Below are 72,089 nucleotides of genomic sequence, written 5' to 3'. Positions count from 1 at the left end.
CCAGGTCGAACATGCAACCTATGCGGCCAGGACATTCCTGTGCAATGTGAGGTCTTTGAGCAGAAATCCTTATATGGAATGTGCAGGAAAGGCCTCACCTGCCGTTCAGCGCAGGGTGTGACTTTGAAGTCCACTGCAATTAACATCATGTCTTACTTGAAGCTGCATTGCGACAATAATTGTCTGTGCAGACCTTTCAGTGCATTCCATTCATAAAAAGGGGAAAAGGAAGCCTGGGAAGATGAAAAGAGGCAAAAGCATTTAGGTGTGAGGTAACTGCTTATGAGCTCACAAAACAGTTCACTCAGAGTTCGACCGTTCTGTCTACAACCTAACATCAAAGGAGAAAGCCATCATTTCGCAGCGACAATCCCACAATCTCATGTTAACAGAGATTACAAACTATACTGCAACAAATAGTCCTTGCTGACTGTTCCTAAACATTGAAAGTCGGCATGTTAAACTATTTTCCGCCATGAAATTCGAGTCAAATGATCTATATCTACATCTTATCTACTCCTATATCCTTCATCGGAGCACTATGGTGTGTATTTTAAAGAGTTAATTCTCGGAAAGCTCAAGAGTGTTTGGACATGACTCGTGGGCTGCAACCGCAACAGTACACTGTCCAATTGACCATACAAATATTTGGAGTCTGCAAAGTGCTCATATTTGGCAGGCGACTCTTCCTCAAAGCGGCTTGGAAACCGCAGGTTGAGAGCGATAGAAAAAGGGCCCTCCTAAAGGAAAGACAAGTGTTGAAAGGTCTTTGAGAGTTCCTCTGCGCACAGCAGTGATTGATGATTGATTAACCTCTTTGTTGCTTCATCAAAACAGGCCGTGTGAACTCAGCGAAGCAGATTCGTTGAGAGAACTTCACAAACTTGGTGGGCCAAATGCATCCGATTGTAATGTCTCAGCTCATTAAACGTTTAATATAAAACACACCTTGTGGCCTTGTTGCTTGGCACACAGAACGGCGGAGACAGCCTCGGTTTGTGAGAATCAAAGGGGCGCATGCAAATGCTACTTGATTAGAAACACTGGAAGGATGTGTGATATGATGCACACACACACACACCAAGATTAATACCTTCTGGATTAGATATGTATGCTTCATTAGCTGATTCTTAATATTTTGTATTTAGGCCATGCATTACAATGGAAAATTCCCATCTGTGGCACACAACATTCAAAAAGTGATGACAGCTCTGAATAATACAGTATGTTTCTTTTCTTGATCCCTTTTCACATACTGTTCTCCTGATGTGTTTGTGCCGGAATCTTCTGATAGAATATAGCACATCTTGTCTTTGGGAACTTCCAGGAGCATTTCTGAACAACATTGTTATGCTGAGATTTACTCAGGTGCTTATGACATGTGATTCTGTATTCCAAAATATATAATATGCACATAAATTACAGCTGCGGTTTAACAGGGTATACAGGTTTCCTTTTCACATTAGGTTTCTGCTTCAAGAGACAGAAAAGAACCAGAGGCAGCAACAGAACACTGCTCTGCTCTGGAAGCACAGACCTCACTGTCAAGTAGGGGTGGGCAATATCAACCGGTAGAGATTTTCTATTGTGGTTATGCTCACATGACATTGCTGAGCTGCATCTTCATGAAAGCTTATCGCTTGCATGTGTTTTTAAGCATTGAAGCAGCGAAAGAGAACTCATTTCGCTGTATGCGCACACTGTTTCATAAAGCCAACTCAATTGTTACGTCACTTATTACCTTCACATATAACCAATCGTGTTCTATACTTGTAGTACAAAAGATCGTTACTTACACATGTCTGAGTTCGCAGATGCTGACGCCAACATTTACCTCCATCCTCCCCACCCCACCACCACCCTCTGATCGCAAGCTACGGACGGGGCCTACACCAAAGAACTTCAAAACACAATACTTCCTTGCTGGGCTGTTAATAAATTAATGCTTTGTTACGTCATTTTGCCTCCCGAGTATTTCTGATAGAACTGAACTGAGTTCTTTTTGCTGCCTAATTGGGCTTGAACGGTTAAATACAAATACTTATGTGTCACAATGCCCATCTTTGCAAGTAAACTGTCATTTTTGTCTTACGTGAATGTAAAAAATTGAGAAAGAAAACGCAAAAGTATACTTGATCCATGCAGTCGGTCTTAAAGTGGCAGTTTTCAAATATACCTGCTCTCATCTGTGTCAACAAAAAAGAGAAAATCTCTCACTGCTCTTGACTGAATCCCTTTTGTAACTTTAATAAGAATATGTATATTTAATTTACACAGTGAAGATTATACACAGTTTTTTATACATTTGTTTACTTTATACAATTTATTTATTTATGTTTATTCTATTGTAGTTTGTTGTCCTATTGCTTGTATTTAGTTTATTTGTTATTACTTTCTTTTTTACTTAGGCTTTAGCCTAGTAGTTTTTTGTGATATTGAAATTGACAAATATTGCAAAATTTCAATGGTATCAAAAAATTGTGAAATCATAAAAAAAACTTATTTAAAGCATAATTAGATATATTATGATATATATCATTATCGTGAAATAAAATTACTCACATCGTGATATATAATTTTGGTCATATCACCCACCCCTACTGGCAAGCCACAAAATGGGCAGCCAATGTATAGCAAAGCCCTTTATCTGAGTCTATATACATCTTATGTCAATAAGGGGTACTTTGTGTCTTTGGTGGTCCGCTGGTGCTATCAGCATCTGGAATGCAGCAATTGTGGCGCAGACCACAGCTAGCTTAAGCCACAGCCCCGTGTCTTTGCAATTAGCTTAAGATAAACCTGGGGTTTTTGTCCAGATTTATACTTTGTTTTCTTTGATATTTACCGAATGGGCTTTCCAGCACAAAAGCAGCAGGACCTAGTGTCTGTTTATAGTTATTGGCACTGCTTAATTTATTGCCAGGTTGAAGTGGTCCGAGGACGACAGAAGGGGATTATGTTTGTTCAGAAACTGAGTATATTTGTGTGTTAATAATGTTCCCTTTCGAGAACTGTCTCTCGTATTGTGTAACTATATGCTTATGGGAAAACTCCTTTTCTCGAGAATATTGAAGCCTTTATTTTAAAACACAGTGCAGCTGCACAGCAAGCACAGAGCAGAGCTGACTAGTGTGCTCATTGGCTGTGCTGCGGGAACTGCACGAACCTGTGGCGAAGTGGATGATGTGCGCAAACCAATCCAGCGCCTCGCATGCGCCAACGCCTGCCAGAATGGGCGTGGCTTCTGGCTATATAAGCAGACCATTTCGCCATAGGAATCAGATTTAATCTCCTTCAGCGAACTCTCCACTCTGCTGATTCTCCTGCTGAAGCCTTTGCCGTCGACGAGCCCTAGCAGCGGAACGAGTGACCTGCAGCTAAGCAGTGCGGCGGACTGCGGCCTCCTGTTCTACGCGCTAGACTTGATGGCACCTCTCCTGATTCACCATTCACCTGCGGCCATCTGGCGAGAAAAGCCACATATCCTTTCTGAGCGCACAGTGTGTTCGCCGCCACGACACTCTGTTTAAAAGAGCAAATTTCATAAGAGCTGGCTCGACGAGTGGTTCCTGCCGGGGCGCCACCAGGCCCCTCGTCAAAGACCAGCGCCGTTCTTTCCTGAGGTTCACGCCAAACTCACTAAGTCATTGCGCGCCCACTACTCGGCCCGCCTGATAATATCCACCTCCGCAACGCTCTATACCATTGACGGCACTGAGGAAAAGGGATATGAGAAGCTGCCCACCCTAGAGGAAGCGGTGGCCGTCCACCTCTGCCCGCCCACTGCTATTGGATGGAAATGCATGGCGGCTCATCCATCTAAACCCTGCAGAACCATCTCAGCTCTCGCTGGCCGAGCCTACACCTCCGCTGGCCAGGCTGCATCGGCCCTGCACACCATGGCGGTCCTCCAGGTGTTCCAGGCCAAACTCCTCCGCCCCATGACTGAACCTGGACCGGACACCGAGGCTTTTAGGGACCTGCACAGCACTACTGACTTAGCCCTGCACGCTACTAAGACCACCGCCCAGGCAACTGGAAGGAGTATGTGAGTTGTTTAGTTGTGATAGAGTGCCACCTCTTGCTAAACTTGACGGAGATTAAAGACGCAGACAGGACTGCCTTTCTGGACTCTCCAATCTCCAACACGGGCCTCTTCGGTCCTGCAGTGAAAGGCTTCTCAGAGCGCTTCACCGAAGCACAGAAGGCGTCGCAGGCCATGCGTCACTTCTTGCCGAAACGGTCCAGTTCGGCTTCGGGCCACCCCAAGAAAGCGCCGCCCCCTCAGCCAGCAAAGCCAGCGCCACCGGTTTCTCAGCCCCACCCAGCGGCTGAAACCCATCGGTGCCCACAGCCAACAAAGTGATACTCGTTCCCGGAGCATCAGGGGCCCTGACCCAAGATTGTGTTGGTCCCTGAGCCTCGGAAGCCTTCCTAGTCGCACAACAGGAAGGAAAAGGGAGGGGTTAAGTCTCACTGCGGCCGGACCACCCTCAAAAATAGCTCACATACTTCTCCCAGCCCCCTCTTTAGCTCAGGCGGCTGGAGATGTTCATTCTGCAGTCAATGGGCCCGTCACAATACATGCACTCCTGCAAACAAACTCTGTTTTAACAGTGACCCTAGTAGAGCACAAAAAGAGCACTTTTCTAACTCACAACCCCTGGGTGGCTGGGTCCCCATTGCATGGCGGCCCGTCCCCAGACTTCATTCAACCCCTAGCCAATCGGGCCGAGGCCTGAGCAGCCATCTCCGATGTGTCGGAATGGGTAATGAATATAATAAAATGAGGTTACTTGCTCCAATTCGCTCGCAGGCCTCCGCACTTTCATGGCGTGGTCGAGACAGCGGTGAGAAGCCACGTGGCTCATGTCCTTCGCACCGAAGTGTCGAATCTATTAGCGAAAGGAACTGTCGAGACAGTTCCCCTGTCATTAAGCGAGTCAGGCTTTTATAGCTGTTACTTCCTCGTCCCGAAAAAGGACGGCGGCCTCAGGCCCATCCTAGACCTCAGACACCTGTACAATACCCTCATGAGATGGCCATTCAGGATGCTGACAACCAAACAAATTCTTGCGCAAATTCGCCCAGAGGATTGTTTATTGTCGGTTGATCTGAAAAACGCTTACTTTCATATCCAGATAGCCCCCCATCACAGGCCATTCTTGAGATTCGCCTTTGAGGTGCAGGCTTATCAATACAAAGTCCTGCCATTCAGCCTGTCCCTGGCACCTCGTACGTTTACAAAATGCATGAACGCGGCTCTTTCCCCCCTGAGACAGCGGGCAATGCGCGTTCTGAACTACCTCGACGATTGGCTCATTCTGGTCCAATCGGAGGCCGAATTACTGACCCACAGATCCTGGCTTCTCAGTCATTTGGAATGCCTTGGGCTCAGGATAATTTATACTTTGACTGGGGGACAGTACACTCTTAGAAAAAATTATCCTGAGCCCAAGGCATTCCAAATGACTGAGAAGCCAGGATCTGTGGGTCAGTAATTCGGCCTCCGATTGGACCAGAATGAGCCAGAATGATGGATGAGAGCATGGCTCACGCCAGACCGCGCTCTCTTCATTCAAAAGCTAACGGCTTCGTTCAGGGCGGGCTCTTACACGCCCCTCAGAACGTTTCAGAGGGTTCTGGGCCTTATGGCCTCAGCATCGTCAGTACTCCAACTGGGCCTACTGCATATACGCATAGCCCCTGCAGCGCTGGCTAAAACCCCGATTACCGGCCCATGCGTGGCACTCTGGCCACTTACGCATCAAAGTGAACCACGGCTGTATCAAAGTCCTGGCTCCTTGGAAAGTCACCGATTGGTACTAGTCGGGTGTAAACCTGGGTGTGGTTTCGAGGAGGAAGGTGATTTCAACAGATGCCTCCAACCTAGGTTGGGGGGCTCTGTTCGAGGGCAGGCCCGTCTCCGGCCTCTGCTCGAGCCCGGAGAAAAGCCTACATATCAACTGCCTCGAAATGAGAGCATTTTTTCTGGCCCTGAAAGCCTTCCTCCCAAACCTGGCAGGACACCATGTCAGTGGTATCCTATATAAATCGCCACAGCAGTCTCAGGTCGGGCAACCTGTACACTGTCTTCGGCAGGGCAGAGGTCGACCTCTTCGCAGAAGACAACTCTCACTGCCCAATCTTCTTTTCCGAGAGCAGGGACGTGCTTGCCCACGATTGGCCCAGCCGCCCTCTTTATGCATTCCCTCCGGTCTCGATGCTCCCTCAGGTCATGGAGCGGATCAGGGAGAGCAAGCGTGCTGTCCTCCTAATAGCCCCTCTCTGGAAGACCCAGGTCTGGTTCCCCGAGTTGGCACAGCTGCTAGAAACAGCTCCTTGTCCTGTGCCACTGAGAAGGTACCTCCTCACGGAGGCGAACGGGACGATCTGGCATCCCCGTCCCCACTTGTGGGCCCTCCATGTTTGGCCCCTCAACGGGTATCCAGGAGCCTCCCAGAAAAAGTCTTAAGCACCATCACTGAGGCTAGAGCACCGTCAACTAGGCGCTTCTATGCTCTGAAATGGTCAGTGTTCACCGGCTGGTGTGCAGCCCAGGACCTTGACCCCTATTCAAGCGAAGTGCCACTGGTACTTTCCTTTCTCCAAGAGCTATTGGATGCGGGTCGTATCCCCTCCACGCTCAGAGTATACATGGCGGCCATAGCAGCCTTTCATGCCCCTGTGACCAGCCAATCACTGGGGAAGAACGACCTCGTTGTGCACTTCCTCAAAGGGGCCAGGAGGCCGAACCCGTTTCGGCCCCCTTCTATACCTGCCTGGGACCTTTCCACGGTCCTCAGGGCCCTGAAGGGACCCCCTTTTGAGCCGCTTCAGTCGGCTGACCTGAAGCCTCTTTCACTTCAAGACCGCACTTCTGCTAGCCCTAGCATCGGTTAAGTGAGTGGGTGATTTGCAAGCGCTCTCTATGAGTGCTTCCTGCCTTGAGTTCAGGCCTAACGACTCTAAAGTTGTCCTCAGGCCAAGGCATGGTTATGTTCCCAAAGTGTTCTTGACTCTGTTCAGAGCTCCGGTCATTGCACTGTTGGCTCTTCCCCCATCGGAAGACGACAGAGACGTGACTCTACTCTGCCCTGTTAGGGCCCTTAGAGTCTATTTAGAGCGTTCTGCCCCATTCAGGCAGTCGGAACAGCTCTCCGTATGCTTCGGTGGCCGCACCAAAGGGCTCTCGGTCACTAAGCAGAGAAGACATTTTGAAGACCAATTGAAGACATTTGTGCGGCGGCCAGCTGGTCCTCGCCGTCCAGATTTGTGAGATTTTATAACTTAGAGGTTCCTGCTCTGCTGGCACAAGTCTTTTCTGTATAAAGGCCTTGGCCCCGGGGGGGGGCAAGCCTCTAGTTACCCTCTGTCGGGCTCGACTTGGTCTGGTCCCCATTGGATTCTGATTTTAGCTCTACTATTAACCTCAGGCTTCAGAGCCCTAGATGATAGTGTAGGGCGAAGTTGTTAAGCTAATAGCATGGCGTTTCGAAATGGGTTCTCATAAGCATTTAGCTACGTAATACGAGAGACCGTTCTCGAAAGGGAATGTTCTCGGTTACTATCGTAACCTGGGTTCCCTGTAAGGGAACAAGTATTGCGTAGCCTGCCGTGCTATTATGCTTGGTTCAGTTGCTTTCGCTTCAGTCGATTTATATTGCCAGAAGCCATAGGGCTTCGGCGAGCGAGGCGCTGAATTGGTTTGTGCGTATCAGCCGCTTCGCCATAGGTTCGTGCAGTTCCCGCAGCACTGCCAATGAGCGCGCTAGTCAGCTCTGCTCTGCACTCGCTGTGCAGCTGCACTGCGTTTTAAAATAAAGGCTTCAATATTCTCGAGAAAAGGAGTTTTCCCATAAGCATATAGCTACGCAATACTCGTTCCCTTACTCTCAGGGAAACAAGGTTACGATAGTAACCGAGAACATTTTTGTGTGAGAGAGAATTTGCGTGTAAGCCATTTTTAATATATGTATTTATCTTAATTTATGTGTTTCCCAAATATGATCATCCCATTGCAGAAACCATCTGCCTAAAATATAAAGGCAGCTATTTACACTGCCCGGCCAAAAAAAATAAAAATTGCTGTTTGGATTTAAATAGGCAAATGCTTATTGTAGGGATTATTATGTTTCTAGCATGTTATATAACATTTGAGTATGTAGCTTTTCATTTTTTAAACAACCATGTAGAAAGTCATATCATGGCCATATTCCAGGATGACAATGTCAAGATTCATCAGGCTCACATTGTGAAAGAATGGTTGGGAGGGAGCATGAAGCATGAGTTTCAATTAAATTCATTGAAAGTCTTTGGGATGTGCTGGAGTAGACTTTACAGTTTTTCAGTGTTCTACCCTTGCATTGTCAATACAAGATCTTGACCAAAAATGAATACACCTCTTGATGGAAATAACATCACAACATTTATTCCCTTTCATATTTTCAATGACCATTTTCCCCCAAAACAAGCTGAAATATGGACTTATCTGACCACAGCACACATGTCCACTGTCTTTTGGACCATCTAAGATTAGCTCAGGCCCAGAGAATCTCTGCATATAATTGATGTATAGATTTCTCCTTGCATAACAAATTCAAATTACATTTCTTGATACAGCTGCAGACTGTGTAAAGTGACAACAGTTTTCCAAAGTACTCCTGAGCCCATGTGGCTATATTTAACAAAGCAGCATGATGGTTTCTCATGCAGTGCCATCTGAGGGCTCAAAGGTGACACACATTCAACAAGGTTTTCCTGCCTTGCCCTATACACAGACTGAGATTTCTCTGGATTCCCTGAATCTTTTCATAATATTATGTATGGTAGATGGAGAAAGACCTCAATTCTTTGCAGTCTTGCATTGGGAAATGGGAGGTGGTGAGCCATGACCCATCTGAGCCTTTAATGGATGCTCCTTTTATACCCAAATACGATACCCTCACCTACTGTATTACCAGTACATCTGCTTATTTTGGACTGTTTAACACTGTTTAACTTGGATATTCGATCATCTTTTCACTTTTATTTAGCCTCTTTCCCAACTTTTTTGAAGTGAGCAATCAAAATCTAAATTTGTTTATATTTCCAAAATACAATTAAGTTGGCCAGTGAAAAAAATTGAATTATTTTATTTGTATTATTTCAGTTAAATAAAGGTTAAACAGAAATAACAAATAACAGATTCATGATTTCATTGCATTTTACAAAATGTCCCAAATTTTCTGGAAATGGGGCTGTACATGTAAATAAACTATAGTAAGTTAAAGGACACGAAGTGATCATATTCCTACTGAGGTTCAGCAGAACAGACTGTCCCATGGCTCTTTCTGGCTCCATGACAAAGCTAAGGAATGACAGAAGACATGTGGTTGTTAGACAGGGTGATGACCCCACTGCTCATGAGGGTGAAGGCCCTGCTGGGAAAAGTCTGAGGCCCTGGTCCCACTAGCGCAATCACATTGGCTCAAGCCACCGCTTGCTGGGTGGACCTGGAGGAACACCCTGACACCCGCGTCACCCGGGAGCTAGCTAATGAGAACCTTCAGGCAGACCTCACTAACACCCATATGTATAATAGAAATAACAGACGCATAAATATAAACGCTTTGACTGTCAGCAATTTTTCGAAATACTCAGGAAAACACTTCAGACCAAATGGAGTGAAGCAACATGGGAGGGCACAAAAGAAATTCAATGTGAATGCTTGACCTGCACTGTCTGTACAACCAAATACCCACCATGAACTGTATCAGCAAATACAACACCAGCCGCAGTTTGTGTTCCATTCAGGGTGGCAGGATGGAAAAAATACTCTGAAGCTGTTGTTCTATGGTTTCTGCTGGACTTACCTTCTGCTTTAAGGAGAAAAAAGATGTAACAAAAACATATGGATGTAGAAAGCTGAGCTTACTAGTGGAATGAGTCATTCCTGGTAATAAGATGCACGTCAAAGGGAAGTTTTCACTTTGGTTTTTGATATAAAAGAATAGCCGGAGGACTAAGCTGGGAAATATTATTCTGCGAATGAGACCTCAGACCCTTCCCTGGGACAATAAAACATGGTGCAGTTACAAACCTATGACCTTTTGAACTGAGATGAAAGTGAGAGCTCAGCACGGAGCACACTGGACCAATCTACCGCCTGCCCACTGTGTATCTGAGCCTCTCGGCACTATCTGATCTGGGCACCCGCTCTTACTGGAAAAAAAGGCAGACTGAGTCAACATTGTTTCCATGTCACATTTCAGATTCCCACACACATTGTAGATCAGAACCTTACAGTGTTTAAAGTGTTAGTTCACCCCAAAATTTTAATTCTGTTATTTACTCATCCTCGTGTTGTTCCAAACCCTTAAGACTTTCATTCATCTTCGGAACACAAATAAAGATATTTGTAATATTCTTTCAATAGGAAGTCTAGCTAATTTTTTAAGCTTAAAAACAAAATACATTGGAAAAGTAATTATTTAAACTAAGTCTTCTAAAAAGACTTTTTATTATGAGCAGATTTCATTTAGGCTTTTATTCACATATTAACAAAGTACATGACTCACATATTAACAAAGTACATGACATGGGTTTTCACACTTCATTTAACCCCAGGTTATTATTATACTAACCCCCCTTTTTAACCCCAGGTAGAGGAACGTTTTACACTTGTAATTTAGAATCAGGGTTTGCACTGTTTTTACCCAGGGTTATGTTTCATATGTTTCCCTGCTCTTGATCTGCGATATCAACTCTGCATTGCGGTGCCAAACATACAGTGTGAAATGATGTGATGTTAGAATGTTACTGCTAGATGCTAAGCAACAGACAGCCAATCACGTGCCTTATATTCTCGTGCTTTGGACAGTCACAGAAACACTGCACGTTGTACAGTATATAAACAGTCCTTTATTGACTGTACAGAACTGCACTTCCTATAAGGAACTGAATTCAATACCACACTGATCAGTTTTCTTTCATCTGCAGAACACAAAAGAAGATATTATGAAGAATGTTTCAACTGTATTTGTCCATGTGCTGGGGTCCAAATGGAGTCAACGGGGTCAGTTTTGCATGGGGCCCTATTAACTTTAATTGTACTGTATGGACAAAAAAAAAATTTCAGAATATCTTGTTCCACAAAAGAAAGAAAATGAGGTAATTTGTTGTTGCTGTGTGCTTTAAAATATGTTGCGGTGCTAATTTGTACATCTTTTATATTTCTCAGATCTAAGGAGCAGTGGACTCCCACATCGTTTGTCACAAGCACATTGGCGGTAGATTTGGTCAACACTGGTGGAGTGTCCTGCCAGTCTGGGTTTCATAAAACAGTAGAAGTCTGATAGAGATTTGAGTAGGCCGAGTCGGAACAGATGGGCCAAGCGTGGGGCACTGGTGGGATCATGTTGAAGGACCACCATCAATGCTGCTACGCACAACACAACATGCTCGTTGCCCATTCCTCCCTTTCAACTCATTTGCAGTAAAGCCAGAGATGCAAAATCAGAACGAAGCCCCTGCTGCAATTTGCACTGACATATGGGAGGCAAATCTATGGGTCTACTTTGGGTAGTGCCGTTGGCCCCTACTGGAACCGTTTACAAATAATTAGCCTAGGGACAGGAAAAAAAGAATGAGAAAAAGAAAATCCATCTGTGTGCTAACCCTATGCTAACCTTTCAGGATGGGAAGCTTTGTGTGATCAGAATGAAATTTTGGAGGCCAAGCATAAAATGGACATAAATGATGTGGTTTATTTGACATTATCCAATCCGCTAGACCTCATAGTAAGCAGTGCAGGTTCCCTCTGTTCTGTGGAGGAATCAGAAAGAGATGGTCATGGATGATGAAAGGCATGTGTGAGTGTGCGTGTGATGGGGTGGTAGTGGTGTCGGGAGTGTGTGTGTGGTAAATGAATGCCTCTATGATGAAAAAACAGCATTACGCAGAGGTCAGGGAACAGCTTTGGGTCACGCTTTGGTGGAGTCTCTTGAGAGGCCTGGTTTTGCCATACCGATCACTAATCTGTGCTCTTGATAGGACTGCGCTTCCTGTAAAGAACCGAATCCAACACCACACTGATCCATTTCCTTCCCTAGAGCAAAGTCTACACTCTTGCTCCCAAAAAGAAGTATCACTCTTTGGCTTTAACATGAAAGAGGGGGAACATTGAAAAATCAAGTGTCGTGTTAACAGTTATTGAACTAATCCAGCGTCTTGACTTTCTGCTTTCAAAAGTTTATGGTGAGGTACTTACAGGTTCTTTTTGTGGACTTAAAAGCAGAAATGTGAAGCTTATATTTAAAAAAAAAAAAAAACTTAGTATTTCTTCTGTTAAAACCTGTGTATTATTTGAGCTATAAAGCTGTTTACATTTTTTACAATCATTTTGGAGTTTACATTAAGTTGTCATGGTGACATTCCCTAGATGTTTTCCTTCCCTAAATATGTTCTTACAAACCTCTTTGAATTTCTTCAAACGAAAAGAAAACGAAAAGAAAAATGAAAAGAAAGATGAAAATATTATCTAAAGGATTAAAAAAGGAAATTAGGGAAGAGCAGATACACAGATGCCAAGGTGAAAGATGAAATGGGAGAGAAGGACGATGTAAAAACAGAGCGATACGAACAGAGGCAGGTAGTCAAACTGAAGCGGAGTAAAAGACGGGAATGAAGGAAACTTCGTGTGGTCCAATGGCAAAGGCCAATGATTTAGAGGTTGTTGATCCCGGGCAAGCGGCCCAGTGCAACCAATGACTCACTCACTCTCTCACACACTCGCTGGGAGCTGGCTCTCTGTCTAAGTCACCGCACTTAAAACATCCTTATGTGTTTAGAGTCATTGAAGTGGAAACCAGGGCCTGCACCCATTGCTGGAAAGAGCTACTGAATCTCTCTCTCTCTCTCTCTCTCTCTCTCTCTCTCTCTCTCTCTCTCTCTCTCTCTCTCTCTCTCTCTCTCTCTCTTCTTTCTCTCTCCCTCTCTCTCTCCACAACGTTCATAAACAGATGGCGGGACCTCATTAGCCATGTCACAACTACTGAGAACATTATGAACACATTCCATTCTCTCTGAATATAAAAGCCTGTACATGAAACCATAGACAATTACTGTTATTGCTGAAATAAGAAAAAGGGAGAGTAGGTTAAAGGATGTTTTTTTATTATTATTTTATGTTACATACACCCAAATATGATGATCCCCTTGCGAGGGACCCTAAAACAGAAAGACAACTATATAGTTTCATGTAAAGACCCATTTATACTGTATGAGGAAAATGTACAGTATTATACACTGTTATAAATACAACATTTGGATTGCATAATTCTAAAAGGATTTTATATTATTGTTGTACTGAAGCCTGGAATCTGAATAATACTTTGAATTTAAGTGATAGTCAACCCAAAAATGAAAATTCTGTCACCTTTACTCATTTTCCTCTTGTTGTTCCAAAACTGTATGCACTTTTTCTGTGGAATACAAAAGAAGATATTCTGAAAAATTCAAGAAAGAAAGAAAGTCATACAGGTTTGGAACAATATTACGATTCATTTTGGCTGATCTATTCCTTTAAATGTCGATTGACATTAAATGTATAAACCTGAAAAGAAACATTTTCAATTCGATCAAAATGTATATAATGCTATCACAAGAAATATAATTCCAGACCATTAAGCAGCAAAAACTGTTTTCAACATTGCTAATAATAAGAAATGCTAGCACCAAATCAGCATTAAATAATGATTTTGAAGGATCATGTGACACTGAAGACAGCTAAAAAAATCAGCTTTGCCAGCAGGGATAAATTACATTACAAATTAAATTACATACAAATAGAAAACCGTTCTTTTAAATTGAAATAATATTTCACAATATTACTGTTTGAGTGTATTTCTAATCAAGTAAATCAGCCTGCGTTTTTTATGGTACATGAGAAACTTTTTTCTTGAAAAACTTTCAATGATGGAGGCAAATGGTTTGCAGTTCTCCTGCTATTAAACTGTGCTGTGTGCAAAAAGACATTTGATGGTGTAATGCACAGATAGGCACCACTTAAGAAGAACATTGACAAATGTGACCCTGGTTCACAAAACCAGTCACAGGTTGCACGGGTGTATTTGTGGCAATAGCCAACAATACATTGCATGGGTCAAAATTATCGATTTTTCTTTTATGCCAAAAATCATTAGGATATTAAGTAAAGATCATGTTCCATGAAGATATTTTGTAAATGTCCTACCGTAAATATATAAAATATTTATTTTTGTGAGTGAATGCAGCACAATCGCGAACATAAATGGACAACTTTAAAGGCGATTTTCTCAATGTTTTGATTTTTTGCACCCTCAGATTCCAGATTTTCAGCCAAATATTGGCATATCCTAACAAACAATACATCACTGGAAAGCTTATTCGTTCAGCTTTAATATTACGTATTTCAAAAAATTGACCCATGTGACTGGTTTTGTGGTCCAGGGTCACAACTGGGTGTCAACAGGACATTGTCACCTTTTCTCATGCCTCTTAAGATATTTTCTTGAGTGTGGTTTGCCACCTCTGATCTGTGAGTTCAAGGGTGTTACTGGATTCTGTGTGGTCAGGGACTATCCACCCCTTGGTGGGGAGTATTTTTCTTCGAGGGCTATTGGACCAAAGCTAAGCCTTGTTATTGCTGAATGAGACAACAGATCTAACCCAGGGACTTTCCCAAATGACAAAGCAAGAAATATCCTGCCATCTCCAACCTCAATTGATGACTATATATTAGGTTCTGGTTATGGCATAACTTCTCGTATAAAAACCAAAAGGATAGTGCATATTGTTGTTAATGTCCTCTGTACTAAATCAGAGCATATGTGAAATTGCGGTTTTGCTTGAAATTGGAACTTTAAGAGTTTTCTCATAACAAAAACTCATTTTGCCATCTGTTGTTTGTTGAAACGGGGACCTGGAAAGGGTTACAAATTACTCAGAATGTCTAATAGAAAGCTTAAATATTACTGATGGTGGTGTAATAGTCACAGTGTCACAACAGCAATGATTAAAAAATTGCTAAATACGTCATTTTAGAACTCATAAATTGTCATACATTTTGGTGACTCAAATAAAGTCACCAAAATATGGAACAGTTTGTTATTTTCAGATGTGTGTGAATATATGTTGCCTTCTGGAATTGGTAAGTAGCCATAATATCAGTGCTTTAAAAAGGCGAGAATATCCTGAAGAATATTGGAGCTTCTGCACAATGGAAAGGGTTCTATCTCTCCGAGCAGATGTATTCCCAAACCACAGCTGTATCGCACATGTTTTCATGTCACTCTAGACTGATCACAAACCAGTCTAAGGCATCTCTCAAGGTCCTTAGCTTTGCATCTGCACCCTATGTGAATCATGTCATATTTACCATGCAACGAGACAGATCAAATAGGCTGGCCCGCTTCTGAACACAGAGCAGGCCTGGCTGGATATGGTGGCAGGCTGTTCAACGCTCAGGGCTATTTCCATAATTACCCAACAGTCCAATCACTGTGGATTCCTGCAACTCCTGATCTCTGCTGATAATCAGCCAGTGTTCTGGTCAGTGCTGGACCCCCAAGGATGAACAGGTGCGGTAATGCGACTGATTGCAACTAATGCAACTAAGGTCTGTTCTGAGAGGATATTCCCCTCTGGACCTGCAATCTAAAGATCTCTCTATAGATGAGAAGAAAAGAAGACTTGTCCTGCGTTTGGCTCAGTCTTATCAGAAACCCTCTGAAGAGCAAGAATGCCAGACATTCTCACAACTCTGTTAACGTAAGAGTGTCAGACACTCAGATCAACAAACTGTCCTGCTGTAGCCCCTGATCTCCTACAGAGCCGTTGGAAGTTAGCATCTAATAGAAATAATTAACTGAGCGAGTGCATAAATAAATATACAATACAGGAGAGATAATGTATTAGAGAGATACAGATTTACATTATCTCATGTGTTGCATTTAGGTTATTGAGTAACCATTTCCTCATCTAAATCCGCAAAGTCTATGACTTTGAACTAAAGAGCAAATGCAAAGGGTATCAATTATTTTCTTAAGACGGTAACACTTTATTTTACAGTGTCATTGTTACATATGTTACATGTAGTTTCTATAGTAATAACTATAAATTGTGCATAATTACATGCAACTAACCCTCAACCAAAACCTAATCCTACCCTATCCCTATAGTAAGTACATGTAGTTACTTAATATTACTCAGTACTTAAATGTCTAATTACACTGTAACAACGACACCTTAAAATAAAGTGTAACCCGTAAGACTTTTTTTTTGTGTGTGTGTGTAATAATAATAATAAAATGGAGTGGAATCCATCCTTTACCCTCATGTTGTCTCACCCTCAAAAGAAAGAAGCCATACAGGTTTGGAACGACATGAGGGTGAGGGAATGATGGCAGAATTTTAATTTTTGGGCATATTATGGTAAGTATCAGTGGTTGCCAGAAAACTATACTGTACTGTTGGTGACTGTATATTTTACACTATTTAATTGTAGCTTTGATTTATCGAGGGGAATCGATTGATCCTCACTTAATATTAATGTAAGTGATTTTAGTAATAGTGTTATTAATATTAACAATATCTAATAACATCTGAAGCTAAATGTAACATTTATTATAGACTTAAAGGTTTTTGTGCTGTTTGATATTACATGAACACAGAGCACAGTGCCACACACAAAGACAATATCAGGGTGACACATGACTGTGAAATAATGCAATAAATATGAAATAAATAATATAAAATGGAACATAAAACACTCCATTGTAGCTGATAACAAAAATAAAAACAAACTAAAATCAATCTAAACAAATGTGATGATCTGGGAATGTTCATCTGCCATATGTTATAAATTCTTACTTACAGCTAAAAAAAATCAATATTTTATAGTTGTTTTATAATTGGTTTGTACTGCTGGAATTTAAAAAATGTTCCCCGTTGAAATTACTAACACTTTTATAGTGTATAATACCTTTTCTTTACGTAGGCTACACCATGATGCGCGTTCCCGGACTGGATAGACGTCATCGTGCGCGTTCCCCTTCTCGCGCGCTGGTTAAAAAGAAGGTGGAAAGAGCAAAGAGAAACATGTGAGTGCACTGAAGAGCATGCATCAGACAACTTAGTGCAACTTTTGATCACACGCATCAACCTTTGTGCACAAACGGGATTTAACTTTTTGGCAAGGAGACGTACTACTACGATTTCTGTATAGGCCTATAACCTGATCACTTTTCTTATTTTTATATATATATATATATATTGCATTAATATACAATATCAGTTTGTTTGTTTTTTTCATTTTAACAACATCATAACCAGCACTTGTCTTAATTTATTATCGTATTTTGTTTGTTTGTTGTTGTCTTTTTTTGTTTAATATCTTAACTATAATTTAATTCAGACTAGCCTACTTTATTAATGAATAGTTGCTTAGTCTAGTTATTTTATAACAACTTTCTGGACGCGTGGGGACTGTCATACAGCAGTCCTATTTATTTCTGAGCAGTCGCGTGTTTCGCTTGGTTTAATCCCTGTAAAATGAAGCATTTGCAATTTGTGCTCTTGTTGGCCGTCGCGGCCAATTTTTGGGAATGTGGTGATGCGAAATTCGGCGAGAAAGGAGAATTAAGTCCAAGGAGGAGGAGATGTTACGATGGAAGTCTGCCGAAACGCCTGAAGAAGAAGGAGAGAAAACTGTCACTGGAGGGAAGCGGTGGAGGGGAGGTTTGTCACAGGCTCTATCCTCGCGTGTCCTGCTGTCCGTCCAGGAGGGCTCCATATCAAATACTCCATCGGAGAGATGCTCGGGTATGTTCAGGCTTCTTGCAACCTCAAATTATCATGCGTGTTTTGTTATGGCAACTGGTTCATAAATTGATTATGAGATGTTTGTAACAGCAGTATGCAGAAGAAGAATGGGAATTCGTGTAATGAACATATGGATAGCCTACATGTGAGCAGTGTGCATGCATTTAACGCGTTTATTGAACAGTGAGTGCAGCGAAAATAGAACGCACAAGTCTCGGGACGCGTTTTTAAAAGTTTAACTTGTTTTACCATGACACGGCGTATTAAAACATGGAACGAGACACTTATAAACACAGTGGGACCTTTCGCAATTGCCAAACACGTACGTCGCGCGAGTGTTTACATTGAAAAAACAATTAAAAACAGCTCGGACGGAGGTAAGAACGCGTGCACTTTTTCCATCCTGATCTGCTATTCACTCGCGAACACGAGGCACGCGTATGAATGAAATCTCTTCACTGCTGCAAAAATATTATTTCCTTAATCGGTATGGCTCTCAAAATCTGTGTTTCTGCAGTTAAATGTTTGTATGTATACACTACCTATTTTGCGCAACTTTCACGCTGATGTTTCATTGACAGCATATGCTTCTCTTAAGTAATGGATACGATTTACATAAAACAGATGGGACACAAATGTCTCTTGATCGGTAATGAATCGCACCTTTCTGAGGCTTTCTATAGACGTGAGAAGATTCATCTCAATAGTTTTATCAATGAACACATTCTATGCCGAGAAATCTCTCTTTTCTCATGTAAACAACCTCCGCAAATCGACATACGCGGCTGGGTGGCATCGCACGTCGGTTTGTGACAAAAAGCCATATTGCATCATTTAATTTGCTCAAGTCATGCAAATAAGAGCGAGGCTGAATGGAACAAAAAAGAGTCGACATCTCCTCCTCCCCACTACACTGCCCACACACGGAGTCTTTTTGCTTATGGCAAAAGAATAACAACAACACCATTGTGTTTGTTAGTTTCACTAATGGGTGAAGCTGGAGAACATCATTCTCCCCCAGTCCTTGGCTCTGTCCAAGTGTTGGTTAATGCCTTTGAGAGGGAGCATTTGTCCTGCTCCCCACCCCAAACTTACTTACATCAATTCCCAGAGGGCCAAAATGGTTTCACTTAAGCGGTTCAATACTAAGCTTACAGGTTTTGTGGGGAAGTTAGCTCAGTTGTGGTTTCATTTTTGGGGGGGGGGGGGGGGGGGGGGGGGGGTCTGGGGGGTTGAAGAACTGTGAATTGTGTGAATCATGTCAGGTGATTCATTCTTTAAATAATCTATTTGTTGACTGTTATAGTTGCGGTAACTTCGATCATTGATCACCTTTCCTGCACCTCACTGAGAACTTGTGAGGGTGTAGCTGCCCTTATTGTTTGTCGCTTAATGACAAGTGATTGTTTTCAAATGAGTCTTTGTGTGTTTACGCTTGTTCTGTCAGTTTCAGTGACAAAGGATATTGTGTGCTGTGATGGATGATCCCAACATCTGCTCAGATTTCACTATATAAACATGACTATCAATAGATTAGTCATCTAAATGTAGACATATTACCATTTTGATGCCGAGCAACACCATTTCTAAGGATCTGCTATTAGCAAGCCTCCCAAAATCTCTGTTGAGTAATGGACAGTTGGACCTAAACTCGTATATATGCCTCTTATTTGAACTGGCATGTTTCAACGGTAGTTACATATGGCATTAAAAAGCTGTGATGTAGACCGTGGTGTGATTTGAAGCAGCTTTGAACAACTTTTTGGCATTTTTTGGAAAACACAAAAAAACAAAGGTCCTCTTGTTGCTGGTGAGGCTGATGGCAACATTGGAGCCCATCCCAGCAACATATGGGAAGAGTGCATGGTTGAGAGCACACAAATGCTTCTCTCCATGGACCATGTGCCAGTCCATGGCTCACTAAATCAATGGGCAATTTAAAGCAGGAGAGTTGCCACTCACAGACCAGGGTAACACTCCAACCACTGCAAGACAGACCATAGCTTGAAAATTGACAAAATTTTAGACTATCTGGTTCATATGGAGGTGTCAATATATTTTTGGACACTATTTTATCTTCCAGGCACAAAGATGGTTTTGATTCACTTGAAAGAATCTGGAGAATCAAAATCAAAGAAATCTGTCCAAATGGTTTACTATGCAGAGCAGTGGGCCGGGAAGGAGCTGGGCTGTCTATACGCTGTCTGCTGGGTGTGTTGGTCTAATTGACTTGGACAGACTGCTAATTTGTTGATACCAGCACAGGAATGATGTGCCCGTCTATCTGTAAATTGGTGTTTACACATGGACCTCACACAGAGAGAGAGGGAGGTTTACCAGACTGCTGTGGCCCAGGCACATGTCTGAGGAAGGGAGCAGATTACATTGTTGTTTTATTACAGCTAATTTGTTACATAAATAAGCCTGCTCATTTTCACTGCCCTAATCTACTGTTTACTTTTGCTTGGTGTCTTAAGAAACATTTTGAGTATCCTCATTTCGATCCGTTCGCTCCAGCATGGGTTCAGCTCTCAGCTGCCATGCGAGGTGCAATTTTGGCTTAGCTGTTTGTGAGCTCAAATAAACAAATCAGGAGAAATCAAGTCCACATGGATGTGTGGTGTTTGTTAAGAAAGATGTTTAGAATGTGAATTGCGTCCAATTAACTTGAAAACATTCCAAAAAATGTGTGTCAAACCGCATAGTTTTTTTCCCCTATGATATACAGTCTTTATATAGGAAGAACTTTGTAGCATAAGTAAAATATGAATTAACCATTCAATTAGAACCACAGTTCTACCCTTTTTTCTCCTCAGATCTTCTCAACCAATAACACAGAGTGTTCTAGACTTCTGGAGGAGATTAAGTGTGCCCATTGCTCACCACATGCCCAGATGCTCTTCCACTCACCCAAACTTGAAAAATCACCACACAGAGAACAAGATCTACCCCGCTTATGCCACGACTACTGCCAAGAGTTCTACTACACCTGCCGGGGACACGTACCAGGTAACAAACTAAATACATTCTAGAGTTTTGCATAAAGGTCATCAGTAACTCTTCAGACACATGTATTACAATTATTCTGAACCAATGACCTCAGATTGATTAATGTATCAGACTGGAAAGTTTTATAGGCTTTATGCCAAACGTCACATGAACAAACAGGGAAACAGGTCTCATTGCATCCACTTGTCGGAGAAAGTGTTAACGGTGATAACAAGTGATTCACTTGTTGCAGGTTCTTTCTTTCAGGTATCACAAAAAAGCTTAAAATTAATAGTATTATATAAGCATTTAAAATATAATATATAAATGGTAATAATTAAACTAGTTAAATATGAAATATTTAAAATTAAATATGAAATATTTTATTGTTGAATATTAATGAATCCAATGGCAACGGAATGGAGAATTCAAAAACAGAATGAAGAACTCAAGAACATACCTTAGCTCGGATCCCACCTTGAAGCAGTTTCATAAGACAATCTTTATTAAATCACATGAAAATAATGTTAATGAATACCTTTAATCCTTATTTATGTTGCTACGTCGGCATTGACCATTGAGGTTCATTAAGTGTTCCCTATTTTGATCTCTCAAAAATCCTGTAATAGCTTTTCAAACTTTATCATAGTTGTTAAGCTTACATGTAAACACACATTGGCGGACACATGCCCCAAACAAAGCTTGAAAATCTGTAGCTGTAAATTAATGATTTTATGACCTGTTTCTTCCCCTTGGTCCTTTGGCAAGCATCTTATTTTACGTCAGCACAGCCTGCCAAGATGTGTTTGGTGTTTATGTGCATCTGTCTCCGGGTATGTGTGTGTGCGCGGTCTGACTACGGTCTAGACATGACTGACACTCACACCTCTGCTCACCAGCAGAACACACACACACTTTACAGGATGCAGTGGAAAACGAGGGCTGTTCAAGGCAATGCTCACATATAATCAGTTTGTTTTTCTTGGTGGCAGCCTACGTTCAATGAAAAGACAAACATTAAGGCCTCTGAAATGGGGGGGGGGGGAACAGATGGCAGAGGGGAGGAGTCCGAAGACCTGAAAAGCTCTAAGCCATCATGAGGTTTGTATTTTCTCCCAAACATGAATGACATCAGGAGCAAACATCCCATAGCTGCTCTATAGTGTTGCAACATTCGCTGCATGATGCATTCCATCAGATGGAATGGTATGCAGAAAGCTGGCCGCCAGACCAAACCTTCTTCCTATCAGCGCAGCCATAACAGATTAGATCGGGGGCCGATATGCAAACAGAGAGCAACACGCACATATGCACCCACGGAAATACGGATAGACCAACAAATCAGACACTGTATACATACAGTTTACCTCTTGGTCTTCCTCCATAAAACAGATAAATAAGGGTGTGCAGTCCGTTTCGACTTTTTGCACAAGGAGGAAGCCTATGGGAAGGAGAGAGAGAGAGAGAGAGAGAGAGAAAAATAGTGGTAAAGTCTCTGAGAACAGGAGCTGGGGCCAAAAGACTTACCCCCTCCCCTCTCCGCCTCCCAAATCAGCATATGTGGTGACGAATGACACATTTATTTTTCTATAAAGGTTGTGTATATGTAAAACTGCTGAAGTGCATCAAGATGTCAAGTACTTTGGGTGGCCACCCAGGTTGCTTCGGAAGATAACCAGATGGAAGTATAACTATAGCGCTAAGGATGTGGAGACTTTTTCTCTCTGTCCTGTTTTTCGTAGCCCAGTACAATAAAACTCGAAAGTATTGTGGAGGGGCTGAGACCATAGTTAAGGCCACACAGTGTTTTTGCCATGTTTGGGGAAGTTACATGTTTGTTCAAATTAGACAGTTCATGTGATTCATTCATGTACATATTTTTTAAGCATGTTTTTAGACCATGATTGCAGATTGGTTTTCAAGAGTAAAATATTCCTTCATATTTTCATGCTGTTTACTTTCAGTCCCCTTAGGTTAAGGAAAAGTGTTTCAGTTCCAGAGTATTCATTTTATAGCCGTTGTCTTTTCAATGTATTGATTTTATTTGATTTAGTAAAGATTAAGTTATGAATTGGGTTGATTAAATAAGGTTATCATTTTAGCTAACTGATTTAAACTACAATTAATTATATGATTTGTATAACACATTTAAAGTATTCAGCAATGCTATTGCAGAACTGGATGAAAAATCTAATCAAATAGAAGTTTAAGACTTGGCCTGTCGCTCCAAAATGTTTTGAGAGGATATACTGTATGCACACCCCTCATCAGCACAGACCCAATCAATCAAAATGATTTCTAAAAATACTTATCCAGCAATCCGAAATAACATTGACATTGAAAGGACATGGAAAAATTATGGAAATTGAAAGTGTGGGAACTGCATAAAGGTTCTGATCTCACAGCTATTGACAATAACTCCCAGACCCTTTACTTCTCACAACAGCAGGCCCAAGATAACCACTGTGGTTTGTGTGTGGGTGGCATGGCAGTGTGAGTGTAGGTAGTGGTGGGTGTGCTTGTGTGTTTGATCTCACTGTTGTGTTTAGATGTTTAGGGATATCCTATCACCTCTGTTGTTGGTGCTGCTGCCTCACTCCCACCCGTAGCCCCCTTCCTCAGACAGCATGGGGGACTCGTTGGAGATGAAAGGAGGGAGAGGAGTGTGTTTGTGTTTCTATCACTGCTGTATTTGCTCTACTCCTCCCCATGAGAGGGTTTAGCTAAGGTGGTAACCATATCAGTGTGGTTTTTAGGTCACGCTGGTCTCGGCTACCAAACCGAGTCCTGTTCTCTCCCCTCGTCGTCCTACTACTCATTCAGCCAAAAGGAAGACAGTTCCTAGAAACTGACCACGATTTATTTTTGCCACATGCTTAATTTTTCAGGTTTTTCATTGCACATTCCTCAACTCTAGATGGTGGAATTATCTTGGCTACTATTGGAGAAATAAATAAGGGTGTTTTCCCTGAAAGTAAGCAAGCAGATCTAATCTCTGAAATATAATCAATCAGTTTGGGTGTGCACTTATCATTTATTTGGACTTGACCTGCATGTTTCTACTGAAAAATATAACAGTGAAGTAGATACAGATTGAGCATTGACCGTTTGGCATTTTTGGGTTTAATTAAACTCAACATACGGACCACACATGTCTGAAATGGTTCATAATACCTCACTGGGGTTCAACCATCTCATAATTGTAGCACTCAGAAGTGTGTATCAATGTGGCTCTGTCAAATATGACCGTTTATAACAAATGGTTAAAGATCTGGACCGGTATGAATGACCATGGCTTGCACTTGTCAGATATGAGAGGCAAAAACAAATGTCTTGATTTGAGACTCAGTACTTTATAAATGCACCATAGACAAGATTGGAATTAAGCTTGGCACCGGAATCACCACCAAAACGCCCACACAATAAGCAGTCTGATGGCTGAGGACATACTTGACTCGAGTACAGCTTTGACTGTAGGGGATTCAGTTGGTTTTGGAGGTTATTACATCATCAATGGACCCTGTGTGGTGTCTATCTCAGGCTGAGACCAGTTGTCTATCTGTCTGTGTTTTTTAGAACTGTTCCAAGCCGACGTGGATGAGTTCTGCCAGTACTATGGAAGGAAGGACGGTGGGCTGTGCTTTCCAGATTTTCACCGAAAGCAGTTGCGCCGAGATTCCAACTACCTGTTAGATGAAAAAATAGAAGGGATTAACAGGTATATTTAAGTTTTACACACATTTTTTTTTAATTACTTTTGAAAACACAATTCTGATTTAAGCTTAATTTGTTTTATATGGTATATTCAATAGAGGTTTTAAATCATACAAGAATAGTTCACCCAAAATTCTGAGAAAATTAAGAGTTAATTTATGAAGAATATCTTGGCCAATCTTTGCACCGCAATGAAAGTGAAATGGGGCTATCAAGCTTTAAAATGCTAATGGTCCACATGACTTGTAGGAAATATATAGTACCTTGTCTTCTAAAGTCATACAATAAAAATTTTAACAAACAATAAAAATATTCACAAAACTCTTGACACCTGCCCTAGTGCTCCTTGGCACGTCGATGAGAGTATAGAAGAGAAGTAACAATGTCTGATATGAGAACTAATCGTTCTTTTTGATGAATCGGATGATCAAGTTCACAAAATCAGTTTGAATGATTCATAAATTATTTGGACCAACTGGTTCTGAAGATCAGCTCAGACTCAATCTTGTTGCAACAGCCAATGACAAGGAAGATTATTAATGAATAACCACTTTGATTTAGTCACACATGGTACTGTATGGCTTCAGAAAACTTGGAATCTAATGAATCTAGTCAAGTTGTATGGAGTACTTTTACAGTAATTTTGCATCCTTTTTGACACATGAAAGCGTCTGAATAGAAAACAGGTCCAGTACATTATTCAAAATTGACATGAGGGTGCTTAAATAATGACAAAGTGACCATGTTTTGGGTGAATTATTATGTGTAATGACATCTGCCTGTAACAACATTCATCATCAGGCATGAGAGAAACTTCCTTACCGTCATCCCATGTCCCATGGCCCAGTATGACTGACCTGCTTTGACTACTTGATCATAAGGGTAGCCTGAACAAGGTCACCAGAGACAAGACACGCCTGACTAAATTTCCATGTCACAACATTCCTGCATGTACTCATTGACTGGTCCACTGTCCCCTTTTCCAAGCCAGAGCTTTGTGTCCAGACTGAGTTTAGCCAGCTTTAAGAACACAAAGAAAGTGCTTATACTGCAGGAGCTCTGATCCACTAGTGACAGTCAGAAGGCTTTGACCATTTGTGACAGGAGACGGTGACGGATGTCAACTGAGACCGGCTCTGAGAAAAAATTAGCTCATAGCTGATTATCCTGCTGATTGTAACCTCAGTCAGAATAGTGTTATTCACTTTGCACAACTTATAATAATGGATATATATATATATGTGCAGTCAACAATACCACCTGTAGGACTCAACGGATCTGGGATGTGTTTCCCAAAATCATCATTAGCCAACTATGGTCACAAGTTCCGTTGTTACTAACATAGTTCAACGATTTGGCATTTCCCGACACCATAGTTCCAACATACATTCTCAAACAGCATCGCAAATTTGTGTGGTTGGAACTAAAGCTCTCGATCTGTGCTTAGAAGCATAGTTTCTTATTAGAATGACATGTGGACTTCTCAAGAGATCATGCTCTTGTGGAAAATAAGCAATCTAACGTAGTACATTCTACAGTTGTAATCAAAATTATTCAACCCCCATTGCAAATCAGATTTATTGGCACAATTTACAGACTTTCAGCTGTTTGCAGTGAACAAATCAAACTAAAGTAATTGAAATTGCTCAACACAACAAATGTTTCAAGTGATTTCTACAAAATTCAACTGAAAATGCAACTTTTAATGACTTGTGCAGTCTCAAAATTATTCACCCCCCTGAATAGAATCCCTCATAACAGCACAAATCTGCAAAACAGGTGTTATCTCAAGCACACCTGATGCAACTTTATTAGTTGCACCAGGTGTAGTTGAGCTAGAACACATGAAATATTTGAACTGGCTAGGTTTGTTGAGTGTCACATTTGACTGCATGTTAGAAAAATGGCTAAGTCAAAAAAAAAAGGTCCATAAAGTTAAGAGAAGATATCATCGCCCTTCACAAACAAGGAACAGGATACAAACAGATAGCGAAGGAACTAACTGTTCCTAAAGACACCATTGGAAGCATAGTTCGCAAGTTCAAATGTAAAGTAACAGTGGTTACCAGTTACATTACCTGGACGGGGCAGAAAAAGGAAGCTCTCAATGGCTGCAACCAGATTTCTTAGAAGGCAGGTTCAGAAAAACCCTCGAGTGACTGCAAAAGACCTGCAGTAAGACTTGGTGGCAACAGGCACTGAGGTTTCAGCTTGAACAGTAAGGCACATACTAAACACATGCGGTTTCCATGCCAGAACTCCAAGATGTACACCACTACTGACACAAAAGGAGTAAAAAGGCAGCTCCAATTTACTCAAAATGATATTAATAATTCACAGAAGTTTTAGGATTCTGGGACATTTCGCCTCTATGGATCAGCGGTATGTCTGGAGGAAGAAGAATGAAGCATATGCTGAAAAGAACAATGTTTACAGTTCATCATGGTGGTGGCTCATTGATGCTCTGGGGCTGCTTTTCATCCTCTGTCACTGGAAACATGGCGCCTGGGGAAGGCAAGATGGATTCATTGAAGTATCAGGAAATCCTAGGAGAAACGTCATGCCATCAGTGAGGAAGCTGAAGCTTGGGTGTCATTTGACCCTCCAACAGTACAATGATCCCAATCATACCTCAAAATCCACAAAGGCTTGGTTGCAGAAGAATATTATCCTGGAATATTCTACAGTGGCCATCACAGTCACCTGACTTGAACTCCATAGAAAATCTCTGCTGGTATTTGAAGAAGTCGGTTGCAGTACTCAAACCCCAGAATATTACTGAACCGGAGGACATTGCTCATGAGGAATGGGCTAAGATTCCTCAGCAACGCTGCCAGAAGCTGGTGTCTGGTTATACATCTCGTTTGCAGGTCATAACAGCAAAAGGGTGTTCCAGTACTAAAGATGCTTGCCATGAAGGGGTTGAATAATTTTGAGACTGCAGAAGTCATTAAAAGTTGCATTTTCAGTTGAATTTGGGGAAACCACTTGACACATTTGTTGTGTTATGATACACAGATGTTATTGAAAAATAACAACTGTGTATCTTTCATTCCATTTATATATATATATATATATATATATATATATATATTAGCACTGTTCTTCAACAATTAGCACTGTTCTTGAAGAGTGCTAATGAGTGTAAATGCGTAAGAATCGGCATACATTCGGTAAATAAACCGCATATAGCCTACGAGCAGGGTTTGAAATTAACACCCGCCAAATGCGGGTAAAAGTCAACTGGGGCGTGTATCGCTGTCAAATCACTAGCCAATTTGGCAGGTTACTTATTATGTTTACTCACTTCGTGGAAGTTCGTGTAAAACAAATCTGCACTGATTTAACGCAAATTCTCAACTCGTGAGTCATCATGATATATTAAATACAGCTAATTGTGCAGAATCTTCTCATATCTGGGTTACTTGAGCATGACCATCACTACGCAACAAATAACGGCGCGCTTGAAAAAAAGCATTTGGTTAACAAAAAGACATTGTTATTTTCCAGCATCCTACATTTTTTGATGTTCTTTGTACTGTATTGATCAGTCATTTTTGGTGAAAAGGATCTGGATGAAAGAAGGGAGGAGATGGCTGGATAACAGGATTTTGTTTGAATAAGAAATAAATGTATGAAATCCAAATTTTATATACATTTTATAATACATATATAAGCTGTCGTTGGTAATCTGGTTCTTCTTTTCTTTTTCTTTTTCTTTTTGGCTAGTAGAAGTTCTGAATGACCGGAAACTTAAAAATTTAGTTGCCAAAGTGGCCGGTGAGTGAAAAAGTTAATTTCAAACCCTGCCTACGAGACAGTAGCGTGCAGTGGTGTTCTGAAATGAGGAGGCTAAGTCCTCATAGATTTTTTGTATGTTTTTTTAAAATAAATCAAACTTAAATTCATGTTCCAGTTACACTTAATGCTGTCACATTTTCCTGGTTAAATAAACATTACTTTAAAAAGAAAAACAAAGAAAAAAATAAACCAAATTAAATTCAATTTTGTATTTTTACATTAACAATGTAATCAATGTTCTATTTATTAAAAACAAATATAAATGTCATCAAGTTAGTGTTTTAAGCATTTTTACATGCATTCAATAATTAAAGTTTTAAACAATTTAAACAATATATTTTATTTGTGAACTGATGTTCAGCTGTTCTTTGAATAGTCAACTTATTGTGGGATCATTGTTAAAAGCGCTATATAAATGAAGATGACTTGACTTGAATCATTAGTCATTATGCTCGGTAAACACTCGGGTGCTTCTCATTTCTTATTTGTGCATCCTCGTTTCCTTTTCTCGCCTCCTTTCCTCGTGTCTCAGCTCCACCCCCTGTAGGATGCGAGGGAAGGCTGCAAGGAAAGATAATGAGGATGGAGGAATCGAATGAAAGCTTTTTTTATACATTGGAATACTTGATCACTCGAGCATCACTTCACTGCGTCATCAGCAGCGCTCAAAGGATCTGCCCTTATGTTGTTGAAGTTTGTTCATTTAAGAAATTCATAATAAATAATAATAAAGCAAGATACCCTGTTGAAATATGTGAGATGTGTGGTTTATATAAACTGCAAAGGAAAAGTATAAATTAAAATGATTGTGACCGATGTGAAGGGGGAGGAGAATTTATATGTCTGGCATTTTTTAAATATCGGCATTGGCCGATAAGTTTTTCTGATTGGCCGATGTGTTGGAAGTGGGACTTTTATTTTGACGGGCGGCGCTGAGAACACCATCGCCTGAGTAGAGAGTCGCTGCGCCTGATCACACAGCGCTCACACACATTCACATTCTACGTCTTCATTAGTTTACGATCTCTGTCAGTCATATCTAATACTTTGTTAGACAGAACTGGTAAACAAAGAAAGTAAATGGTATGCGAAAAAGTAAAGCTTTGCTTTTATTTTATTTGATACAGAAAAGGCAAACAATCAGGCTAAAATACTTTCTCATTTACCGTCAACTTTCAGCAAATGCGCATCTACATCATTTAAACAAATCTCTGAATATCTAATGAACATTTAATTTCACAAACCTTGCAGATTCAACCGAATCCATCTGTGATCTGTTGTGAAGTGTGCATTTGTAGCCTGCATAAACGTGTTACTGCGAGTGATGGTCGGTCCTAGCCTGGTAATACCAAACTCTGCTACTTCGCTTTGCTTCGTAGACAGATTCTGGAATGGCATAATAGAGAAGTGTTTTCTCTCTCGCTTGTCTGAAGTTTAAAATCATTGGTTACCCGTAAGCCAATCACATAACGTTTGGTTATGGCGTGTGTTATGCGCATGCTCAGCCGCAACTAACTTCCACTGTAAACACATGTATGATGCGAAAACAAAACCATCGAGCGAAATACCGGAGTGAACATGGCTGTGCGCGACTTTTGCAGATTATGTGAAGTAAAAATCTACGCATCCACGGTACAATCAGTGTCTACGTCACGGCTCTCAGCCCGCCCTCTGTTCGTTGATTGGCCCGGCTGTTTTCAGGCCGGAGGAAAACGGAAAGCTATTACGCTGTCTCAGACTGATTACAGAAGCGAAATGAAATTGAGCGGAAGTAAGAAGTCTGACGTAGTCAGGCTAGGTCGGTCCATGCAAAGTGAGTGAATGCGAGCAGAAGATCAGCTTCACAGGAGACGCGGTCGAAAAACTTAATCAAAAAACTAAATCCTTCATTTTAAAATATGCTGTGCTATATCCAGTTGCCCACCGTCATATTCATATAGTCTTCACTGTGTGCTGTATGTAAAATTAGCGTTACCTTGTCTTTATTTGAAAAAAATATGATTACCTGAACTACCAGATTACTGACTACCAGATAACTAAGTGCCCTGTTACAGTGTTTACTTCCTTTTTATTCACATATTCATATATTTTTAAACAATTACTTTATTTGTGAAAAAAACTGTAATAGGATTGCAGATACAAGAAGTTGCCACCTTAAGTATAAGCAAGCTTATTTTAAAGATTTGTATTGATACTGATTATTGAATATTGATTAAAATAAATATAAAGTATATATATATATATATATATATATAAAATATCGGCTTTAAATCAGCCACACTGCTCTCTAAGATATCGGCATCAGCATCGGGCATCAAAAAAACAATATCGGTCGACCACTAATTTTATGTTTGATTTTGTGGCTTAGCTTTTTACTTACTTTTTAATTAGTCTTCCAATTAATGCAGTCATTTTGTTCATTCAGACTGATTCGTGTATGCGGAACACTCACGAAAACAAGTGGTTGGATTTATCGTACGAACCAATCATAGCCAGTCATAGCACGATGGAGGCATTGCCCCTCTCACGTGACTTTCCCCCATTCATTCTTAATTACCCACAGCACGTTTTAGGGGGTCTGTTAAAACTCAATGGGCTCAAGGGGAGGCAAGAGAGACATGGCCTCCCCCTGTAACGTTACCTGCGGTTGTCGCTTTTAGACAGTGTTACTTTTAAATAACAAGTGATTTATACACTTTTTAATGTGTAATATTTAACATTGTGTTTTATTTTTATAATATAGATTATTTTCTCATCCTATTTTTTTTGAGGAGGCACTGCCTCCCTTGACTCCTCGGAGGAAACGCCCCTATTATAAGAGTATGCCATTTACATACTGCATGTAAACGTAATTAAAAAATTAACTGCTTTCTGTTGTTTTGTGTAAATTAACTACAATAATGTTACAATTGCGATCTTGATAAATTAATTAGCAGAAGTTATCACTCCATCTGCATGATGTCATTTACAACAGTCTGAATTCGTTGAACCAACATGGAGACGGAGGTGCGACCATGTTACTATGGTTTCTAATGTTACTAATGGTCACTAGCTAGTTATTCCCTACAACTATGCATCATACTATGGTAGTTAAGCAGTGAGTTACTTCGTTATAAGAAAATCACATCCCTGATCTCATAATGACACGTGTGTCAATGTAACCCTCGGCATACCTTTGCTTCACTTTAGTTATTCAAGCGATCTGATTTAATGACACCTTTCAGTGAAGTGTGACCTTCATCTTCTTGCTGAACTCAGTTTAGTGTTAACCGTGATAAATGCCTCACTTTCGTGTGACCTTCTTAGACAAATAATCACGAGCTGTGAATCCACTGTGTGTTTTGAGAAGGCCTTGAGCCCACAGTCGTTGTAAACGAACGTCATATTTCTTCATCGGATCTCCCAGTGTGAAGGGCCAGTAAAGCAGCATATCTGATCAGGCAAAGTGACTGCTAGAGCGTCAGACTGACGTTACAGCTCAGGCACAAGATGTCAGACATACGTTCACTGCCAGTCCACCCCCTATTACATCTATGGAAAATCCCTCGAAGACAGCTTGTTAACTGGAGCACCCACACCGCTGATGCCCTTGTTTTATTTAAGGCATAATGTGAGTTGGCGTGTCCCCACATCAAATGTGACTTGTGGTTAATGGAACACTTGTTTCACAGCTTGAGAGCCCCCAAAGCCTGACTGTGTTAAATGAACTTCCACTGTGGAGTTTTATTCAGTCTACTCCCAAATCAGTCTGTCAAGCACAAAAATTGTTTATAACAATTCCACTTACACAGTTATACTGTTAACAACAAAAAATAGACTTTTATTTGTTTTTATTGAAAAATTACAACAGTTCTAAAGCCTGATGCATAAGATAATCTAACAAAATTTATAATCTTGCCATTCCCTTCATACAGAAAACATAAACACAACTGCTACTGCGCTCAGGAGATCCTTAGTGGTCTTCGACAGCCTGTTGGCGTGGTGCATTGTGGGGATGGATCACAGCGGCTTTTTATTTTGGAGAAGGAAGGCTTTGTACGAATCCTAACATACAACATGGAGCTCCTAAAAGAGCCTTTTCTGGACATTCATAAGCTGGTCCAAAGCGGTTTGAAGGTAAGTGGCACTTAGCTCTTTTTCTTCATTAAAAGGTGTTATACATAAAGACATAAAAATGAGATGTATGTTTACAGTCATGGTCACTTATGTCAGATTAAGATTCCAGTCTCATCAGTCGCCTGAAAAACTTTTATTTCAGAGCTTGAATTTCTAATTAGAAAGAAGCTGGAAATTATACAGCTATAATGTGTCTCTATAAAACCTATTCTCCATCTCTATTGTGTAAATGCATATTATAGATCATATTGTGAACAATAATCCATGTATGTACAATTTTTTTGGGCCTCGTAATGTTAAATCGAAATAACATAACTTGATCTTCTGGTGAAAATGACTTCTATGCGGTGTCGTATGCCGAACTTCTCCAGTCATTTAGTCTGCTTAAATCCCGCCACTTCAAAAGCGACTGCAATCTCACATTAAATTTTGAGCGCAATGACTATATCTCAAAATCCAATTAACAACTGATGGATAGAACCAAGTCCTCACCCTACATATATTTTCTTCTACAATAATCTATTCCACTCTGATGTATGTCACAGTATGGAAGAAAAGATGTTACTTCCGTTTGATTGTGACTTTAATTATAAACTATTTATTTAGCATGATGTTGTTGCATCCAAGCCCAAGACAAATGCCATGTCGGCTACCACAACATGTACTAAAATGACAGAGTGCACCTATAACATATTATACAATGCTAAACATTTATCAGGATTGTTTATTCAGAATCGTATCCTAGTTGATACAAGTATTTTTAAGCATGCTAATAATGGTGAGTTTTAGCTAAACTTTGGTTTTCTCTCCCAAAATTACTGACATATCTGCCTCTGATGAGGAACTAGCTGCTATTTGAAATTCATGCAGCCTGACCTCCCACCATCAGAGAAGTCTGTCTTCCATAAATCAGTAAGCTTTGCTGAAACCTGAAAGATCTGTTGTTCATCATTTTGGTTTGGCACCTTTTCAGACAAAGCCGAGGTGGGAGAAATGAAGCCCCCTAACAGAATACAATCTTAAAGGAGCACAATAACAACTTCTATGGATTTATTTCCATTTTTCCTCTCCTCCCACCACAAATCAAAACCTGAATAGAGGGTGATATTGAAGCCAAAAATAGTGTTGGCACAACAATTATATTATTATACAAATGCATTCTGTATGTGGGCTTCTATGTGTGTGGTTTGCTTGCTGTCAACTTGACTGCCAGCAGAGGAAACCTTGTGTTTTGTTGTTGAGGATCAGTGAGAAAGGCTGAAATGTTGCCAGCTGTAGCATTCGCTTACATGCATGTCTGTCAGCAGTAGTTATGGCGTGTGTCACAACAGATGTTTATCTGCCCCCACAAGAACTGAGGCATTCTGTAATTCGAGATCATTTCATTTAGGAAGTGTCCAGAGATGTAGGAAGATGACTGCTTTTTGACAGGAAGTTTATGTATATTGCATACCTCCTGTTGCTTCACTTACTGTATAAAGGGAGAAGGAGCAATTATGGAGTCAACATGCAACAGCCCCACAGGAAAGACCCCAAATGTGCCTTGTCATCATTAAACATAATTGGCTGTGGATAAAGCAATCATTATGACAATTAGAGTAAGCTCAAGCCCCAGCGTTCCCCAAGAGTGCTATTCTGTCAAGTTTGTCCAAGTAATTCTGAGTAAGCCATGTTTACTTGGAGCATCAACAGGACATGTGCCCTTTGTGCCCGTGGAAGGCCTCGAGACCCGCTGGGACCCAACTTGGGCATGAAGGGGAATGATAGTGTTTTATCATGACTTTGATTCTAATGTTCTGTATTTCCTTCAAGCCCAATCCCCTCACTGCCAATTAAGCCAAACTGCTTGAAAACAATGCTCTGTCTACTTGAGGGAGTCTCCCAGAGCACTGTGGGTGTTCTCTGATGAAACCATATACCTTCACTCACTCACTCACACACGCACACACACTGTGTGACATTATCAAATATTCTGTGTGATTTGCGCTTCTCAGATTACAGCTAGAAGTTTTGTACTGAAAAGCAAAGGCACCCTCTCCTCCATGTACTGACATGATTTTCATTTCTGGATTAAAATTTATTGTTGATATCTTTTGGGGGCATAAAGTAAAAAAAAAAAAAATATATATGTGTATAAATATAAAATATATATAAAATAAAAGTATATATGTCTTTATCATAGACACTCTTATCTGTCACTGACCCAAATTCTGATCTTCCAATAAAAGAGTCAAAAATTAAACCCCTTATTGGTTTTGGCCAGGCGGAGACATCTTTGCCATTTTGTTTCTGCTGCATAGATATCGCAAGGTGGATTGCACTGGCTGCTGTGGAAGCATGCCATAGTATTGTGGTCCAGTTTGATTTATTTCAAACTACTTTATTACACTCTCACATCTGGGGCTAGTCTTTAAAGTGCAATCCCGCACCAGCCTGACTACCATGTACTAGCAAAGTAAGAGTGCTATTATTGGGCTCTTAAATAGTTAACTACCAGTTAACTCATTTGAGATGTCTTGCGAACACGTTACGGGGTTCCAGATGCTGAAAAATAGTCATACAGTGACAAGCAAAATCCTGAAGTGTAAGATTTCAGCGCCATAAAGTGTTTATCTTCTAAACTATTTGTGTGAAAGAGCCCTGATTCAGTCCATGTTGATGTGATAGGTACACAAGTATGGTACTACTTTGTTGTTGTCCTTGCTAGATGTAGTGAATAAGACATCTGCACGCAATGTGAGCGCAGTTCCATTGTGGTGTATCAACTAACTCAAGGGGTCCAGCTGCAAAAAAATATTTCTTGCCGAAGCAAATAGATCACAGCATGTTGTGCACTCTGTCACTTGACACGCACAGCTGTTGAGCTCTTTCAGCTAGACAAGCAGGAGGGCTCTTGACTCTGTCAAAAAATAAGTATCCTAGCTTTGACAAATGGACCTTTTCCTCTCTCGTCCTTTGACTCTTTTAACAGTTCTCTTTGAGAAACAGCCGCTGCTTTGCTGTCATCTCGCATAGCTTCCTCTGAGTTCCTGGCCGAGGTTTAGACTTTGCGAGGACCCCCGAGACAGGATGAGCACCTGTGATAGAGCCATTCAGAAGATTTGTGGATTGCTCCAGAGAGCTGCCTCTGTATTGAGTGAATGTTATCCTACGATTCGATCTGCTCTTTTCACTGCTTGAAAATGAGCGATCCTCACCCAGAACTCCAGTGCTGCCACAGGATTAATGTGTGTTAACAGGTGGAGGAGGGGGATTTGACTTGGGTCTTGGGATTCATTGTGTTGAACTAAATGGAGCTCTGAATTAGTGTGAGCATTTCAGATTGCCTTTGAGGTAGGCACACATTGTTTTTCTCCAATCAGCTTGGGTGGAATGCCTCTTTATGTAGGATTGCCTGAGCCAATAAGGATCAAAAGGTGCTCAGAAACAATGTGCAAGCCAGGCCATGCATCAAGTCCTGAAAGGCAAGCAGCTGCCGATGGGTTGGGTGGGGGGCCTGGAGGGAGGCGATAGCGCTCTGTTCCTGTCTGCAAATTCATCTGACCCCTCACTAGCATTCTTGCTGAGAAGCTGTTACAACCTAATCTTCGGACTGTCAAAGCAACAGGCAGTGCACAGAATGCTTACAATAACATAGCGTAGGACCTCTTTTGAAGCCACATTTTAAAGCTGAAGTGTTCCTATCGACATCAGCATGCTGCAAGGTTACCCTAATTAAGTGTCTAACAAACGTTCTTGTGGCTGCTACAGTGGAACAATATGTACTAGCTTTGCAACTAAGCTGAGGCTTGTACACATAGCCCTACATCTGCTATGATGGATGGAGGGAGGCTATCATGAAGTTTGTCTTCTCTTAATTAAGTTTTTGGTAGCACCCAGAGGAATGGGCCTGGAAAAGTAAAGATTTTTTTTGTGCCTACTTGTTGAAGGAACGATCATTAGCAAAAAGCTAATATTTCAGCTAATTTACAGTTGTTCTTTGGTGGTCCCTGGCCTGAGATCATACGACTCTCTGGAATTCTTAACTTGACCTGCTCCCTCTGTGTTTGTTTTGGGATTCAGGTCAGTGCATCAGGAGTCCAACATGTTGGGAGGGAGTTTCGGGGAAAGGAAGAATGTTTCATTTGAAAATGCAGAGAACGGATAAATGATATCAACCTGCTGTTAACTCAACCCAACCTCATTTTGTGTTTGACTAATGTAGAACAGACATTTAATGGGCACCATGAAGTTTTGCTTGTGTTTTCGCTTTGTGGTCAACTAAAGAGGCCTCCTGAGTGTTATTATTCGTGTCCCTACAGATCCAATGCGAACTCCTCTGGAGCATTCCAGAGATGAAGCGCTAGCACTTGAAGCCTATCCGAATTGGATTACTTCAGCATAGCCCAACAGAGCTGCTCTGACCAATTTATGATCTGTATGTTTTGGCGTGTACCATGTGCTGAACCACACCGCTAACTTCAGCAATCCACAGAAGACCTCTTTTTGCTAAATTCCTGTGAGAAATGAGAAAGGAATGCCGCAGAGGTGGCACAGATAGCTAATTTCATGAAAACTCTGTTTGTTTACTTATTTGACAGCCAATATCACTGAATTGTTATTGTATGTGTTGTAATTAAACTGCCGTTATGTCTTATCCCAAAGCATTAAATCACAATAATTTTTTCAGGAATTCTCCTCAAACCCGTTTGTTCATTCATTGTTTCGTTCATTCATTCATGAGGCATATGCTTAGCAATCCGTCCATTCATTTCAATTGTGTTACCAGAAAGAAAACAAAGTTGGGAAGATGAAAGGGAGGAAAGTCCAACATTATTACTTTCCCCAGGAACTAACGTGACATAGCTGCTTATTACAACAGGCTATGATGAGTGGACCACCAGAGTAGTGACAACTCATGTAGTTGCCTGCGGGATGAGAGGTTTTACCTATTACACAAGCAAATTCAATGTTTTCCAACTTGTTGCCAAGACAGTGGGAGTTTTTTTTTCTTTTCTGCCCATTCTTTTTCTTGCCTCTCTCAAATGTTGCATGGGTTTAAAAATAAAAAAGAGACAGAGGGGAGGGAGGGAGGGGGGGGGGGGGGGGGGGGGGGGGCTAAAGGAATCCTGGACTTTTGTGCTCTCTATGAACTGCGAGTGAGCTAATGAATTGTTTCAGCCACTCAGCACTGCATTCACGGATATCCCCCTAAGATTACACACACAAATCACTTGCACAATGGAGGCCGCAAGGAGGGCCTAGGCATCCCAGAGGAGCCTGGCCCCAAATACAAGCGTCTATAACCAAGACAGGGTTGGTGAAAGGGTGGGTGTGGAGGGGGTTTGCATGAAGTCAAATGTTTTATAATCATTTGTAATGCAGTAGTCAAGGAGAGGGGAGGTAAAAAAAAGCAAGGGGGCAAGAGGGCATGGGGTAACTGGCCCCCATATGGAGAAAGACTGAGATGGAGAAAGACTGAGAAAAAGGAGAGAGAGAGAGGGGGACTTGGGGAGGCACTGCTTAAGCATTTTGCAGCCCAGCCCAATCTAAAAAAGGGACATAATTAACTTCTGGATTCTTTGTGTACCCCATCTGACTTACAGGGAGGAGATGAAAGGGGCTTGCTAAGCCTTGCATTCCACCCCAATTATAAGAAAAATGGAAAGTTCTACGTCTCCTACACGACCAACCAGGAGCGTTGGGCTATCGGACCACACGACCACATTCTTCGTGTAGTCGAGTACACGGTGTCCAGGTAATGGGAAACCAGTCACAGCTTGACCAAGAACAGGGGCAACTAACCAGTCGTAGCCATCATAGGACGTATCCTCCTTCATATTCAGATATTTTCTTGATTTACAAAACCAACAACAACATAATATTATTGTCTTAAAAAAGGGAAAAAATCTGTTGATGACAAAACCATGCTTTACCCACACATTTGGTCCCCCCAATGTCATTATGTGGTGAGGGCCTTGGATCAAACACTTTACACATGGACATGCATGCGTTGTGTTTGTTTTCCATCTGGTTTTGGATCCGTCTTGAGAAGCCAAGCTCCTCATGAAATGCTTTCACTGACAGTGATGAATGGTTTATAGAGAAATGTAATCACAACATATAATTATCACGATAGCTGACATCCATTCTGATTGTTTTTAGCTCCCCAGCTGCAATGCAAAACACCCAGCCTTAACAAAACATGCTGAAGTATACATTTTGTTTTAATCACATTGTAAATTAGCCTTTCAGATGTCAAGCTTGCCAGTGTCATCTGGTTGGGAGTTATAATCAGGCTTAGGCAAGTTTGTTGACTTTTCTTTTTCTGTGCTTTTTTAAGTGCAATTTTTGTTTAACTATTAAGTATATTAAAATATATTTGTATATCTTACAATTTATTTTACAGATGAAAAAAATATATATATTAATTTATTTTTGTATTTAAATGTATTTAGTTTTCTATGGCCTGGGACACTTAGATAGGCTTCAGCATACCTATAGGACCCTATAGGACAAGCGGTTTGGAAAATGTATTTTCCATATATTGGATGGATGTAGTTTTGTGTTTAAATGTTTTATTTTAATATTTGGTTTTAGGAAAAATCCAAACCAGGTGGACACGAGGACTACTCGAGTGTTAATGGAAGTAGCTGAGCTCCACCGAAAGCATCTGGGAGGTCAGCTCCTCTTTGGGCCTGATGGGCTTCTGCACATATTTTTAGGTGATGGAATGATCACTTTGGACGATATGGAGGAGATGGATGGTCTAAGGTACAGTGTTGAATGCAGTAACTGTGATAAATCAGGCTCTATTGATGAGTAAAGCTATGAGGCTAAATAGTGATTTCAGTATTTTTTTAAATATGTTCAATGGAGTGTTTTTCTGCCATAGTGATTTCACAGGATCTGTCCTTCGAGTGGATGTGGACACAGATAGTTGTAGTCCGCCCTACTCTATACCCAGAAACAACCCCTATTTTAACAGCACAAATCAGCCCCCTGAAATCTTTTCCCATGGACTGCATGACCCAGGAAGGTAATGTCAAATATTTCACTGACTTTCCTTTCTAAAAAAACCCAAACAATTTATAGCCAAATGTAAGGGGACATTCAAACAATTGTCGGGCATTTAATTTAAAAACCACTGATAATTTGGGAGTCTGTCCTTCCTAACAGCTGCTCTATAAGTCTTTCCATTATATGTTGTAAAATGGATGTGAGAATTTGCACCCATTCAGACTTGAACATCAGTGAGCTCAGAAACTGGTCTGGCTTCCAGTTCATTGGGGTTCAGGTCTGGGCTTTGTACTGGCTAGTCCTCTACAACAGACGCTGTAAATGATTTCTTTATGGACCTCGCTTTGGAAAAGGGCCCACCCAAACTGTAACCACAAAGTTGGAAGCACACAGTTCTCTAGAATGTAATTGTGTGCCATAGATTTAAGATTTTTCTGGAATTAAGAGACCTTGGCAAACCTATGAATTAGAATTATATATTGTATAATTAAATGAATGGTAATATAAACAAAAATATCAGTGTTGTTTACATTGCCGCTGTCTTGAAAAATGAATTTACAAATAATAATTTGTGTTTTAGGTGTGCAGTGGATAAGCTCCGCATGGACACCAATGGGAGTCTGCTGATTCTGTGCACAGATACTGTTGGCAAAAATACGACAACAGGCAGGATTCTACAGGTCATCAAAGGGAAAGACTATGGTATGCCTGTTGAAGTGGCTGATTTCTGAAAACATGATGAATTACTGTACAGACAGAAAGGCTTTTCAACAAGCAAAGCAACCAGGCAACCACTCAAGAAGTTTCTGTATTGTGTTTCAGAAAGCATTAAATTATCAGTCCATGTACTGGTTATAAAATTATGTTAAGTTTTTATGCTGAGAACATGGAATGAGGGAACACTCCAATAGAATGATTTAAGACTTTCCGTAGAAACCGATAAACGCGTTATTCGAAAATACCATTGCAATACTATTGTTTCACAACATGAGACCACACTTTAAATATAAAAATCATTTTCATTCCTGGGAGCATGCAAGCACATATATTTTATATATAATTATACATGTATACAATATAATTTATCGCTGTCAAAAGGTGTTTATATGGTCATTTAGTGCATTGTTGTAACATAGACCGACCAACATAGCAGTTCTTCTCTCAGTCGTTCTGACTAAGACCTTAAATCAATACCAGAAGTGAATATATATATATATATATATATGGCCAAATTTCCTGTGGCCAAAGTAATGGATTGGCTTTCTTGTACTCCTTACACATTGGCAGCAAACAAATATGGCTCTCTCCCAACCAATGCATTTAAACCCCAAAAAGATTGTCTCACAAGTGTGCCAAATTACCCCAAACACCAGGCCCTTTACGATGTTAAACCATCACCATGGTGAATGACTTACTTCATTAAATCACATTTTGTTGTTTTACTGGGCTCTGACTGTAACATTATAATACTCGCCATTCCCTAAGCTGCTGTAATCTTTGTAGCCATACAAATTTACACAAATATTAGCAAACACTCAATAGTAATTGTAGGATTACCTCACCCATTCTCCGTTCCTCTCGCGTCCATTCCCTAATCTATTTGAGCTATAATGTGAACTTAACAGTGCTCAAACTAAATGTTAATAAGGACATTTAGTGAAATGAACACAGCCCTCCATATCAAGTTTACATAGTGTTTTTATAACCGTCTGGGGAATAGCTAATTAAAACCACCCTGTGTGAAGTGCTAATGGTCTCTTGACAGATTGTGGTAAACATGGATATCCCTTACACAAACAAAGGAAACTGTTATTATGGTGATAAATCAACTTTGCAACATATGTAGGGTGGTGATTGAAGACATTTAGTTTGTTAAATGTGTAAAATTGAGTTATCTAAACAATACAGATGATTAGGGTTCATTTCTTTTAACTCAAATAACCCATAAAACCCATGTCGACTTGTTGCTTGGTTTTGCTTTTTTCATTAATAGTGAGTTGTTGGTATGTCTGCCCACAGAAAATGAACCATCTATATATGACGTGGGGTCAAACGGAGGTGCCACCCCAGTTGGTGGATTCATATACAGGGGATGTCAGTCAAGAAGACTTTATGGAAGTTATGTATTTGGAGACAAAAATGGGTATGTTCAATTATTATAGGATGTGATATTATAATTATTAATTATGCTAAACTACTTTCTATCTGTGCACTCCTAGTACAACTTGGTATGTATCTTTAATTTATTTAAACACAGTCAGAGACTACAAAATGGTTATGTTTCCAAAAAAAAGAAATAAAACATATTGAGCTCCCATTTTCATATTCCTCATTGATAGGGTTTTGTGGTAATCATTCAACTGCGAAAGGAAACTGCCATCTTTCATGTGTTTTTGACTGTGCCAACACACACACTGACTTGCCACATACCCCAATGAGGAAAAAGAGTTTTTTCAGGGTAAATTGAGAGCAGGTTTCCTGCTAGGTCAATTGGCCACCGGTATATGTTTTTCACACTTTGCACTGATTTGTAATTCATCCTCCTTCACTATCAGCCTTCCGTTTTTGTCAACAGTGAGAGATAAACTGTAGAAAAGAAATTGTTCCCTGAAAGTCCAAAGCAGTAAATAATTCCTAATGTTTTGTAACAACCAAGATGTTCACTCAAGTCTGGGGCATCATACATGATAGACAGCAAAGGGTATTGGTGTATTTATGATTTAAACCCCTGACTGTATGATTGTTTCAGGAACTTCAGAATTCTCCAGAGGCCTTCAGAAGACAGATCGTGGCAAGAGAAGCCTCTTTGTCTTAGTACTAGCAGTTCCTGTGGTTCCTCGCTGGTAGGCCACATCCTGGGGTTTGGCGAAGATGAATTAGGTCAGTGAGCTCTCAATAAGCTTTATGTGTGTTCATTTCACCGCAAATTTTGTGTGCTTCTGTCGTAACCTTTTTTCATGGTTCTGTCAAGGTTTCTTTAAAAACTTTTTTATGCAAAGTATTAGGGCTGGGCGATATAGCCAACGAGACCATATCATACGTTATCGATTATTAAAGGGGGAAGGATATACTTTCCACATATTTGTTAGACCTTGAGAATGAATGTAAACATGTAAACTTGTTTGTTCACAATTAAACTCCACATAATACAGTAGTCAACATTTGAAGTGGATCAAAAAAGTTCATCAAAGTTTTCCTAAGACAAGAACGGGTATTGTTCAAAATTCATGTATAACTTTGATGAAAGGTTTTGATCCACTTAATGTTTACTTCTGTATTTAACTTTTAATTAAGGGCCCCATGAAATCCATTTTAATTTTCCCAAAATTCTGTGTTTTCCATTTTATTTTTATGGATTCTGTGCTTTATGATTTAATACAAATTTATATAAACTTTAACAATTTAATCAAGCTTTTAAAATGTAATCAAACGAAAATATAACAGTTAATTTACAACAAAACATTGCATTTTTATTTTTTGCCAAAGAAGATGCTACGCACCAGAACAGAAATTTAAAACATGGATGAAAAAATATCCTGGTTGTATGATATTCCTTAGAAATAATATTATTAGTATTACTTTGAGAAGTATATTTTAGTATAGAGTAGTGATATATTTCAGTCCTAATTTCAAACCTTTATTTTGGGTTTATTTTCGGTTTGTCATGAAGATATTTTAGTTGTAGTGCATTTGAAGGTATTTTTTGAACGGTGGAAAGCTTGTGAAGTGACTCTCAAAGCAGCTCATGTGTTCATGTCCTCATATATTGAGACGGCAGACGCTGAAAACACTGTGAGCGTCACATGTGTGTGAGTTTGTGTATCAGATGAAACCACACCGTTTATTCACACAGAGACACGAAGAAATCCCTTATAAACAACATGCATTGACTGATTGTTTTCAAATGTATTTATGTTGTGTGATTGGCTGTTAGATTAAACCATATAGAGTAAAAATGTCCAGAGCTTATTATCATTATCGACATAAATTTGTAACGATATATCATGTATCACCCAGCCCTACAAAGTATATATGTTACTGTTCAAAAGTTTGGGGACTTCAAAAGTTAGTAAGATTTTTGTTTTCCTTAGTCAACAAGGATACATAAAATTTTTCACAACAGTAAAGTCTTTTACATAATTACAAAAATATATATATTTCAAATAAGTGCTCTTCTTTTAAACTTTCTATTCTTCAAAGAATTCATAAAAAAAAAAAATGGTTTCCACAACAATATAAAATATTATCTGTTTTTTTACTATGATAATAAGTAATGACTGCTAACAATGATGCTTTGCCATGACAGGAATACATTACATTTTGAAAACATTAAAATAGACACCAGTTATTTTAAATTCTACAATATCAGTGTTTTTACTGTATTTTTAAAAAATCTTAATGACCCTAAACTTTTGTAAATACAGAAATTTTTCAAAAGAACTAATGCAAAAAAAAAAGCAAACAAAGGATTTGTTTAGTTTAGACACGGTCAAATGAAGCGATCGTTTTATATTAAAATGTGTATACCGTAGTCACAGGAAGGAGAAAAAAAAATGCTGCTGGAATCCAAGAATCATCTGAATGATACAGAACAGACAGAAAACCAATCCCTCGTCCTACCTCCCACTTTCAAATATCTTTCCTCAAAAGAACATTCTGGTATGACACAGTACTCCTTTAGTTTCCTGACAGATTACTTCCTCTTTTTTTGCTGCTGACAGACGGTATGATTGGAAATCAAAGGTCAGCGTAATCTGTCAGCATATAGGGTTTATATGCACAATCTGCTGCCTTTCCTTACGTGCACATTTAACATTGGTAACAACTGATTTTTGGCACTAGAATGGTAAAGGGGTTCATTTATGTGAACTTGACGCCAGCCCCTCTGACAGTGCATTGCGAAAGCAAAGTTATGCCCACTCGCTGCTGCTAGGCTGTACTCTCTGCCACCATGTAATATCCCCACAGCTCAGTGCATCACAGGGAACATAAACTCTCGAATCCAAACACCAGGTCAAGTGTGACAGAGAATAAATCTCATGCTTTGCCAAGAGTGGGCCTCTGTGAGGGAGAGATAGCATTTGTTGCTGATTTGTAAGAGGGATTCAGTGGAAGGCTGTACTGGAGACCCACATGGCAGTCTCCTGACACATGTTTACAATCTGTGCACAGTGCTGCAAGCTTGCTCCTCATTAAATTACTTGCATGAGGATTTAATGAGCCCCTCTCAAAACCCTCTCATACACCAGTGTCAAGTGCACCGAGTAGGAAGGAAGGAAGGTGAGAGAAGACAAATGCGATCCCTCAAAGACCTAAATGTTTTCTTTCCTCTGTAGGTGAGGTCTACATCCTTGCCTCCAGCAAAAGCACGGTGATACAGTCGCACAGCGGAAAACTCTACAAGTTGGTGGACCCCAAAAGGTGCGTTGAGCTTTGAATACACAGAGCAACATATTGTATACAATAGAGTTTATGCATCAGCCTCTCTGTTTTTCCGTTTTCATTGCTCGCGTGTAAAAAATATGTGATGTTACTGCTAAGCAATGCTAATATTGAAACTCGCATAATTAATTCCATTTTTATTCCGCTTTACAAAACATCCCCTGGCATTCTTCTTACATGCTATTCTTTGCACATCTGCGTAGTTAGTTCATACCAAGAGAATGAAGGTCATTTTAAAGAATGTTAAAACTGGTTTTGTTCATGCAATGAAAGTCAATGGGGTCCGAAACAACATTGAACTGCATTTCCTTTCATTGTGTGGACAAAAAGACATTTTACAAAATAGCTTTCTTTTGACTTCCACAGAAGAAAGAAATACAGGTTTGAAACGACATAAGGGTGAGTTAATAATGACAGAATGTTCATTTTTGGGTGAACTATCCCATTAAAGCATTACTTGTTTTCGCTCACACACACGCACAAGGAGTCTAGCTTCCCTTAAACAAATCATCACACAACTGCCAGTCTTGGCCAACACAAACCTCAGCCATAATTGGAGAGTAAGCATACCATTTCCAAATGTTAGTGTAACGTGTTTCTAACACCAACACAGTCAAGTTGGCTCGGACAGCGCTGGTTAACTAGCGAGCCTGTGTGGTCGGTTGGGTGTTTTCCTTGCTTTGACAGGACTTACACACCTGTCTTCAACAGAGGGAATGTTTTCCTTGAGAACACCATTATGTCCAAATTTTGGCGAATCTGCAGACGAGCAAAATGTACCCAATTTACGTACATGTGCAGGGGTTCACGGCCAGAGATTCAACGCATGTGAATGGAGTCAGTTAAAGGATTTAATCATTTCTGTATGCTCATGGGCTTTTTTTAATATGCCATAATTTACCCCGTGTGTTATACACCACTAAAAGCCACTTTTATGATAGATCTTGAAAATATGTTCTCACCACGCCAAGTACATATGAAAGGCATATCATCTATTAGAAATGAGCATATGAATTCCCACATAACAACTGCCAAAAGTGTTTGCATGTTTAATAGATCCGATATATCATTTCCAGAAAAAGGGGACATTACAATAGGCACAGGCAGATCTGTTGAGTCTCTAATTCAAACCAATCGCTCATGAAACGTGTTTTTGTGCTTTCTACGCCATTCAAAATCCTTTTGCTGGACATTTTTACACCATTAGAACTATATAAATTGCTCACAATTATCAGGTGAAATAATTTAAAACTTGAACAGAATCTCTTTTTTGAATTCTTGAATTGTTTTCTGTTGTTGTGGAAAATTAGCTTATTTAGTCTGTCATATGTCAAAGCATTGAAATTCACAGCTGAAAAATCTCACATTTGAATAATTTGCAGATCCACCTTGCAATAATATCTTCTGTTAATTTACACAATTGTATGGTTCTAATGAGGCCACTATTCTGTCACAGTTGGTCTTATGTAAACCCTAAAAGAAAACGTAATTGGAATATAAACTCGTTTATAATAGACATCCTTATTTAAGTGAGGACTGAAGGCTGTGGAAAAGAAAACTAACTTCCAGAGAAAAGTACAAAATAATTTCCAAATGAATATCTAAGAGGTGGATTGTCAGTTCAATAATCTGGAAGTGGAAGCAACCCAGACACTGACTAGGTTGTTCCTCTAAACTCTAAACCGCTAAACCATATAAACAAGAAGCAGAAAGGCTAATGATCACTTTGGAAAAAGCTACAAAGTTCAGTTCTTTAAGAACCAGACAGAGGTGCACTAGTCACTTATATGATAAGAGTTCTTTGTAACACTGACAGGTATAGGGGACCATGAGACTGCACATCTGAAGTTTTGCTTAGTAGTAGCCATGTTGCAGTTTTGGTCCAGATAAGACCTAAATTCAAAGCAATGTGTGTGGCATAAATCTTACACTGGCCACATCTTGGTGTACACTATACAGTACCTGCAATGAAGTATGCTGGCGAACACATCATGGGTGGCTATGTTTCATCAGCAGGAAGTGGGTATCTTGTTAAAAATAAAGAGAAATATGTATCAGTCTGCAAAAACGCTACAAATTACAGTAACAAAAATGTCAAAGTCCATTCTCAATCCAAACATTTTTACAGTCCCAACTGAAACCTGGAGCAAATCTGCCTGGAAGAACGAGGCAGTATCACATTTAAATAAATAGAAATGGCCATTCCTGCAAAAAGTGAAAATATTATAAATAAAATAAAATAAATAAAATGATATAAAGTATAAAATAAATAAAAGATTTTGTGTATTGAATCATTATGCAAACTATGAAATGCAAATATTGTAGAGAACATTTACTTGTAGGAATTCAGCAAGGATTGAGAGAAAATTGCTTGAAGGTCTGAATATTTTTGCAAGGCACTGTATACCCAGGTGACGACAGTGCCACCCAAGTCTAATGCTATTAATTACCACAGATGTTTCCATGAGTCTCCTAAACAAGGCCCCTCAAACTTACTTTATTTATGTTTTCTGGCATTGCTGCATTTTTCCAAAGAACAATTCTTTCCACCATTGATTGGAGTTGTTTAGTCTGTCAGACCTGTGGTGTTGGGTTCACTGTTTTATACATCTTGTCACTTTTTGTGATCTAATTACCAAATAAAAGAGGTGATATAACAATTCTGAGGGACTAGCACTGTCAAGTGGGGTGGTCCAGCATTTACATTTCAAGTATCTACATTTACATCTTTTCTGTACCCTTTAACCTTTGCGTTCTGGCTAGGGTTGAGAGCTTCAAAATAGCCACGTTGTTTTGATTTTGATCTGCTGCATTGCATTTTTGGGTTGTACAACTGTGTGGTAGAAGAGAGAGTGTTAAATATCATATCATGTGAAAGTCTAGTGTTTGAGATGACTGCACGCATCCGAGTTTGTTTAGCAGTCCTTTAATGTAGAATAATAAATAGGCCACCGCACATTGAAATGTATGCATGTCGATGTCAAATGTGGACAAGAGAGAGACTGTAAGATTGTTTATTGGCCGGCGGCAATAACTGAGAAGATGCCAGTAACTGAACTGTGTATGAATTGTTTTTGGTAATATTAAACATAAACTGACGCACATCCTCAGTCTTATTCCAATTTATTTATATTTTTTTTTTTTTACTAGTCTTTTACTAATTGAAATCAGTAGCGGCTCCTGGTTGTAAATTTACGTAGGGCAGATTCTAGAGCTAGTTTATGATAAACATTTTGTAAGTTTTATAATCTAATCGCTGAACGCATGCAGAAAACTTTTGGCAGATAAAGGCTATTCACATGAGCACATTTTAACTAAAGCATTGATCATTAATTTATTTGATTTCATTCATTTGATTTTCATTCAATTAATTTCATTCATTTGATTCGCTACTCCAGATAGGAAAAACAGACATGTTAGGGTGTGTTCATACATTTAGTCTTGGTCCGCTTAGTGTTCACATTTGGCATTTTTAACACCAAACCTAAAGATACCGATCTTAACGGCATAGGGATGCGTTCACAACCTGATTGGTCGGCTTTTTTTTCAGGACGGAACTTACCAAACATCCAAAACAATGCTGTGTGCTGGGCTAAATGCACTCGTTGTATGTGTGTAGCCTATGATGGTATTTTGACCAGCTGAGAACTTGTGAAAAGCAAAACAGCGACTATGATGAGAAAAAACAGGTATGCTTGAGCATTCTGATCTTTTTAGGGTTGCATCTTGTGACATCATGTCCTGTTTTTGTCTTGTTTGCACTTGTTTGGTGTGCACCAGGGTTCGGATGGTAGCGTTCACACTTATTCAAAAGAACCACGCTAATAGAGCAATCGCACCATGGTTCGTTTTAACCGAACCAAACATGCAAAGTGTGAACATACCCTTACTGACTTGATGCAGACTAATATACACATAGCTGAAGTGGATTGATATTGTCTTGGTCTGGAGCGAATTTTACGTAAGGTAACGTGAAAATAAGCAGGGCAGTTTCACATCTGCCCCAATGGCTCTCAATTAAGTGTGCTGCAGTTCCATTTTTCTGTTGAGGCATATATATATATATATATACAGTGCTATGCATAAGTTTAGACACCCATGCTAAAGTTGACTAAAAAGAGGAATAAAAAATCATCTTTTGGAAATTGAACTTAATGCCTTAATTAAAAAAAATAGGAAAAATCCAACCTTTAAGGACACCAATTTTCTTTGTGAATGAATAATGTATCATAAATAAATAAATGTTCTTCCTTAAAATACAGGGTGCATAAGTTTGGACACCCCTATGTGATATTCCCATAGAGGCAGGCAGATTTTTATTTTTAAAGGCCAGTTACTTCATGGTCCAGGATACTATGCATCCTGATAAAGTTCCCTTGGCCTTTGGAATTAAAATAGCCCCACATCATCACATAGCCTTCACCATACCTAGAGATTGGCATGGAGTACTTTCCATAAGATCATCTCTCAATGCAAATCAAACCAGCTATGAGGCTAACTGAAATAAAACCATGCCAATCTCTAGGTATGGTGAAGGCTATGTGATGATGTGGGGCTATTTTAATTCCAAAGGCCAAGGGAACTTTATCAGGATGCATAGTATCCTGGATCCATGAAGTAACTGGCCTTTAAAAATAAAAAACTGCCTGCCTCTATGGGAATTTAACATAGGGGTGTCCAAACTTATGCACCCTGTATTTTAAGGAAGAACATTTATTTATGTATGATACATTATTCATTCACAAAGAAAATTGGTGTCCTTAAAGGTTGGATTTTTCCTAATTTTTTTATATATATATATCCTTCTCACTATATGATTTAAATAGAAAAAAAATATTTGTTGCAGAGTGCTGAACACATTTACAATTTATTATTGATTTAGTTACTATTTAGTTTAGTAATATTTTGGCGGGACTCTGCCCCACCTGCCCATACAGACGAGCCATGGCTGATTGAAATGTTATCTCATGTTATCTTGGTGCACTCTTATAAGCAATTTAGCTTAGCAAGCAAAGTTCATCACATGTAAGATACTAGAAGTGAGAACTTAGTAGCGATTATTTTGGAATATACACTCTGTTCTGACTGAGCTGTATAAGATCATCCACAAGAAATGTTTGAGGAACGCATCACAGGAACACATTTCTCATTGCTTCTTCACTAGAATAGTTGTGAGCGTTACAGGGATTTGGTTGAGTGTTACTTGAGTGACTTCTAAAGTGACTTTTATTCATTCAGCATCAGAATGGAAGTTATGTCAAAAAGCAAATATAACAATGTATCTTCCATGACTTTGGATTTTGTTGGCTAAATGTATTGAATAGGTTCCGTAGAAGTGCTTTTCTGTCGCGATATGGAGGTAAAACATTTATTTAGACCTAAGTGTGTGTCAAGATATACAAACACTTTAAATAGTGCTCACATTCTCCTGGTCCCCATCTCTGACAAGTCTCCTTTATTTCATGGTCCGTCCTAAATCTCTCCCGCTCACAACCGTGTTCCTCCCCTTAACAAAGACCCTTAGGGGTGGTACTGAATGGCCTACAGCTACAATACACAGTAAATTTTTTGATACAATGTATCCACAAAGAGGTGCTAACAAAAGAGAGAGATGACAAAAAGGACAGAGGAGTCACACAGAGTGCCTTGATGAAGCCTTTTTTTTCATGCTCGAACACTCCTGAGCTCTTCACCCCTCTACCCCGTGCACTTGCTTTCATCAAATAACTCAACTGTTTCTTACTATCACAGCCAACAAGTTAAGCCAAGAGATATTAAACTGTCTTCTCAGAGAAAAGCTCAAGAGATACCGGACTCATTACCCATGAGTGGTCGCACACAGAATTCAAATTCCTCAGAAAGCTCTGCAGATGTCCACAGAATTGTATTCATTCACCAAGTTCTACATGTCTCTCATCCCTTGCGTTTTCAATTATGAAATATTGTGGCTTAATAATTATGCTTTTAGTTACCAATAAGTGTCTAGTATTCTTAAGTTCAACACATCTAAATCGATTCCACATAATTCAGCAATACTACTTCTAAAATCAGCATAAGAGGAACCAAAAAATCCACAACTTCCACGACTTTGACTTCCTCAGCTTCGGTGTTGATTTCTGCCTAGGTGGAAAATGCAGAACAGGGAGGAAAACTGGTATTATGAATAGCATATTGTGCCAAATAATCCTTGGATTCACAAAAAGAGTGGTTGGGCAGCTGATGCGTTCAACCTCCCATTCAAGCTACAGGACAGTCTTAAACTAATAAGCTGGGGCGTTCTTTTAATTTATCAGTCTGTGTTTTATGCAAGTGGCCTCACAGAGTTGATACATTCCCACAGTGCCTGTTGACCCAGCTGTCTTTGTCAAGTGCCACGGCAGCAGGTGTTGTTTTCATGGCCACCCTGCCAGTAATACAAACTGTTTAGTAGTGCCGCTGACCCCAACGTCATTAACAGTGTTAGCCCAATCCTCTAGGGAGCGCCTCTTTCTCTCCTTTCCCTCCCTCTCTTTCTTTTTCACTATCCATTTCTATTTCTTTCTTCCTCATCTTTTCTGTCTCCCTGTTTTTTTAACAACGTAACAGCCTGTCACAACAACACACACAAAAAACAACAACAACAAAGTGTTGATGAGAGACAAGGGAGACCTGATTTGGTTGCGGAAAGCGTTAGAGGGGAGCATGGGAACTGCTCCCCCACTAGACCCCCCAGTGTATCCTGCCAGAATTCCCTTGTTACCACCCAATTCCTGCCATCAGTCACTAAAGCTGTCAGGGAAACTCAGAGATCCAACATCCCATTATCTCATAGACACTCACACTCATAAGGCTGTTTCACACTGTCCTGACGAGCACCAACATCCAACGGTTGTTGGGTTTGGTTAAACCTGTTTCAGTTTGTTAAACCTGTTGGCGTAAACATGTTCAGTCAATGTTTGGAATATCACACTTCATTGCGAACTGTTGTCATGACAAGGTAAGCATCCCTGCCAGCTTCATAGAAACAAATGTGCACAGGAGCGGCAACTGCCTTGGTGGAGCAGAAGAAATAGGACTGTCAATCACAATTTATCAAAATGGTTTAGGTCAATGTGTTAAAACAATGGAAACAAAACAATCTGTGTCATTGCTAGACTATGGAACTGTGTTAAAATAGGCATCAAGTACAAAAAGACACCGTAAAAGTAATCCATGTGACTTGACCAGTTTATTCCAAGCCTTCTGAAGAGATACAATCACTTTATATGACGACAGATATGATTTTGGCCTTTAATCATACATAAAAATTGACCAACGTACATACATAGAGCTCATCAAATACAGTAAACATGGAACCATACTTGCTTAATCTATAAGAACGAATGAGGTTTGTTGGTACTTTCATTGGTACTGTAGCTTGGTATGAGATGTGTATCAAACTGGAGTGAAGTACTTTCAATCCTGGGCTCTCAGTCCAAACCATTAAAGGTACCTTCTGGTGGCATAAAAAACATAAATGTAAAAACAATACACTGACCGTGAATAACCACCTCCATTACATAAATTTAGAAGAGAAATGGCTGTGGGACTAAATGAGTATCTATATCTCTTAGTCTTACTGTTAACTAAAGGAAATCTAAACCGCGAGCCGGAGGGTATGGTCTAAAACTCAAGTAAAGGGGATGGGCTCTAACTGATACAATAGATTTTGAGTCTCTTGCACATTAAACTGTGTTTGATATTTTTACATTGATAAAAATGACACACTTCACCCTTAAATACTGTGAATCTACTTTCATTCTTTCCACATCCCTCAGTGTTAAGCACAGAATCTTTGGCCACCTAACTTTCCAATACACCACCTCTAGTGAGATACACAGGATGTGAACTCACCAAGAGCTCTCCAGCCTGTTTCCCATAGAGTTACTGCTTCACTGGAGTCCAATTACAGTGTGTTTGTGTGTGTGCTGGCCTGTTGGGTATGTCAACAGCCCTGCTGCTCACTAATAGACAGCCTTCAAGAGATTTGCCTGGCTCATTAAGCAGTGTTTTTAGCTGAGTGATGCATTAGAATGTTTGGAGAGCCGAACTTCGGACAGGTTCATCACAAGCCACTTACTTTGACACTGAGGTTTTACATTTGAAATTCATTACACACAAAAGCATCATTGTTTCCAGACATTGCCATGCAGAGCCTTAATTTTGTTGTGGGATTGTTGGTATTGTTCAAAGTGCATTCAATTTCCACACACATTCATTTTAGATGATATAGGTGAGAATAATGAATCCACAAAGATCAAACTAATCAAATCAATAATTATGTATTTCTGTCTAACTGTTCATCCGAAGTAGCATCTTTTCTCACACTTACTGTACAGATTTTCTGTTATAAACAGACAGCAAGATGAAACCTAAATGAACATTTTGTGAACATTAAATGAACTTTTTCAATTACTCGTTTTTAAATACCTATGCTGAATATTTACTTGTATTCTAGTAATTGTCAATGGTTTATTTTGTAGAACGTTTCTGTGAAACAACAGCATATAAAAAGATCAGCATGCAACTGCATCCCACAAGTGACAGTAAATAAATTGTATTAATTTTTCACAGCGATTGAGAGATAGACAAACATTCAAGTGAATGGATGTCTTTGTATATGGATGCACCAATAATAAAATTATGGACAATACCAATAAGCCAATAATAATTTGTATTTTATAGCCAATATTGGATAAATAGCTGATATTAACATTCTGTACTGTTTGTCAAAAATTTAAAATAATACACTAAATTTTTTAAATCAGTCATCACATATTATGTAAATGCCAAAATGGGTGCTGTCTGGTAAGGGGTTAATGTACTTGCAGCATTTTTATACTTTTGATAAAGTCTTATAAATCACTCCATATATCAAAAGTTAGCATGATGCCCTACCAACATAGGATGGCTCATTTGTCTTTAAACAAGTTTTCCACATGTTTGCTTATTTATGGAATACTATGCTTTATGAAGGCATTATGAAATACTATGTGTTTGCATGTTTGGCAAGTGTTTAATATGTGAGCTGGATTTTGTGAAACCCCTAGTTGACCATCAATGCTCTGTGACTCCTGCAGGCCACAGGTCCCTAAGGAGTGCAGACGGCCGGTGGAGGATCCAGAGATGCTAAGCACCGCTTGCTCCCGCGAATGCAAGAACGGCCACTGTACACCCACTGGCAAATGCTGCTGCAGTGCTGGCTGGGAGGGCTCCTTCTGCTTACGAGGTACAGAGCCAATCAGAGTACTTTCCCTCTGTCTTTGATTTCAAAGTTGCATAAACCTCCAACCTCTTTCAACATTTTTTCAACTTATTTCTGCTTTTGCTTGTCATTTGCAGCCAAATGCGAACCCACCTGTCGTAACGGTGGGGTCTGCGTGGAGCCCAACAAGTGTCTCTGCAAGGAAGGATTCTCCGGCGGTCAGTGCGAGAAAGGAGAGCGAGGAACACGAGGGGACGGTGAGAAAGACAGCATCCTGGAGCACATCATTGACATGACGTCTTACCTGCTGGACCTCACCAGTTATATTGTATAAAAAGCAGGGCAGGATAATAATGCGCTCTTCACCAGTTGGCAGACTGAACGTTACGGAGGCCTTTCAGAGTTTGCCTTCAGGACACCATCCCCAATCTCCAACTGCCCCTCACCTGATCCTCCTCTCCCACCACTGTTCGTTTTCATGAGCCACAGCCTTTGATCTTCATGCTCCCCTACACCATCTGCACTCTCACCCATATGCACAAATACACAGGTAAAACAATAACAGGGTGGCCAATGGAACCTCAATGCGCATAGCTGAAGGGGTCGCATGTTGGAGGTACCACGCAGGGTTCTCCGGTTTTTACTGCTGGTATGGTGTGTAAAGTCTGGTCCACTTTAAAGTCAAGTGTCCCTGCAAGAGGACTCACAAAGCACTGGAAGCCCCACATGAGACCGACTCGGATGTTCGGTCCAACCCCAACATGGGCACCAATAAGTCTGTGTACTACAGGACAAATTGGGATTTTAGGGAGTCAAAAACGCTCATTTAGGAAAGTCAAATGGACAGTCTAGCAAACTGAACTGTACCATAAAGAAAATCACTGCCATGGATTCACAGGTTGTTTAAAGAAGGGAGGGGAAGTAGCTGTCAGTACAGCCACAAAACCATACAACAGACTTAGTCTTATCCAGCAGGTCTGTGTATAACTGGAGAATCATTTTGATGGGACTTGATGCCAGTTTACATGCAGTTTAGAAAACGGATCTGCTAAAATGTCATCCATCTTCTTGATATAATTGCTGAAATGATCAATGAAGATCCTGCAAAGTCAAAACTGAATATTGGTTGTATCTCATTGATGTTTCATTTAGATGGAAACTAAAGTGAAATGTAAATCTTTAAGAATGTTCGGACAGTCACTTTTATTACATTAATTTAATAATTAAGATGACTGGTTTGCAGAGAAACTAACCTAAAGAGGTAACTGCTCTGGTTAAAGGTGCAGTATCAGCTATACTATTTTCCTATAGTTGTTCATGACCATGCACGCTGCTTTCATTGCAAATTGTATATCTTATCATATTTTAAAATGTTCATATATCTTGTTTCTGTGAGATATCAAGCACAGAATCTGTTTTTAGCAAATACTACAATTTTTGTATCACTTTAAAAAACACAAGCTATTTGACGGTCACAATGGGAATCTTCATTTATTGTTCTCCTTTTTTTCGAAACACCAAACCATATTCAGTTTTGTCATAAGGGGAACAAGACTGGTGACTGGTGTACATTTCATATAGTACTGTACTGAGATAAGTACTTTTTAGATTTGCCATTGTTTTAATAAAGGAGGGTTTATTTTTTTAAGGAATAATATATGGGAGAGGAGCAGTTTTACATTAAGCATGTAAAATCATTTTACGTATTTTACTTACAAATACTTCCACAGTTCCGTTGAAGATACAACTTCCATAAAAATCTAATTTAAATCTATAACATTGTTCTCTTGCTATCAAGAGTGCTTTGACAAAAAAATAACAAAAATAAAGAGATCTTTCCTTCTGACTATGTGATGTTTCTCTAAAACGAGGCTCAAGCTATAATTTTAGAGCCAAATTTTTTTAGTCAATCTGCTCATGACTGAATAGAAGAGAATGTTAAATATGCTATATGATGTCATCAAGACCCCATAGTATCCCTCTAAAACTGATTCTTTTTTAGAAAATAGTAGAAGTTGTTGGTTGAGCTCTATCCAGTAGATGAACTAGTAAATCCACTACATCTCAAGTAGAAATTGTCCTATACTTCATCATTTTTCCTCATCAGATCAGCTGTTTTATTTACCGAATAACTAATATGACTAAAACTACTAGACTAATATGAGACCACTAGTACGTTCTGTTCAGTTTTATACTCATTTGTAACCAGTGAGGTCATGAATATTAACCATGTTTCATTGAGCCCTTTTTTGATGTGATTCTTCTCATTGAAGGTTTGCAGCCCCCTCTAAAATAGTCAGGTGTATTCATTGTTTATAGTATAATCACTTATTTCTCCCAAAGACAAGTATAATTAACAACAATCCCCGCCTGTTTATTACTTTCTATTTGGTGCATTTTAGCATTCTTTGTTGCAGTACGTGTAAGGAGTCCAAGCTGTAAATCTACTCTATAATTTTAGCACTTAATGTGAAACCTGCATTGGAGCTGCTGGGAAGGTGTCATGTGAATAGAGTAACCCTGTTTCTTTTATTATTTAAGTAGTTACACCTTAAAGTTATTTAAGTTGTCTACAATGTTGTATGTGAAGAAATATGGTCATTTATTGTAAATAACTAGGTTTATCTTGGGTTTTCCTCAGAAATATCAATATGTTTATTAAAATGTATAGCATGTTTGAGAACTTATTGAACGACTCCTTCACTTTTTGTCTCTCTAAAATTGAATCCGATTTGATCTGAATATCTGATATGGGTGGTTTATCATAAACATTTTACTACATGAATCTATATTATATCAGCTGATAGTATCTGTAGGGTGTCTGCAGTTTTACACACATGCATATTCTTTGTTTTCTCCTGCTAAACTAAATAAAAAAAGACAATATTTCCCAGTTAATACAAGCTATCAGAGTGTACACGTGCATCTGGTATCAGTTGTAATGCTGGGAAGTGTCTCATTTCTTGTGTCACTATCCAAATGTCTATTTTCTTCTGTCATCAAGGTACAGTGAACAGAAAGGTGCACTGAGAGATTGCCAAAGAGGTCAACATTTCCCAATAACTTAAATGTCTCCTTCAATACTTATGATGCTCAGATGAAAGTAACTTATTTAAATGAGGGTGTTATATGGTATGCCCACAAAAACAAAACAATTTCTTTAAAAATGCCTGTTCAGTGCTGTCTTCTGCAAAGCTTTATGGGAAACTTCACAAACAGAGCAGTACATGTTGAGTGTAGGTTGATAGCATTATTAAATTCCATCTCCAAACATCAATCAGGTTGAGTGGTCGTTATAATAATGAATGAGGACCACCCACGTCACCATAGTCACCCCCAATGTATTTAGAGTAACGCAATACTAAGTTGTCTGTGCCTTGTTCGGAGCCAATCAAAATTGTGTTGGGGGAGCAGGGCCGATAGGGGTGTATTTGAGTTTATATACTATCTGTGGCATGAATCATTACTTTTCATTTGGAATGGTTTTCTTTCTCTTCCCCAAAGGGCCTTTGCCTGGCTATATTTCATAAACAGTGTAACCCGGCACTCAGCATAAACATGACGAGTCTGTATACTAAATATTTGCAAAACTCTGATGGTTGGAAAACTAGCTTATAATATCATATACACAGAATAAAGACTTATCGGGCAGATAATGGGTTTAGATAAGAGAATGACAAGAGCTAGGGACATAATACTTTATCTATATTGTATATGTTGATATATATATATATTGATGAACTTCCAGGAACACCATACTTAATCTATTAAACAAAACACCAACATCTACTTTTATCGCACCCGTGTTTTAGCAGAGTATTCTATTACCTCCTATATTTATGTGGCTGAGTCAGTGAGGACTACTGCTGCAGTGTGTGTGTGTTCATGACTGAGGAAGTCTGAGTCCCTCAGAGCCTCACTGATGAAGCTATGGATCAAAACGCACCCTCAAAATTAGAGCAAACATGCATCAGTGGTCTCCCTTGAAACTGCTGTCATCAATTACTTGCAATGAATTGCTTTCTTCTGTGGAACACAAAATCAGATATTTGAAGAACTGTTTTTGTCTGTACAGAGGAAGTCAATGGGGTCCAAAACTTTCAAGCATTAAAGAGCACATCAATTTAGCGTAAAAGTAATCCATACAACTACAGTAGTGTAATCCAAGTTTTTCACATGATACAATCACTTTGTATGATGAACAGAGGGGAAATTAAGTGGTTATTTACTGCCAAATCAAAACAACCCAAATTAAATATGGCAATAGACCTTTGTGAGGGAAGTAATATTTCATTTTTGACAGGAATGAAAATGAGGCTGTGAGGGATAGAAGTACAGTGTGTTCAATGGAGGGTACCGTTGTTTAACAACATAATGATTATTCAGCTGACAAAATGTCTTTCCGAAAGAAAAAAAACTTTCAGGAGACATAAACTTTTGAAAATTACGTGATCTATCACTCACAGCCTTGTTTTCATCCTTGATAAATTCAATATGGCACCTAACATGACCAAGGTCTATATGGCGAACATAGATACTAATCAGACCTCTCTGGTTCTTGAGGGAAGATTTCATGATGTTATATCACATGATAAAGTGACCGTATCGCTTCAGAAAACTTGGAATTTAAACCACTAGAGTTGTTTGGATAACTTTTAAGCAACCTTTATGTCCTTTTTGGATCTTGAAGTTTTTGGACCCCAATGACTTTTATTGTATGGAGAAAACAGCTGAAACATTCTCCAAATCATTTATTTTGTGTTCAGCAGAAGAAATAAAATCATTTGAGTTGGGAACGACATGACATTGAGTAAATAATGACAGATTTTTTTTGATGAGCTATTCCCATTAAACTTCACAAAAATACATCAGCACACAAGGTAGTGATATACCCTACAGGCCAACAGGTCCATGCTATCTTCCAGGTTTTACCTCTGCTAGTAGAACTAACCTCTCTTTGTCAAGCGCTCTAGCACATTGCATATGGCAGATTAGCTTAAAAGAGAAACTCTCTCCAAGGCCTTGGATCTCCACTCCTGACTCGCATCCATGAAATGATGCAATTATTGTTCCTACTGGGGCCCAATCTGTCATGTAAACACACACACAGCCCCATCCAAGGACAAGGACTGTAGAGTGGCAGGAGGAGACAGGTAGATGTCAGGATGAGAGAATGATCGAAAGACTTCGGTTTGCATTCCAATTTGGTGTTTGCGTGGGGTATTTTAGACGTAGGATAAAATAAATACAAGGATAAAGAAACATGGGTGAGTGTGTGTGGCACTACACTCACGCAATGAGACAGTTTGTCTTTTTTGTCCATCTTCCTGAACCGCGATCCTTAGCGGGGCTTAGTAAACAATTGGTATCAACAGAATGGGACCACCCAGGTAAAAGTTTCCATGTTAAGGCATTTTTTCAAACTGTGGCTGCAAATTTTCCCAAACACATTAAAACAAGCTAGGCAAATGTTTTATGATGGTACTTGCGTAGCGTATTGTTATATTAACCTGTGCAAATGGTCATTCATCTTGGCAAGCGTGCTGTTTCTGTGCTTCAGATCTGAGGCTCCTTGAGCTTACCTAACTAAAAAGTCAACAGGCTACATCAAAAGCCACAGTCCAGCCTTCTGCTGTATGATCAAAGGAGACAATTAGGCTTTAGCTTAAAGATGTGCACTAAAGACCTTGCAAGGTCATCTGTAAAAGTGGATAAGGAAATTCTCCTCACCTTTACATATTCTGGCATCAGTGAAGTGATAAAAATTTCATGTAAGACCAACAAAGAATTGCACTGGGTATATTTCCAATACTTCTGTCCAATATACTAACTGTTGGTGTTTGCCCCGCAGAAAGCTGGTGAATTATATTATAGACCGCTGCAGAACTCTGGTCAGGGAGTCGGAGTCATCAGATGCAGAGTTTAGCCGTTTATTGCACAAGAGTGACCATTTACACATAATAGTGTAGGGCCTACTTGAGGTAGTTTCTGAAATAAATTAATTAACAGAAATAAATACTCAATCCAAATATATTCAACAATTTAATAGATTATAAATTCAAATATAACATCTCTGTAAAATGCACTGATAGGCGTTTTGCCTTTTGGGATATTGTCGGGGCAACTAATTAATGAGACTGATTGAGAAATGAGAAACACTGGGGCGGGAGTTGTGTATTGAGAGACTGGGGTGGAAAAATGGAGCGCAAAAGACGATGGACGGAGGCTCGGTTCCGGTTACATTGTGGGCAACAAAACGGTGGTATGCACCTTTTTTTTTTTTTTTGAGGTGTCGTTCGTGGTCGGTTAGGGCCACCGGCGATGAAGATAGATAGATGGCAGGTGCGGGGAGAGAGTATATGTGATGCGATCTGGGAAAACCCGTCAGATTTCCCCGCTGGTACGTTTTCAGTAAGGTCTAAAAATAGGTAGAATATGTCAGTTTATTTGCCAAAATTGGGTTTTCATTAAATTATTATTCTATAACATCTTGTCTATCATCTCTGAATATATTGGGGCAAAATTCACTATTTTAGTGCAGAAAAATAGCGATTTATAGTGGCTGAAAAGACTGTGTCTTTCTCTTTAAGAACATGCACGGCGGAAGTGGAAAAAAATAAAATAAATTGCCCATGGCTCTCTTTCTCTTAAAACTACAAAGACAGTTCACCTATCAAAATAAACCACATAACATCTAGAATAAAGGTATATCAATGCGCATTTCCCGCCAGTCCTGTGTAAACTACAACTGCATGCAAGTTTTTTTTTAGAACCAATGTTATTGTGAGATGCAGAGCAGAGCACAAGAGAACAATGGAGTCTGAAGTATCTGCTCGCTTAAAGGAACACTCCACTTTTTTTGGAAATAGGCTCATTTTCCAACTCCCCTAGAGTTAAACAGTTGAGTTTTACCGTTTTCGAATACATTCAGCCGATCTCCGGGTCTGGCTGTAGTACTTTTAGCATTGCTTAGTATAGATCATTGAATCTGATTAGACCGTTAGCATCTCTCTCAAAAAAAATGACCAAAGAGTTTTGATATTTTTCCAATTTAAAACTTGACTCTTCTGTAGTTACATCGTGTACTAAGACCGACAGAAAATGAAAAGTTGTGATTTTCTAGGCCAATATGGCTAGGAACTATACTCTCAAAGTTCTCAAGGAACTTTGCTGCCATACCATGGGTGCAGCAGGCGCAATGATATTACGCAGCACCTGAAAATAGTCTCCAGCTAGGTAACTTCCAACGTGACCGGCACCAAGTTTGTGTAGTTGCAGCCAGAAAATTAGGTAGTGGATTTACCTGTGCGATTAGCCATGGTTCTATGCGTTGTAAAGGGCTGTGATAGTAAGTCGAAGGAGTACTCTACCATCATGTTTCACAGAATACCAAAGAAAAACAAGGAACGAAACAATCAATGGTTGGCTACTCTGAACATAGATCTCAAAACACCGGTAGAATCAATCAAGAAATGGTGTGTTTGCTCAAAGCATTTTGGACCAGATGACTATTTGGAAAACATGGACAGTACGGTACGGTGTCTAAAGGATACGGCCATACCAACAATCTTCAGAGGTCTTACAGACAGGTGCAAGTGTATCATCATCACCCATGGTTGTAAGTATAACATTATTATTTTTAGTTAGTTTGAATGACCAGATTGAAAAAAAAAACACTGCTGTTGTCTTTAGCTACCTGTGAAGTGCAATCACTGAGGGCTAGGTTTGCACGACCATTTGGCTTATACAGTATATAACGTTAGTAGTTTTGTTGTAGGGTTCTGGTGAGGGAGTGTATAGTTTGATTAAAAGAAAGTCGTGGAATTGTCGGTATTGTTTATCTATAGTTTGTATGGTACAAAATACTAGTGATGTTACGTTCTGTGCCGAGGCTTCGGAGCATGTGTCGAAAAATTATCTCATTGATGACGTCCAAAGCCTCGCTTGGCCTAACTAGTTCAGCTGTGCATGTCCATACTTTCTTGCCTTTCAAGTTCCAAAAGTTCATCTTCAGTGTATTCCGGTTCAAATAGATACGGTTCAGGATCTGCAACAAAATAAATGTCATCTGAATCGTCTCTCACAAATGTCTTCATGGTTACAAGGTACGCTCCCTGTGCAAGCAGGTTGTCACGTTGGTTATGTTGACGGAAGTTAGCCTATTTTCAGGCGCTGCGTAATATCATTGCGCCTGCTGCACCCATGGTATGGCAGCAAAGTTCCTTGATTATTACACAGAAATGAGAGTATAGTTCCTAGCCATATCGGCATTTTCATTTTCCATCGGTCTTAGTACACAATGTAACTACAGAAGAGTCAAGTTTTAAATAGGAAAAATATTGAAACTCTTGGGTCATTTTTTTGAGAGAGATGCTAACGGTCTAATCAGATTCAATGATCTATGCTAAGCTATGCTAAAAGTGCTACCGCCAGACCCAGAGATCGGCTGAATGGATTCGAAAACGGTAAAATTTAACTGTTTACCTCCAGGGGAGTTGGAAAATGAGCCTATTTTCAAAAAAAGTGGACTGTTCCTTTAAAAGATCTTGCTCGCCTCTCAATCGTCCAACTTCAAAACGTTTTTCACAGGATGAATTTTGAGTTCGTAAGCTTTCGAATGATAACTAATCTCATGATTACTAAAATATGTGATATGAAAAAAGGCAATAAAAAGAGCGCCAATCATCCTCCTAGCAGGACGTGACAGTTAATTAAACCTGTTTTTCTCAAAATTCCGTTGCTGAAAATCATAGCGATCAGCCGAATTCAGATAACCATAACTTTTGTTACCGACAAACGATGAAAGAATTAAAAACAGATTTGGAAAGGGATTGAAACCAGCTTTAATATGGTATCAACCTCTAATAGGTAAAATGTCACCATGTGATGGGTTTTCCCAGATCGCATCACATATAGGGATGGGAAGTTAGGAGTGCCGTTGCTACTGTGCTGAATGCTGATGCTACTGAATTGCAAGAGCCGGCTGGGATTTCCCCTTATGTCAGTCAACGTGAGTGCTGAAGTGAGGACACACTGTGATTTTCCTTCACGGAATCTGTAATTGATTCTGGGGTTTGTCACCAATGAAGTGAGTGAATTCACGTAGTGTTCTGTGAATTCTATGGCTCCACAGATTCCAGGTTGTGTTTAGTCTGTCCTTGTAGTCCTCTCTGTTAATAAAACTGCATATTTTGATTGAAGATGTAGTGGTGTGTTGTCTTCTGGTGCCAGACCATACTGGCCAAAATAATTAAAGGTGGTGGCAGTAGCCTATTAAGAAAGTTATATTACAGTGTTGGCAGCGGTGGGAAATTAGGGGCCATTATGTTGGACCCAGAGGGGGATAACACACCATCAGCTTCTTTTGATAGGGTGCTAACAGGGCAAGGTTCAGTGTCTAGGATGGCGACAATACGACCAGTTTTTATGCCTGAAACTTTTACAGGAGCTAATCGTGATTGGTCAGATTGGATAGGACAGTTGTTTGATTATGTGGGGGAAGCTTCTGCAGCTAATGGGGGTACTACTGTATGTACATTCTAGGCCGTTGGCAAACTATTTGTCAGTTTGGTTCCCTAGCATTAATAAATGAGTTTCCCTGATATTTTGTTGGTGATGGATTTTCTGCTGAAGTATGAGGCAATCATTGATTTGAGAGGAAAAGTGCTGTTCAGTCATGCGTAGGAAGTTCCCCATAATTTCATCAGGGGATGCTTGTCAGCCTAAGGCTGTCACTGTTCAAATAGACTCCATAGTATAGCCGCGTAGTGAAACTATTATTTCTGGGGTAGTAGAAAGGCTCCTTGCAAGACAGCTGGGATGGTGGAACCCTCCTCTTCTTTATCAAAAATCTGTGACCTTTTAGTGGCTTGAGTCATTTGTAATGTGGGGCAAGGGATTATTCCTGTTAGAGTGATTAATATAACTGATAATCTTCTCACCCTTAGGCAGGGGACGAAGATTAGGACCTTGTCAACAGACGTGGTAGTTGGTCCTGAAGCTAGATCAAAAGGGGCTGTCTATGGTTGAAACGCAGGCCATCCGTGAGTTGTTGGGGCAGTATGCTTCAGTGTTTAGCACTGGGGATCATGATCTAGGGTGAACCCACCTGACTTTGCATCAGATTAATACAGGGGATGCAAAGCCAAATAAGATAACCCACGTTGGGTTCCGTTGCATTTGCAACAAGAGGTGCATGATCACATTAAGCAAATGCAAGAAAATGGGATTATACAGCCATCATGTAGTCCATGGGCTACTGGTTGTCCCAGTAAGAAAGAAGGATGGTAGTTTGCGCTTTTGTGTAGACTACCGGAAGCTGAATCATGTTACAGCTAAAGATGCCAATCCCCTTCCCCGAATAGATGATACCCTGGATAGTTTGACTAATGCAAAGTTATTTTCCACCCTGGATCTTGCTTACTGGTAGGTTGAGGTAGATTCTAAAGATAAGTGCAAGACCGCTTTTACCACAAGACATGGGTTATTTGAATTTAACGTCTTAAGTTATGGCCTTTGTAACTCACCTAGCACATTTCAGCGTTTAATGGATTTGGTTTTAGCGGACTTGCAATGGACTACGTGTTTAGTTTATTTGGACGGCATTATAGTGTTTGGTCATTCATTTCAGGAGCATTTATCGAGATTGGGGGAAGTATTGGCTAAGTTGAAGGCTGCAAATCTGAAGGTAAAACCCTCTAAGTGTGATTTGTTTTCCTCTTGTGTTAAGTATTTAGGGCATATCATTTCTGCGGAAGGAATTATGGCCGACCCTGTAAAGGTGGAAGCAGTGAGGGAATGGCCCATCCCTAGGACTGAAGTGAGGAGCTTTTTAGGTTTGGCCTCCTATTATAGACGGTTTGCAGGCATATCACGTCCATTACATCAGCTGAATGAGAAGGGGAGGAGATTTAGGTGAGGTGAGGACTGAGGAGTGTCAGGTAGCCTTCAATCAGTTGAAGGTTAGGTTAATTACTTCCCCTGTGCTTACTTATCCTGACCCCAATAAAACCTTTTTATTGGACACTGATGCTAGTGATGTGGGGGTAGGAGCTGTGCTTTCGCAAGAGGAGGGAGGGTTGGAAAGAGTAATAGCTTATGCCAGTTGGGCCCTTACCAAAGAGGAATGCAAGTATGCAACTACAAAGAAAGAGTAGTTAGCGATGGTGAATTTCACAAAGTACTTTAAGCATTTTTTGCTAGGTAAAGAGTTTGTGTTGCGCACAGACCATAACTCATTGAGGTAGTTGCATAACTTTCAGGGCTTGGACTTTTCTAGCATGGCAAAGTAGATGCCTTGTCGCGGCTACCAGCTTATGTGAAAGCCAAAGAGCAAGAAGGCCCCATCAGGCCAATTCAGGGGCCAGCTATATTAGTGTGTGCTGTTAAGGAGGGCCCCCAGGGGGTGCAGAAGAAAGCGAATGTTGGGGTGGGTGATGATTTGGGACAGGCCCAGCGAGATGATCCAGATCCATTTTTTATGTTCCTAATCCTGGCTTCTGTCTCCTTAATGATAATTCTGATATAAATCTAAAGCAAATTCAGTTCAAAATGGTATTTGCAGGGTTTACCTCTGCAAAGAAAACAATTTTGAAAAACTGGTTTATTCCGGATATGTGTATGAAATTATTCTGGATCCATAGCCTTGTCAACATTGTCAATCTTGAACATACAACTGCGCATACAACTGCGCTCAATAAGCCGCGATCAGAGACTGTACAAACTTGGAACTCTTTCTCATCTAGGATAATCTCTTGGACCAGGGACAACAGCTAGACAATCATTGTTGTGAACTCTACCGGCCGAACATATTTTTGTTTCTTTATGTATTGTCTTAACAATGTGTTTTTTTCTTATCTCCCTTTTTTATTTATTTATTTATTTTTCTCAATTCAACATAGTCACATATGATTTTGGATATATCTGTAACCCGCATTACAATCTATAAATCACGTTCCCAGGGGAGGGGTTTATGTAAATTGTGATGTCACTAACCCGAGATGTCGTGTAGTCCCTACCAGCCGTTTGTAGTCCTTAAAAAACTATTTATTTAAAAGTAAATATCTTCCTTTGCTTTGAACTCTGAGTGTTGTAACTTTGCAGATGTTGTTTATGCTCTATATATAGCAACATTACACACTAGCTAAAGTTAGAAAAGTAAAATCATAATCAACCACCCCTTTAATACTTAAAGGGAGAGAATTCACAACACTAACTTAAAGGCATAGTTCTACCAGAAAGACTCGGGAGGCAAAATAACGTAACAAGTATGCATTTATTAACAGCCCAGCAAGCAAGTATTATGATATAAAGTTCTTTGGAGTAGGCCTCGTCCATAGCTTGCAATCTGAGGGTACGGAATCTACGGAATCTGCATCCGCAGCCGACCCCCTGGGAGGTATGGGAAGGGACCATCCTGCTGGTGGGGAGGATGGAGATGAATGTAGGCATCAGCATCTGCAAACTCAGACATGTGTAAGTACAGATTTTTTTATACTACAAGTATTAGAACGCGACTGGATAGATGAGAAGGTAATAAGTGACGTAACAATTGAGTCTTCCCGGCAGAACTTACGCTAAAGCTTTCATGTCATCATTTAGAGTACGTTAACATGAAAACGATGTACTAAAAACGGAAACATTTTTCCTTTGCGTTTTTCAAGTACAGACGACAATGTTGTCAAAATGATCCCCATTCACACAAATCCACGAACATGACTAAAAACGTCTCGGTTACTAATGTAACCCTCGTTCCCTGAAAGAGGGAATTGGGATCGCCTTGAGAGACCAATCTACTTCGAGAGTATTAAAACGAGCCAATGTACATTGGCATACGATAATTGCATCAGCTGCTCTGCTTTAAGCGCGAGCATATAACAAGCAGCAGGTGCGTCGTATATTGTTTTATGCTGAGGAGCCGAGACGTGTTCGGCAGTACAGCGATGGTCTGCAACCGTGGCGATGGGACATTACGTCTCCCGTTCCCTCCTTCAGGGAACGAGGGTTACATTAGTAACCGAGACGTTCCCTTTCAGTCGCTCACGTTCAACGTAACGTCGACGTGACGACATAATTGGGATCCCATGGAAAATGCCACGGTTGCTGCCACATCCAGCACCCTATGCAAGACTCTCAGACCTCCAACTTGCTGGGGCGGAAGGACTGCGTAGAGGAGTTCGAATTGCTGTTCCGTTATACCCCACACACTGGAAATCTTGGATAACACTGGGAAAGCATGCCTTTCCAGGGGAGAGGGATGCTGCGGAAGCCACATCCTGCCCATGGGGGGTACCATATGGAGAATACACATATGGACTGGCCAAAGGGGCAGTGCAACATATGGAATGTCACTGGGGTGGCTCCAGCCTGAGAAGGGGGAGGGCAGCACCGGACAGTGACGGCAGAGTGGACTCTGCCAAGGGAAAGACACAGGCTCACAGCAGGGAGCTGGTCGTGGAAGAATACGCATATGGGATCGCCGCAGGGATCACCACATATGGAACCCAACCTAGTACAAGTTACACAAGCATACGAGCACTAGGCCTGGTGTTGGATGCTCCGCAACGTCCGACTGCCGAAGGGGTGCGGAGGAACTCACAGGGTTCGCCTGAGTGGGGAACTCGACTGGAGCAAAAATTGCACATATCCGTTCCAGTGGAGGGGAGTGGCGCAGCAAGCCGACACTAGAGCGGGAACTTCGGTGTTACCGGCTGGTTGAAGCGAGCACACAGGATGAAACCGTCTCAACACGTAGGCTATAAAACCTAGCGAACGTGTTAGATGTCGCCCAGCCCGCAGCTCTACAGATGTCTGTCAGCAAGGCGCCATGTGCCAGTGCCCAAGAAGAAGCGACACCTCTAGTGGAGTGGGATTTCAACCCGGGCGGGCAGGGCATCCACTATCCAGTGGGCCATCCTCTGCTTGGAGACAGCCTTTCCCTTCTGCTGGCCTCCGTAACAGACAAAGAGATGATCTGAGGTCCTGAGGTTTTGCGTTCTGCCCACATACAGACGCAGAGCGCGAACGAGACAGAGAAAAGCCAGGGCTGGGTCTGCCTCCTCCGAAGGCAGCGCTTGCAGGTTCACCACCTGGTCCCGGAAGGGAGTGGTAGGAACCTTGGGCACGTATCAGGCCGGGGTCTTAGGATCACGTGCAAGTTATCCGGGCCGAATTCTAGGCACGATTCATCGACCGAAAATGCATGCAGGTCCCCTACTACCAGCTGATTGCAAGGGCTCAAAGGGTGGTCTCTGAAGTGCTGAAAGGACCAGAGACAAATCCCAAGAGGGTATAGAGAGCGAGATTTAGTCTCCTCGCCCCCCTCAGGAACCTGACGATCAGGTCGTGCTTTCCCAACAACTTACCTTCAACTGCATTGTGATGTGCGGCAATCGTGGCAACATACACTTTGAGGGTGGAGGGAGACAGCCTTCGCTCCAACCCTTCTTGCAGGAAGGAAAGCACGGCTCTGATCGAGTAAGTTTGAGGGTTCTCCTTGTGAGAAGAACACCAGTCAACAAACAGGTTCCACTTCAATGCATAGAGGCACCTAGAGGGGGCTCTAGCGGAAGTGATGGTGTCAACTACCGCTTGGGGTAGGTCACCTAGAACCTCCGCGTCCCGTCCAGGGACCAGACATGGAGTTTCTAAAGGTCCGGACGTGGGTGCCATAGGGTGCCCCGTCTCTGAGACAGCAGGTCCTCTCTCAGAGGAATGGGCCAGGTAGGGGCTGTCGCGAGGAGCACTAGTTCCGGAAACCAGGTCCGGTTGGGCCAATACGGTGCAACAAGCAAGACCTGCTCCTCGTCCTCCCTGACTTTGCACAAGGTCTGTGCAAAAAGGCTCACTGGGGGAAACGCATACTTGCGTAGGCCCCGGGGCCAGCTGTGTGCCAGAGCATCCGTGCCAAGGGTCCCCTCGGTCAGGGAATAGAACAACTGGTAGTGAGATGTGTCCGGGGCGGCAACAGATCTACCTGTGTGGTCCCGAAGTGCCTGAAAATCAGCTGGACCACCTGGGGATGGAGTCGCCATTCTCCTGGTAGAACCTGGGTTGAGCAGGCCCGGAATGTAAACGGCACGAAGCGACCTCAGATGCTTCTGACTCCAGAGGAGGAGATGGCGGGCGAGTTGTGACATGCGGCGGGAGCGTAGATCACCTTGGTGATAAGCCAGTCGTCGAAGTAGTTGAGAATAGGAACACCATGCTCACACATGGGAGCAATGGCTGCCTCCGCAACTTTCATGAAGACACGGGGTGACAGGGCCATCCTGAAGGGTAAGACTTTGTACTGATATGCCCCTCCCTCGAACGCAAAGCCAAGAAACGGTCTGTGTCGAGGGAAAATAGAGACATGAAAGTACGCGTCCTTCAGGTCGATCGCTGCAAACCAATCTTGGGGACGGATGCATTTGAAATGCGTTTCTGCGAAAGCATCTTGAACGGCAGCCACTGAAGGGACCGGTTCAGGACACACAGGTCCAAGATAGGTCGTAACCCACCGCTTTTCTTGGGTACAATGAAGTACGGGCTGAGAAGCCGGTCTTCATATCGGCTGGAGGGACCGGCTCGATTGCATCCTTCGCCAGTAGGACAGCAATCTCTGCCCGGTGAAGGCCGGGGGACACCGGGCGAACTGAATCGCATAGCTGAGTCTGATGGTATGGATGAGCCAGCAAGACGGGCAGGCAAGCGCTAGCCAGGCTCCCAGACACCGTACAAGCGGGACCAACGGCACGACAGACGTACCCGAGGTGGGGCAGCGCGGCGGAATGCAGGGACCCGACTCGGACGGCATAGCGGCCCGAAGTGGGGTCTGAGTGTGCAACACTAACCTGACTCAACCGATCGGCAGGGGATGAGTGAGACGGCATAGGCGAGGCCTCGAGCCCATCAGGCTACCGCTGGCGAAGCAAGAGGGAGCAGAGGGTGGTAAGGCATAGCATCGCACACCGCCAACCTCGCTCTCTTGGGACCCAGAGACAGAGAAGCTGCTTTTGCTGAGAATTTGGTACTGCTGGCTGAGACGCCAGTGGCGGAACAGTGTGATTCAACAAAAGTTCTCGGCCCGGCCCTCCTCCGGGGAAGAGCAGCTGACTCTGGGTCGCCGGTCTCAGGCTGCTGAAACAGGTGGTGCCATCTTATTGTGAATGCTCAACGTCACAGTAGAGCTGGCTGTGGTGGAAGTATTTTTATTAAATTTTTTCGCAGGGGACTGACACCCTTGGCGACAAACAGACAGAGGGGCAGCCCACCAGTGACTCAGGGAGCACATTGTGGCAAGCTTTTCGTTACCTCCGCCTGCTTTTGAACTGCGGAAATCCGCTGGGCACAGTCTCCAACAGTGTTGCCAAAAGGCCACCTCGTGAGATGGGAGCATCGAGAAAGCGAACTTTGGCGATGTCTCACACCTCTGCAAGGTTTAGCCAGGGGGTGCTTCTGGACCACTAGGGTGGACATCATCTGGCCGAGGGCCAGCGCTGTGACTTTAACACGGTCAGTCACCAGGCGCAGCTCAACCCCGACTCAGAACTACCCTCATGCATTATGACTGTTGGCCTTCCACGATTTTTTTTTTTGCAGGGTGGCTGTCACATGCAGGGAAGACTTTCTGCAGATTTTGGCACATTTGGCTTGCCATATTGGCACCAAAATGCTTCCATACTGCAAAAAGTTTTTCCACACACATCCGGGAAGGCACGGGGGCGGGGCAAGGCGATTACGCGTCGCACTGCGTCCCCAGTGTAACTCGGGAAAGCATGGCTGTCAAGTCTGAATCTGATTCAGCATGAGCATGCACACCATTATAGTGTGAGCTCAGCATCATCTTCATTTCCAGAGCGTAACAGCCCTCTCTCTGATGCAGCGATCGACATCTAATCCTCCCCTGGAGCCCCGAATGAAATGCTAGGTCCATCATGAGAATGACCAACATCCCATCCAGAAGCTGCCAGGCATGCGAGACAGTGAATGTGGCCGTCAATTCGAAGGCACACAGCACGCTGATAGCTTAACCTTAATGAAAATGGCAAGACGAACAACGCGCTGACGTGGTCATGTTCTCATAAGAGAATATAACCACCCACAAACAGAGTCTCAGCATGTTTGCGATGCGATAGAGGAGTGAGGGGCCCACACGGATCGGTTACCGGGCGGGGAAGCCCTCACTATAATCCTCCGGTCACCCTGGCTATACGCAGACGTAGCCCTTTTCTGGGGCACCAGAAGAAGAACTAGATCGGGGCATAGGCGAGGGAACTCCACCTCGTTGAGGCACCTGAGTCTCGACCGCGCATCTAGAGTGCCAAATGACGTGCGCTGGGTTGGCGTGACAACCCGCGCTGTCAGCCGGCAGCTTGACGGCACGCGGCACGCTGATCACTTAAACCTTAAAGAGAAAGGCAAGACAAACAACGTGCTGACGTGGTCATGCTCTCAGAGAGAACATAAGCCACCCACGAGCACAGTTTCAGCACACTTAAGCCCAGGCATGTGAAACAGTGATCGTGGCCATCACATGAGGATAGGAAACGACCGCATCCAGAAACACACTGTTTGAATGATGTCTTGAAAAAGACGCAGTGTCAAACTGTGTATGCTCTTTCAAGAAAAACTGCTCTCTCTGGTGCTTAAAGGAGAACTCCGGTCAATTTTAACATTGAGCTCATTTTTTTGTACATTTGGAGTGCTGTCAATACAGAGAACAACGACAAAAATCGGTGTTGCCTACACCGAGTTATTCTATTTTTAAAATTTGCACCCTGTTGACTTCAATGGGGCAAGTACTAAACCTGCTTTTAGCCTCTTAACATCCTTGATGTGTCATTACAAGTGCACAGAAAATGTGAGTGATTCCTTCTGAGTGAACACGAGTGAGTCTGACTGAAGTAGATGTGAAAGAAATGTATAAAAATGATGTTATTTAACTCGATTGCCGAGTTCACGCGCGTGATCATAGGTATTAAAC

At 40.9% G+C, this 72,089-nt stretch overlaps 1 protein-coding gene across 1 annotated transcript; it reads left to right on the top strand.

Moving 5' to 3' along the window:
- The first annotated feature begins 17,357 nt into the window (after positions 1-17,357).
- On the top strand, positions 17,358-55,949 carry hhip (hedgehog interacting protein). Its single transcript, XM_079851439.1, has 13 exons — positions 17,358-17,841; positions 20,658-20,850; positions 24,406-24,547; positions 32,259-32,460; positions 38,046-38,197; positions 39,040-39,213; positions 39,335-39,478; positions 40,040-40,161; positions 41,479-41,602; positions 42,209-42,339; positions 44,796-44,880; positions 54,000-54,148; positions 54,262-55,949. The coding sequence occupies exons 1-13, from the start codon at positions 17,572-17,574 to the stop codon at positions 54,456-54,458; spliced, it is 2,085 nt and encodes a 694-aa protein (XP_079707565.1). The 5' UTR covers positions 17,358-17,571; the 3' UTR covers positions 54,459-55,949.
- The last annotated feature ends 16,140 nt before the right edge of the window (positions 55,950-72,089 follow it).

Source organism: Squalius cephalus (genome assembly GCF_949319135.1).
Source record: "Squalius cephalus genome assembly, chromosome: 2".
In the NCBI taxonomy this organism is placed as follows: Eukaryota; Metazoa; Chordata; class Actinopteri; order Cypriniformes; family Leuciscidae; genus Squalius; species Squalius cephalus.
Note: the sequence above shows the minus strand (reverse complement) of the source record. Positions and strands in the feature narration are given on the sequence as shown.

Bases quoted from the DNA above. Each gene is read 5' to 3' on its own strand.
- hhip (XM_079851439.1), top strand. From the start codon at position 17,572: ATGAAGCATTTGCAATTTGTGCTCTTGTTGGCCGTCGCGGCCAATTTT. The intron at 17,842-20,657 runs GTATGTTCAGGC...TTTTCTCCTCAG, and splicing joins TCCATCGGAGAGATGCTCGG to ATCTTCTCAACCAATAACAC. The intron at 24,548-32,258 runs GTATATTTAAGT...CCCTTCATACAG, and splicing joins AAAATAGAAGGGATTAACAG to AAAACATAAACACAACTGCT.